General features: G+C 33.7%; 4 protein-coding genes and 1 pseudogene across 5 annotated transcripts; 2 read left to right on the top strand and 3 right to left on the bottom strand.

Annotated features, from left to right (window-relative positions):
- Positions 1–7,609: 7,609 nt before the first annotated feature.
- LOC124829258 (kiwellin-1 pseudogene) lies at positions 7,610–8,259 on the top strand (annotated as a pseudogene).
- A 4,367-nt stretch (positions 8,260–12,626) lies between these two features.
- Positions 12,627–17,999, bottom strand: LOC124829256 (multiple C2 domain and transmembrane region protein 5-like). Its single transcript, XM_047302730.2, has 2 exons — positions 17,686–17,999; positions 12,627–16,014 (listed from the first exon to the last, which is right to left on the bottom strand). Exon 2 carries the CDS (start codon positions 15,966–15,968, stop codon positions 12,942–12,944), a length of 3,027 nt encoding a protein of 1,008 aa, XP_047158686.2. The 5' UTR covers positions 15,969–16,014; positions 17,686–17,999; the 3' UTR covers positions 12,627–12,941.
- A 16,683-nt stretch (positions 18,000–34,682) lies between these two features.
- LOC124829262 (uncharacterized) lies at positions 34,683–40,997 on the bottom strand. 2 transcript variants are annotated; one of them, XM_047302735.2, is made up of 6 exons: positions 40,867–40,997; positions 37,115–37,653; positions 36,025–36,217; positions 35,869–35,933; positions 35,579–35,789; positions 34,683–35,165 (listed from the first exon to the last, which is right to left on the bottom strand). In XM_047302735.2, the coding sequence occupies exons 1-6, from the start codon at positions 40,987–40,989 to the stop codon at positions 34,818–34,820; spliced, it is 1,479 nt and encodes a 492-aa protein (XP_047158691.2). In that variant the 5' UTR covers positions 40,990–40,997; the 3' UTR covers positions 34,683–34,817. The 2 variants fall into 2 exon arrangements, with proteins under 2 accessions (XP_047158691.2, XP_047158690.1); XM_047302734.2 differs by lacking the exon at positions 40,867–40,997 and adding an exon at positions 38,227–38,371.
- Positions 40,998–43,627: 2,630 nt separating this feature from the next.
- On the bottom strand, positions 43,628–46,559 carry LOC124829259 (uncharacterized). The gene is made up of 6 exons (XM_047302732.2): positions 46,482–46,559; positions 45,618–46,153; positions 44,678–44,870; positions 44,519–44,583; positions 44,172–44,382; positions 43,628–43,972 (listed from the first exon to the last, which is right to left on the bottom strand). The coding sequence occupies exons 1-6, from the start codon at positions 46,557–46,559 to the stop codon at positions 43,628–43,630; spliced, it is 1,428 nt and encodes a 475-aa protein (XP_047158688.1).
- Positions 46,560–48,828: 2,269 nt separating this feature from the next.
- LOC124829257 (37S ribosomal protein S27) lies at positions 48,829–50,460 on the top strand. Its single transcript, XM_047302731.2, has 2 exons — positions 48,829–49,108; positions 50,143–50,460. The coding sequence occupies exons 1-2, from the start codon at positions 48,900–48,902 to the stop codon at positions 50,231–50,233; spliced, it is 300 nt and encodes a 99-aa protein (XP_047158687.1). The 5' UTR covers positions 48,829–48,899; the 3' UTR covers positions 50,234–50,460.
- Positions 50,461–72,089: the final 21,629 nt, after the last annotated feature.

Raw genomic sequence — 72,089 nt, 5'->3', positions numbered from 1 at the left:
ATGTTGCACAAGATTGTGAGCAATTGCTATAGCCGAAGTATTGTCAGTACAAACTCATAGCTTCATTTTGTTTAAAGCCTAAATCTGATAGCACATTTTTAATCCACAAAAGTTCACATACACCTAGTGCCATGCCTTTGAATTCTGCTTCAGCACTAGATCTTGCTACTACAGGTTGTTTTTTACTCCTTCAAGTTACAAGATTCCCTCCTACAAAAGTAAAGTATCCAGAGGTAGATCTTCTATCATCTTTTGAACCTGCCCAATCTGCATCAGTGTACCCTTCTACCTTTAAGTTTTCATGATTTGAGAATAAAATTCCTTTTACGGGAGCAGACTTCAAATATCTCAAAATCCTTTCAACAACATCCATATGAAGCTTCCGTGGGTCATGCATAAATTGACTAACAACATTCACTACATAGGTGATATTTGGACGTGTATGGCACAAATAAATTAATTTTCCTACCAGCCTTTGGTATCTTCCTCTGTCTATGCTTGCTGAATTTGAGCATTGAAAGCGTTTATGATTTTGTTCAATTGGTGCATCAGCTGGTTTACTCCCAAGCAGCCCAGTTTCTGATAGTAAATCAATAGTATATTTTCTTTGGCATAGAAAAATACCATGTTTTGATCTAGCTACTTCAATACCCAAAAAATATTTGAGGTTTATAAGTTGTTTCATCTCAAATTCAGATGTAAGGTATTGTTGTAAACTAGAAATCTCATCTTGGTCATTTCCTGTAACAATCATGTCATCTACATATATAATCAAAGCTATAATTTTTCCTTTTCCTCTCTTAAAAAATAAGGTGTGATCAGAGTTACTTGCTCTATAGCCAAAAGCCTTCGTAGACTTGGTAAACCTTCCTAACCATGCTCTTGGGGATTGTTTTAATCCATATAGAGCCTTCTTTAATTTGCAAACCTTCATTCCAATTGAATCAGTCATGCCTGGTGGAGAATCCATATAAATTTCTTCTGAAATTTCTCCGTGTAGGAAAACATTTTTCACATCAAATTGTAGAAGAGGCCAATCTTGGTTTGCAGTTAGCGACAAAAGTATTCTCGCAGTATTGAGCTTGGCTACCGGTGCGAACGTCTCTTGGTAATCTACACCATAAGACTGAGTGTAACCTTTAGCCACAAGTCGTGCTTTATACCTCTCAATAGTTCCATCAGTTTTATGCTTAATTGTAAAGACCCATTTGCAGCCCACAGTTTTCTTCCCTCTTGGTAAGGACACAGGATCCTAAGTGTTGTTTTTTTCTAAAGCTGTCATCTCCTCAACCATTGCTTCGGTCCATCTAGGATCTGCCAAAGCTTCTTATATATTACTAGAAATAGAAATTGAAGATAGTGGAGATACAAATGATGCATATGACTGAGATAACCTGTGAGATGACACATATTTACTAATGAGATATTTAACTTTGGCTTGGAAGTCTGGTTCATATTTAATTGGAGGTTGACCACGGTTAGAATGAGGTGGAAGAATATATTGAACAGTAGTAGACTCAGTGTTTGGTGTGCTGGTGGTCTCATGCAGACAAGAATCAATTCCATGATCAATTTCATCTAAATTAGTATTATCAGAGATAGGATCAGAAGGTACCTCTGAAGAGTCAAGCTGAACCTATGGAGAAGATTGAGCCAATTGGTTATGATCAGAAGACACTGTATTATCCAGAAAAGAAGGGTCCATATTTAGGATTGGCTCACTTCCTGCAGAATGATCCTCACACGATAATTTATCTTCACAATCAAACATACCAACATCATAATTATGCATTTCACTTTCATTGCCTCCCTGGTGTGGAGAATCAACATAAAAAAATTCATGCTCATTAAATGTCACATCCATAGAAATATAAAATTTCTTTGATGGTGGATGGTAAGCACAATAACCTTTTTGAGTTGATTCATACCCAACAAAAACACATTTGATCGCTCGTTCTTCAAGCTTTGTACGTTGATGTGGGTGTAAGTGAACATATATAGCACATCTAAAAATATGAGGTGGTAAATAAACTATGGGAGGAAGGATACAATGATCAGACAACACATCAAAAGGCCTTCGAAAGTTAAGCACACTAGAAGGGGTTCGATTAATTAAATAAATGGCAGAGCTTACAGCCTCACCCCATAAATGAGATGGGACATTACCATCTATCAAAAGTGATCTTGTCACCTCTAATATATGTATATTTTTCCTCTCAGCCACTCCATTTTGTTGTGGTGAATAAGGACATGTAGTTTGATGCAAGATGCCTTTAGAGTTCATGAACTCTATTAATTCAGTCTTAAAATATTCCCCTCCATTGTCTGATCGAATGACCTTAATAGATGTGTTAAATTGTGTAACAATCAGATGATAGAAGGAACGAACCACATCACACACATCACTTTTATGTTTAAGCAAATATACTCAGGTTACCTGAGTACAATCACCAACAAAATTGATAAACCATTTTTTTCAATTATGTGTAGATTGCAGGGCAAGGCCCCAAACATCTATGTGAATTAATGAAAAAGGAAAATCATTTTTGTTATTGCTTAAAGGAAACACAACACGATGATGCTTTTCCAAAACACAAGTTTCACAAAAAAATCATAAATATTGTATTTATGAAATAGTGATGAAAATATTTTTTTTTTAAATAACCAAAAGAGGGATGTCCCAACCGTCTATGCCACAACCAAATTTCTTTTTTGTTTTTATTTTGTATGTGATCGTTCGCAAGATAAGCCAACCCTCTTTTATGGTTTGATTGTGAGACATTTTCAAGATAATACAGTCCTTCACTCTCTCTACCACTAGCAATCTTCTCCTTGGAATGGATGTTTTGAAAAAGACAATGGGTTGGGTAAAATAAGGCAACACAAGAATGTGATTTGGTTAACTTGCTGACGGAGATAAGATTACAGTTTAATGTAGGAACAAATAAAACATGAGGAATCGATAAGGAGGGTGAGAGAGATATAGTACATATACCTTCAATAGGAGATGAGACTCCATTGGTATTAATAATAACAGTTTTAGAACAATTAGAGGAAAAATTAGTAAATATATGAGGATCACAAGTCATATGATAAGTAGCACCCAAATCAATTATAACTAACATAATATTTGATTGTCTAATATCCTTTAATAGAATATTTGACATATCTTAACAATGAGTGTTAAAGAAAATTCAGTGCTGAAAGGTAGATATGGTTCTAGTATCTAAGCAACACGGTTATTTTTCATTCTTTGCTTCAACATATTACTTCTGTAAGATCTTAAAATCTAATCAATGCCCTATTATATCCAGTTTCAGAAATCACGACACTTTGAACCATATCTATATACAGATTCACTAATTGCTTTATATGAAAAGCAGTTGCAGCACCCAAACGAGACCTGAAGAACACAAAGGCAGCTCGAACCTCCTTCAGTATTCAACAAGAACAGAGATTAGTGGATGTAGCATGCACTTTTATACAAGAAAAATGTAAACAGCTTGATTTAAAACATTAAGAGACTACTTTTAAATGAGTCCAAATTCTCTGCTCAGTTTTTACTGCTGACCCTCTACTAGCCTTTGAAATACACTAATGTTTCTTTTGGAAAAAGCTCAACAGATCCTTTTAAATTGTTTCCTTTGGAAAAAGATTGAAAAATTACCACATACTTTTCCTGCCAATGAAGCCTCTGATTGCGTTAAAGTTATCATCTAACACTATATTAGATGATTTGAAACCACGGTATATGATAGGTGTATCTTCACTGCTATGCAAATATTCAAGTCCTTTAGCTATTTTCATCCTGCTCTTCCAATCTAAAGGCTCCTTACCTTCACCTATGTCTGACATCAATAAAATCTAGTTAGAGTTGCATAATATACAATGTGTTTCTGTAAAGTTAAGTCCACACCAGACTTTTCTGTCATCATACCTAGAAGCTGATTTTCCAAACTCCCATTGGCCAGGAATTCATAAACCAAAATCCTATAATGGTCATCTGCACAATAGCCAATGAGCCTCACAAGGTTTGGGTGTTGAACCATACTTAACATCAAAATTTCTGCAAAAAATTCTCGTGTTCCTTGTGCTCCGTCCCTGTTCAGTACCTTCACAGCTACAGTTTGAACACAAAATACTTCACATTAGATTTTCACAACCTTGTGAAAAGCTCAAAGCATTATTAGAAAATGAATCCTATTCATTTTCTTCGACCTTTAATATATGGAGTTTGTTTTATTAAATTTTGGTTGTATGGCTAGAAGGCCAAACATCTGCAATTGAATTTAATAACACAGTATTATATCAAATAGAGAAAAAAAATCTTACCTTTGTATTCACAATTGTAATGCTATAATACTAATACAATATGGTTACAATTTTAAAGAGAATTAATGTATTAATCATTACGGTTTTATGAATAATTAATGTGATAGCCTTTTTTTATTTATTTTTTAGTACATCGGTTAATAATTTATTGTTTTTAACGGTGTTTCATAGTTAACAGTTAGTAAGACTTGGAGAAAAAAAATCAAATGTAAGTCTAATCCAAAAACAAAGTAAATCAGTTTATCACATAATAAAACTGTTGTCAATAACTCTAGCTATCATTTGATGCCGATGATACTTCATAGGTTTCTATGAAGTGTAAAAACAGAATTGATACATACTTTAAAATAAAAACAAAATACAATTTTAGGAAAATAATTTAAAAATGAACAACACACTTAGGCCAAATATGCCTTTATGCCATATTATATGGTTCAAAGACTATTGAATATTGTATCGTATGTATTCCGGTCGAACGGTAACAATCCAGGACCCTTCGGTCCAGACGCCACACCAACTAAGTTCAACTAAGTTCAACCAAGTTAAATGATATTGGGTGGTCATAATTGGATCAGTTATTATTGGGTCAAATGTCCAGCGGACGATAAAATAATCAAAAGTATCTGATTAAAGATATTGATAAGCTGTTTATGAGCAAATGACCAAATCTAAAGGTAAGTATGTTTTTATTTTATTGGATTTGTGCTAGATTAGATCCATGAAACGACTTATAAGTACAATGACAGGGCCAAAGGTCAGGTACGTTCTACTTATGTTCAACTCACACTCCACTACACTCTACTTACGTCCGATCAGGACTTAAATATTCATAAAATCGCTCCTAACTTGAGTGTCGGAGCACCTTTTCCAGGTACCCCCCTCCGGTCAAGAGTACAACCGATCGGAGCCGGTGACGACTGAGCAGAGAGGTTGGCAGGCGAGCGATCCAGAAGGCAACTAAGCGGTCCTGACTGAAGGCAAGCAAGCGGAGCACACGATTCTAGCGCTGGAAAGCAGCAGAGCCACGTTAGAAATGTTAGTCTCTCGGTCCTACAAAATCCCTACCGAAGCATTTTGGCATCCACCGTGGGGCCGAGAGCAAGCTAAAGAAACCCAATGGTGACCACGAGAAACATGGAGGAGCACGCAGAGGAGATTGCGGCGCTAAGGGCGGAACGAGTCCCTCCTGAGAGGTCCGCTTCAAACAGACAGAATTGCAATGAAGCAAGCCATAATCACACCAACCCGAACGGTCGAGATAGAAGGGAACATAACCCCTGCAAACCGTTCGACTTACCAACCAGACAGTTTCCATTGAATCACAAGTATTCGGCCATTCGACCATCAAGTATTCGGTCATTTGGCCTCACAGATATTCGGCCACTCGGCCTCGCAGTGCAGATGACAGGATCATATACACAAATCACTTGGCCAATCTAGAGCTTATCGGCTGAGCGACATCCCGCTGAAACTGCAAGGAACCAGACAAGGACGCAGTCTCAACATCATCATGACGACCAGGCCACTACATATTGATCCTGATTGAAGAAACTCTCACCATCAACATCAACAAGCTTCCACGACTTTACAGATAACTATTTTGATATAACAATCTTAAATTCATTTTATTATTTAATTTATATTATAGTAATATTTTTAAACCATTTGGAATATTTGTGTTACCATCTCAACATCACATGGTAAAAGACTCACCAAGAGCATCAAAACAACTTCAGAAGCTTTGTTCAAAGATACACGTACTTTGATAATTATTCTTCTTTGCTGAATGATTTATGTAGGGTACATGACATACACCGAACGATCTTCATGACTTAGACCGATTTAATTTAAATAACTTAATTTAATATTATAATATTTTCCAAGATTTATTTAGGGTCCAATGACGCCCACACCAGTTAGCCAAATTTGGCATCAAGTGTTCAACCATTCGACCATTCGGCCTCACAAGTGCTCGGTCATTCGACCTCAAAGGTGCTCGGCCATTCGTCCTCAAAGGTGCTCGGCCATTCGGCCTCACAGGTATTCCGCCATTCGGCCTCGAAGGCGCCCAGTCCATTCGGCTACTGGGAAGTTCTCCAGGAACAGTCACTCTCATCCAAGCATCTTCAACCGAACAGTCTTGCTTGCTTGGTTGCCCATCCTTATAAAATGTTCATTGATCAATATGGAAAGAAGTTCTAAAAAGAACTCCCATCATGATCCGCTCGGCTTAGTAAAAAGTTCAAAAGGGCATTCATAAAGTCCATTGTTCGGTCTGCGACGAGCAACGACTAAAAGCAACCTCCCTCAAACTCATATAAGTCCTATAGTTAATCATGGCTAAAGCCAAACGCTTAACTCAGACTTGGGGGTATATGTATCGTATGTAGTCAGGCCGAACGGTAACCATCCAGGATCGTTCGGTCCAGACGCCACACCAACTAAGTTCAACCAGGTTAAATGATGTTGGGCCATAGTTGGGCCAGTTATTATTAGGCCAAATGTCTAGCGGATGATAAAATAATCGAAGGTATCTGATTAAAGATATTGATAAGCTGTTTGTGAGCAACTAACCAAATCTAAAGGTAAGTCTGTTTTTATTTTATTGGATCTATGCTAGATTAGATCCATGAGACGACTTATAAGTATAATGACAAGGCCAAAGGCCAGGTACGTTCAACTCACACTCCACTATGCTCTACTTACATCCGATCAGGACTTAAATATTCAACTATGATAAACAATTCATAAAACCACTCCTAACTTGAGCGTCGTAGGACCTTTTACAGGTACCTCCCCCTCTGGTTAAGAGTGCAACTGATCGAAGCCGGTTACGACCGAGCAGAGACGTCAGCAGGCGAGCGATCCAGAAGGCAACCAGCGGTCCAGACTGAAGGCAAGCAAGTAGAGCAAACGATTCCAACATCGGAAAGCAGCAGAGTCATGTTAGAAATGTTAGTCTCTCGGTCCTACAAAATCCCTACCGAAACAAATATCAAGCAAAGTGACAAAAGAGAGCCTTTTAGCTACAAAATTCATGAGTCACAATTTAGCTTAATAATTTCCATCTCATTGCAGCATTCATCTCAAACTTTGACCAAATATATGGTTGCTATAAGCAAGGAAACTTTCTTTCCACGGCACGTACACTAAAAATTTTCTCACCACAGTTTAATATGAATGAAACCTTGCATTGGATTTTAGCACCATGGTGCTCCTTTTCTAGCAGAATCCAACCCTTACTATGAACATCTGTTTCTATAAATTACCATCTAAAGCCACCCATTTGGCCACCAAGCACCAAGCAAAACAACACAGTGAAAAAGAGAAGATATAGAAAATGAATGTTTGTATCTCAACGACATCCTTGGTTATGCTGCTGATTATGATTTCAGCAAACAACTTGTGTTGTGAAGCACAATAGTGTCGTCAAAGTGGGAGAATCATAGGGAAGAAACCACCAGCAGGAGAATGCAACCAAGAGAATGATTCATAGTGTTGTGTGGAAGGGAAGACGTACACAACATACAATGTTCTCCAACAGTGTCGAGCAACACCAAGGCAGAACTCATTCTCAATAGTTTTAAAAAGGTTGGAGATGGAGGAGGGCCTTCAGCATGTGACAACAAGTACCATTCTGATGATACACCTGTGGTTGCACTTTCCACTAGATGATTTAACAACATGAGTAGGTGCCTCCACAACGTTACCATCACTACAAATGGCAAAAGTGTTGTGGCCATGGTCGTGGACGAGTGTGACTCTACCATGGGATGTGATCAAGACCATGATTTTCAACCTCCTTGTCCTAACAACATTGTTGATGCCTCCATATATATAGTGTTATTTATGCATAATAAACCATGTATTTATAAAAGCAAATATGTCCAAAAGACAATGTCTAGAACACCAAACACACAAAAGTGACTAACTCCCATAAAAAAAATATTTCTCATGAGTAATATGTGCATGAATCACCTTAGGTGTAAGAGCCTTAGTAAGAGGATTTGCTATTATAAAGTTTGGCCCTAAGTGTTCTATGGAAATCTGACCACTATGTACCCTTTCTTTAACAACTAAGAATTTGATGCCAATGTGTTTTGACTTGCTTAAGCTCCTATTGTTGTTATAATACAATGCAACTGATTTCTTGTTACAGTATAACTTAAGTTGTCTTTCACATTCTTCCAAAACACGTAATTCTGTGAAAAAAAACTCAGTCATATTCCTTGATTTATGTCTCATAGCATGCTACAAATTCTACAACCATAGTGGATGAAGCCTAAAGGCTTGCTTGGTACTAGGCTAAGAAATTGCACCACCAGCTAGCATGAAAATGTAACCTGAAATGGATCTTAAATTATCTTGACATCCGGCAAAATTGAGTCATGATCTTTAATTGATATGACCTTTTATATGTGAGCTTATAAACTTTTGTTCTCTTGGAATACCTCATAACTCTTTTGGTTGTTTTCCAATGATCCATTCATGTACTGCTTAAATATCTACCTAATACCTTAACCATGTATACTATATCTAAATACACACATACTTGGGCATACATCAAACTCCCTACAATTGAAGCATATGAGATCTTTTGCATTTCTGGAGTTTTCTAATTTCCTTTTGGGCATTGATTGAGGCTAAATTTGTCTACCTTAGCAACTGGAGAATCTCCTGATTAACAATCCTTCATGTCGAATCCATTAAGTATATCATCAACACACAAGACCAGGAAAATATACTTGCTCCCACCGAATTTGTGATACACACAATCATCAATAACATTCATCTTGAAACCAAATTAAAGAATCACTTGATGAAATTTTTGGTACCATTGACGAGATGTATGTTTTAGCCTAAAATTGGATTTTATCAATTTGCAAACCATATTCTTTGGGTTTTCTAATACAAAATTTTTTGGTTACACCAAATAAATTGTTTTGTCAATGTTGTCATTAAGAAGTGTTATCTTTACATCCATTTGATGAAACTCTAAATCATAATGTGCAACAAAAGTCATGATTGTTCTAAAAGATTTTTTTCAATGAAACTAGAGAGAAGGTATCTTTAAAAACACAATCCCTTCCTTTTGAGTATAGTCTTTGTTACAAGACGAACCTTATACCTCTCCATATTGCCTTATAATCCTTATTGGTCTTCAATATTCACTTACTACCAATGGGTTTCACACCTTCTGGTAATGGGACAAGTTCTCAAACTTTATTATTTTGCACAAACTTATACTTCTCATGAAGCACAGGTTTCTGAGGATCTTTTGAGTTTTTTTCTTATAGAGTTTGTAAACTTGCTAGAGGTTCTGAACTTGCTTCACCATAAGTAATTGTATGAATCAAATATGGAATTTTCACTAATTCTTCCTCTAAGACCGTCTCTAACCTTATACTTCCCCCAAACTCGATATCCTCAAAGAATGTGGTTGTTCATGTCTCAAAAAAATATATCTTCAATTTAGGATCATAAAATTTATAGTCCTTGAACTTGATGTATAAGTATGTTTACTTTTAAAGCATTCAACACAAACAACAAGGTTTGTTAAATCAATTTTATGCTTAGTACCATACAATTCCGTATTTAAGGATTTAATATAAGAAGTCACTGTATCAAGCATATATATATTATCATTAGCTAAAAGTGAACTGGTTCCAACAACCTCTGAATTTAAAGACAATATGAATTCATTATTTCACAATGAACACAATTAACATAATTTTTCCAAACAAAAAAAAAAATCAAATCAAATCCTGCCTAAATTATAATACAACTAAAGTGTCTTTCAAATCTAAATAAAAAACTAGTATACAATAATAATCTAAAATATCTTACAACTTTAATCTTTATCAATTTTCCATCTCCAACATAGATCCATCTTTCAGAATCAATTGGCTTCCAATAGCTTAGGCAACCTTTTTTTTGCATACCAAGCATGATATTTTGAACAATCCTTTTTTATATGTCCAACTTTTTTACAAAAGAAACATTTATCAAACTCTTTTTTTTTTTGTGGTGAACCATTAGCAGTTTCATTCTTATGATTATCAGTTTCTTCCTTTTGCCTTGTTATTAGAGGTAGTAGTTAAGTGAGCACTTTCAACCTTTTCTTGCTTCAGTCTCTCCTCTTCTTGTACACAATATGAAATGAGTTTTTTAAGAGACTATTTCTCTTTCTCACAGTTATAAGAAACCTTAAATTGTCTAAATTGTAAAGGAAGAAAGATCAAAACTAAGTGTACAAGTAACTCTTCTGATAACTCAAGTTTCAACACCTTCAGTTTTTAAGCAATATGGTGTACTTTATGGAAATCAAACTCTAAAGAAGCATATTTATTTTCGCCTTATGGATTTTTGCAAAACGCTTTTTAGTAGGAAAATCTTTAGCACTTGTAATTTCTTTAGATATAGCACCTCTAAAGACCTCTGGAATGTCACACTTACTAATCATCAAACTCATGCGATTTGAGCAGTCTCACTTCTTATAATATCTCTTTTCATCAGTGGTACTTGAGTATGTAAGAGAATGTTTGTCAATCCTTAATGCGAGATCGAGATCCATGTAACCATGAACTATCTCTATGTTCTCTTTCCCGTCCTTAAAATTCATACCATTGAGGACCAGAACCGAATTTATGTTGACAAATATTGAAGCGATTGTAGTTGTATTTAGTATAAGAAAAACAAAGGAATTAAGCACACATCGTAGAATTAATAATTATAAATATATTCAAATAATGGTTTACCTCATCTCAAGACACCTAATACACCATCACTATCAAGTCTTTGGATAATAATATTAACTGCTAAGATATCTTGATGTAATGATTAAACATTGATAACAAAACATGTCCAACAACAAACTTATTTTTGGATTAATTTATCATTAATATGCAAAGTCTTATAATTATCACACGTTTATCATCACAAATGTGTATGCAATCCGACTAAATATTAATCTTAACTTAAGTGACCAATACTTTAGTGATTTCTTAATTCAAAAAACTCATTCAAAGTTGTAAACAATACCAAAAATTAAATATTTATTATCTATTCAAACTCAAATTAATTATTTATTTTATTTTATTTCAAAAATCAAATTATTTTATATTTATTTATCATGATTACACAACCTAGCGTCCTAACCTAAAATAACCTACCATAGTGTGACACGTAACACGAATACAACAAACGTAGTTGTCCCAACGACAACACTCCTAGCAGACCCAAAAAAACGTATATGCACAGGTTCATCCAGATTTGTCAACACTACCTTTTACATTTCACCAGACCCAAAACCATCACTGCGACACAGAACCAGAATCAACATTGCACCAGCTCGTAAGGTGACTATGCTAAATTATCTGTTTCAATCTCTCCAAAACACGAAAGAAAACCGTCATTGCACAAGCCACCACACAACGCACCAAAACTCATAAAATTAAAAATTATAAAACTATAAAACTAAAACTATAAAGTATAAAGTATAAAATTTTAAATAATAAAATAACATGTTGCGATCATTCAACATGAGCATGACAAATAAAAATAACGTCAACCACTTGCCACACGACCTAATAAACATAAAACTTTAACAAGAATTCAGTTGAAAATATAAATTTATTAAAAATTCAATTGACCAGAAAAAATTATTAAGAATTCAATTAAAATTAATTTGTTTTTAAATTTATTAGGAACTTAAACCTTTATTATTTTATATTTTCAACAGTTTCAACTATTTTTTTAATATAAAGTGCCTTTTTCAGTTTCTGCTAGATTTTGTCAAATGTAACTATTATTATTATAATAATAATAATAATAATAATAATAATAATAATAATAATAATAATAATAATAATAATAATTTAATGACAATTGATAGAAGAGATGATAAAGCATTAATGATTAATTAATTAAAATAATCATAGCAATGATATGACAGTGATTGATTAGAGATTTGGGCCACATGAAAATCACATAAAAATTAATTTATTTATTGTTATGAGTTTCATAGAAATAAACAAAATGAACTATATATATATATATTTATAAAAAAATACATAGAAACTTGTTATCTTAAAATTTTGGGGGAAAAATAATCTGTTTAATAATCTCCTGTTCCTTTAAATTGACCGGTAAAAAATATAGAAAGAAAGTTTCGTTTTGGAGTTAACTCACTTTCGTGTTCCTTTAGATTGACCGCCAAAAAAATATAGAAAGTTTCATTTGATTGCAATACTTACAAAATGTTGTACACTGATCTTTTAAGGTAAAACAAAATGAACCCAAAAATCATTTCCGTACTCTTAAAAGGACAATTTAGTTGCAGATATTTGACTTGACAGATTATTGAACAGAGACACAAGCCATTCAAGCATGCATAGAACAAAAGTTCAAAACGCCGATTAACGTGAAAACTACATTGGAGTTTACCACACACCAAGTATACATTTGCATGCACTGTGTGAACACTTGATGAACAAAACTAAGTGAGATCGCTCCAATGATTTTACAACCACTGCCAAAAATGAATGCCATATTGAAAACACTGACAGCAGCAGCAAATAAGTTCTGAAAGAACATACAAGACTGTCCATTTACAGCATGCTATCGGTGAGAGCCGGCAACCTGCGGAAGAAGTTAACTGGCGCCGGCGGCACCTTGCTCCGGAGCATGGGGTGCCTCATAAGGTAAAATCCGGTTAGAAGAATAGGCAGCTGGAAGGGTGTCACATACAACACAATGGCAGACACAAAGCAGAATACCATGAACATGGTAGTGGCACGAGGATCACGCCAGTTCACAAGAGCTTGGATCCTCTCACCTTGAGTAGCTAAATCTCCAACAACACTCTGAATCCTCCCAGCCACGCTTCTCAATCGATCATACCGCCACCGAATGACGTCGGCTCCCTTGGAGGAGGGAAAGGTGTCAAATTCCTCATCAAGCTCATCTGGGCTCACAGCTTCTGCATAAGAGAGTCTGGTGTTCATGTGAGGAGGGCACCTAGGACGGAACCTCCAATTCCACATGCCTATAACAAACATGTATAGAAACACTGTTGGCAGAAGAAGTTCAGGGAAACACACAAGCATCAGAAAAAGAACATGCACCAGCACTGTTGTTGTAGGATGCTTCCATGTGGAAACCTCCCCCAACCATCGCACAACCGAGAGAATTCCAGAAAACACTGTCATCAACCGGTAGAAGTTGGCCTTGCTGCGCCTCATACTCCAAAGATGAGAATCTGTATCAGACATGTATTCAACAACCTCCTTTCTAAGAGGTGGCTCTGCCCTACTCAGTCGTGCAGCAACAACATTGACTGCTTGGTGTCGCAGCTTTTCCTGTTCCATGATGTTAAGGGGCCTTTTGTAGTGCATTTTTGGCAAGTGAGGCTTGAAATATAGCTGCATCAAGTCAACCATTGAGAAACAGGAGAATCTAATGGCCAAGTGCAACTCACCCATCTTCTTGACACCTGAAGGATGTAGCACTAGTAACGGGTATACATTTGTGTATACACGGCCAGCTTCCAGGGTTGAGATCCGAATCCGAACTTTACCGACGATTAGATCTTTGTTACCATCTGGGTTACTGAGTTGTCCATTATCAAACACCCCCACAGTGAGAACTGTAGATGGATCATAAACCTCCCAAGTGTACTGCTCATTGTATTTAGGACTTAGACTGTCACTGATGGTTCTAGTACGAACCCATTTATGCCCATATTTTGCCACACAGTATGTATCTGTTGTTCCCCTTCCATCCCTGGTTTTCATTGGATGAAGTCCATGAACACTTAAAATGCCAATTTCTAATACACCAATTGGCTTCTTCCAGAGCTGCTTTGATGTGGCTCTGAGATCACTGCTATAATAAGTTGACCCATCAAAAACATGGTAACCACCATCAAGACAGACACTGAGGTGAATTCTACTAAAGAATTTATCTTTCTCCTTTTTCTCATGTTCCCCATCCATTGCAGATGACATTGATTCTTCAAGGTGATACCACCTGGAATGGATACCTCTATCATCAGCCCTCTTGTCAGCTTGGCTTAAAGGAATGGCAACAACTCCGATAGTCTCATCCTTGTCGGGACCAACCCGATTTTCAACTGATACAATCAGATGTTCATCAAAGGGTTCAGCAGCAACAAACATCAGCTCTTGATCCCAGCGTAGAGACATGCTCCTTGATTGAACTGGTTTTGTCCTCAAAATCTGGTTACCAATCTGGAGCTTAACATAGGCATCATGGATTTGGGAGTTCTCTGATGCATGTAAGTCCTGTGCCTCAATCACTTTAACCCGTAAATACCATAATCTCGGTGAATGGTAAACCTTTGATCGCATATGAGCATACGCAGACGAAGAGAGCTCAGCGGGAGTGAGAGCATCAGAATGCCAGGCATCAGGAAAAGCTTCATCAGCTTGTGTACCAAACCATACAGCTAGCATCAACTCCCCCTTCTTCTTGTCCTTACCCTTGTCAAGCCTATACCATTCAGGAGCCAATGGACTATTTGGTGGAACACGGGTAGGAACATCATGCAGATCAAACCTCACAGCGCCGACAACTCCATCTAGTAACATATTCTTGTCTTTGACTACAACTTCAAGCGAAGTTGACTGCTGATTCTCCCTAGCAAAGGCAAACACCTGATTCCATTCAGGATCTTGAGTTTTCTCATAGTGCTTCGTCACTCCTTTGAAATTCCCAACCTTTACCTCCACGTAAGGATCAAGGCCACCAGTCACACTTTTTGAAGGAAGGTCCCGAGCTTTTACAACTCGAACAAATAGGTATTGCATTGGCTCAACAAGGTCATAGGAGCTGGCTGGCCCATATCCTCGTTTAACTCGCCCACCAACTACTTGACCCCCTCCAAGATAAGGGCTTGTCTCTTTGAGTGCATAATCCATTGGAGAGGACAAACCTGGATATGCATGGAAAACTCTAGGAGGAGGTAGTGCAGATTTAATCTCATGCTTCCCATGGTCTACTACACCAGCCTTTGCAGATTCTGAAGAAGATTTATGCTGCTTTTCTTCATTTGAATTTGGAAGGTTGTGAAATGTGTGCCTTGTGTCATTCTTCTTACGTGAAAAAACATTCAGGATTGAATTTGTGAATGAGACTGGTGATTGATCTGGGGTTGAGCGTTGGACTGCGTCGGCAGAGGGTTCAACCTCATGAAGAGGGTGTGAGGATTTTACTGAGGGGTCATCAGTGACAAATACCTTCAAACCAAGCTCCCCTTTTATGCGGGAAAACACGTTTTTCCTTTCCAGAGGGTAGTGAAGAACAACAGCATCAGAATATGGGACAAATGAGGGTCCGGTGAGGTGGACCTTACCAAGGAAGACTTTGGAATTATTGCTCTTGCTATAGTGATACACACAGGCATCAAGAGTGAGAGTCTGCAATTTGTTAGGATCGGTAACATTGAAATAAAATTTCTCATTCCAAACAGGACTCAGATCTTTCTCTTTAGTCGAAGTCCGAAATTTCTGACCATCAAATTGAAGTTCGACATAAGTACTACATGATCCCTGCCCATCTTTGGGCATGAGGTCATGAGCACCCACAACTTCCACACCTAGCTTCAGATTGCTCATTGCCAATAACTAATTAGATTCCAGAAAAACTTGAGAGATGTTTCACCTGAAAAGAAAGGAAGAAACAAGGTTCGTGCTTATTACTGTATCAGATATAGATTTCAATATATCTAAGTAACTTGGTCATGTCATCTGTATTATCATTGTCAATAGTTAAAGAAATAGTAACATCATTGTTTTCGTAAGGATTTAAGATACATGGCACTATATGGTTTGCTTTTGATGTATAACTAGTTACCCTGACAGTGGATGAAAATCCAATGCTTAAATAATGAAAGTTTAGCTTCTAATTCATAGACAAAAGAGAAGCATATCTTTAATCCATCAATTTTTTCATATTCTTTATCAATGTTCAAAGATGCATTCTATCATACATCTAAGCTTCAAAATCATACTCTCTTGGCAGACAAATTCTCAGAAGTCCTAACAAAGAACGCAAGACAGCATCTGTAAAGTGAAGACCTAACTGGCTACAACATTACCATATTGGCCAAGCTCAACTTTATTTGAAAACCTTTGAGTTCATATCAAAATATTCAAAGTCAACAATGTGAAAATTCCCAAGAGATAAACATTACTTAAACAAAAACATTCTCTTTGACTGAATTATCAAAGAAAGGCAAGAAGCTTTATGTGGCATTTTATTTATTTGATAATAAAAATTGACCAAGGATGTCAAATATAAATGAAATACTGCTAAATAGATACACTTTTTGTGCGTGCGTATGTAAAGGAAAGCAACAGGATTTATTATTTTATTTTTATGCATGGGTTATAAATTATTACTCAGTTGGTTTCTGTCATAAATAAGACAAGGTATGACATGATTCACCCCGCTGATATGAAAAAAAAAATGGAAAATAAAAATAAAATAAAATCCTTCAGAAAAATGGAAAGAAATGTAAAAAAAGATGGATATCAAATCATTATCAAAAACAAGTTATTCTTAAAACTCAAGCAAGAAAAAGAAAAATTCTAAAAGTTTCAACTACCACGCCCACAATATCTTCTGCCACGTAAAGAAGCAAGACTAAAATCAAAACAAAGGTTAAATTATTTTCATTCCAACATAAAAATGTATTTCCAAGATTGCAAAAGAATAGAACACAGCAACATCATAGAACAGGGAAAAAGGTATGACTCCTTGTAACACGGTACATGAGATCGTGTGACAGGAACCTTCAGAAGAAAATGAAAAAGAAAAAAAAATCCATTGATCCGTGAATCATGAAACCGCGCGAGTGTTTATGTATACCCATTCAGGTTCTTATTATCAAAATTCAGGCTTTCAGCTGAAAAGCAACCATAAGACCTAATCATTTATCAAATATTTACAAAATTAAGAGCGAAAAAACAATTTTTTTGACAGAAGAAAAGCTGATCTTCTGAGGAACCTTACCCAAATTTCCAATTAAAATAAAAAAATTTCCCAGGTAAGAAAAAAAAGCACAAAAAGAGACCCGGATTTTCTGCTACAGGCTGGCCAAAATCCCAATACCAGAAGATTTCAACCAAAAAAAAACTTTTGAGGCCAAAGCAGTGAACTTAAAAAATAATAATAAAACCCCAAAAATCCTTTTAAAAATAAACCCCTTCCCTACAAAATCGAACAAAATAACATCAAAAACATTCCACAGATACTCAGAAAAACAAACACATAGAAATAAAACCAAAAGCAAAACAAACCCATGACAAAGAAGAAGAGGAATAAACACACCTGAAATTTCAAGTTTTGAGACTTCCCGGGAAGACCCAGAACAGAAAAAACTCAAAAAGAAGTGAGATTGAGGTGGCAACAGAGGAGTTAGAAGAGAAAGGGAGGGAAACTAGAAAGCAAAAGAAAATGGGGGTTTCTGAGAAGGTTAAGAGAGAGAAAATGGTCAAGTGCACACATAAATTGACGTTTTACAAGGTCGGTTTCGGATTGTTCAGTAGTTATAGGAGTGTTTTTGTTGTGAACTGTGCCGTGGGGTGTCTGTCCAAGAACTCAAAACACGGTTTTGATACCGTGCTGTTGGGTTGGGTGAGTTTAGCTTAGGCCCCACTTTCCACTCACATCACTCGTCAATGGCTGAAATTCCAAACACTCTCTTTCTCTCTCTTCATTTCTCTGTCAAAGTTTATGTGTTCATGCTTTAGTTGTTTAATCATTTTCTTCTTCAGACGTACTACCAAAAATTTTATTTAGTTTTGTTATATTTATAATTGTTTCGGTCGGGGGTTGAGTTCTCAGAGATTTTATGACGTTAAAGTCAATTTGAGAGCAATGACGTTTTCAATATATCAGTAATAATATTAGTGAATGTGTAATAAAAATGCAACCAACTTGGATCTATATTTATAGTTTTTGTTACGGGCTTGAAATTAGTGAAAAGTTAATCACAGTCTAAATTCAACCCAATAGCTTTTAGTGTTACTTACCTTAATCTTAACCCTAAATTGGTTAATTAACGATGTGGTCAGCCGGTCTCCTGAAATTTGGTCCTACGACCGACCGATCAATATGGACAATCTGATTAATTGACGATGTAGCCGGCCGGCTTCATATGCGGCGTTGTTCATCCCGATGACGAGCGGTCAAATCGCATAATTAGATCCTCACGAACATCCGATCTATAGCTGATAGCGTGATTAAACAATTATGCCGACGTCCGGTCCCTACTGATATAGTAATCTTTATCATTTTAAAAACTAATATGTTAATGTTTTCTGTAAGAATTGTCTGTGGTGTCTTCAAAACACTAAATAATTCTTTTCAAGGATGTAAACCAGTATAATATGCAATCATTTACTTGAGTAAAATTAATTGTTTTTTAATAAAATTGCAAATTTAACTTTTTAATTACAAATTTAATGGAAAAGAGAAAATATAAATATATAGATTTTTTAATAAAGATTAGGCACCAATAAAGTCTATTGATTGTTTACATCGAAAATTCAGTAAAAAGATACTGAATAGTCAATTAATAATCATATGTGATATGGATAGTGAATTAATTAATCATATCACTTTTACTAGATTATCCAATTATAATTAGCAAGGTTTTTCATCTCACTGGATATGAAAATTTAAATTTTCTAAGTAAATATGTTTCATCCTTCCTTGCATTTTGTATCGTGTTTCTCTCATTATTTAAGTTTATTCATTTTGTTGTAAGTTTAATAGTATAAATTATCTATGGATTTCTTTTAATAATTAATTTATATTAGAGAGTTGAATTTTAATTTAATTGTGCAAACTAAGTCAAATAATCATTATAATGTGGAAAAAAAATAGGGGTTACACCTTTTATGACTAATTTATTCTGAGACTCAAATGAAACCTAAAATTTGGTGTACATAATTTGGAGTCATGCCTTTATTTTGTATTTTATTTATCACATACTCATTAGGGAATAGGAACAAAACCAGTTTTAGTAAAACACTATGTATTATAATTTTTTATACCAAAAAGATTTATATATGATTTTTTTTATTTTATAGTTTTAGGATGCACGAATAAAAGAGAGAGAGAGAGAAATATATTGTGATTTTTTTTTTAATTCGTGCATCCTCTTTACATGCATTAACTTTGTTAAAACTTATCGTAAGGGACAAATGACAAATGTGTCTTTGAAAAATGATAAAAATATAATAATTACATGCTTTGAAAATATGTATCTTTAAATTTACATTTTTTTTTTCTGGATTACCATCATGTCATATGACACGAAACAATCTTATATGTCAATTCTCTTCCAACTAGTTTAAAAAATATGAAAAATAATGATATTTATAACAAAAAAAAAATAGTGGTGTATTTTCTATGTATTGTCATATGGAATAAATTAAAACTCTTGTATAAAATGAAATATAATTAATAAGTAATTATATACATATTAATGACTAATATTATAAGTAAGCTTCATTTAAGTCACTAGTATATTTTATGTATTTAATTAAAAATCGTGGAAGGTGAACAGATCAAATAAGTATAAAATAAATATAATATACCTCAAAATTATAAAAAAAATTCTTTAACATGTTTTTTCTTCAAACACCTAAATATTTTATCTCATCTTTTAATTTATTTTTGAACCATTTTGTAGCTATAATAGTATAGTTAATTATGAACTTGATGGACAATCTTACAACAGCAACCCAAAGGTCAAACAATTAGAAAACTATACTAGTAGTGCTCAAGGCAATTAACCTTATAACTAGTTAAATTAGAAGGAAAGTATAATTATGTAATTAGGTCATTTTCAATCAAAGTTTACTTCAAAATTTATAAATATAGATTTGAGGTAAGGAGACATGGGATATGTATTTACTGTATCGTTAATATTTAAATGGTCTACTTTGAATTAACTTTAGTATCAAAGTGTCTCGTGCATGTACCTTTTAAATAGTTTGAATGAACAACTAAAAAATGACTTGGAGTTAAAGATAATTTTTGAACTCTTGAAAGACTCACTTGACATTGGACCATTGACTTTGACCCTACTATGTTCTAATAAAATATCTAAATGAAAAAAGTATGAAGCAATTAATTTTGTTTTGTCTACTTAGACTCAGTAGATAGTTGTTGTTTTTATTGTTATTTTCTTATATTATCATTTCAAATTTTTCTTTCACTTGGAAAAACACACGCATCCCTCCTTGCTTATTTTCTTTTTCAAGATCAATACGGTGGTGTTATAATAAGGTTATGTTTTCACAATTATCTTTCAGGCCTTTTGTCAACCAAAAACTTCTTAATAAAATATAAAATTGGAATATTATACCTTTCTTCCTCTTATTTGGTTTGAAGTAGGATGGCAAAATAACCTGTGTTCGCAGGTATTTGCGAATATAATCCATTGTTGATAGATAGTACATATGAGTAATAGATACATGCGGATAGCAGGTAGTAGGTAATTTAATACTCGCTCATTAACGGGTCAGGTTCGGATATTGTACTACCCGTACCCGCGAGTATCATTACTCGTTTAAAAAATGAAATTGTACTTTTATCCCCATCAAGTTATCTTATTTACTGCGCACTTCTTTTTTTGGCTTCTATGTATCTCTTTGTCGTCAGGTTCTCTATAAAGATTCAATAGAAAACTCTAAGTGAGCCACCAACAGGTAAGCAATAAAGTGACGAACGACATTCAAATTCGTTCTAGGTTAGCTAAACTTTAATGAAGTGACGAACATTGCTTAGAAACTTTTTGTTTCTGATTTCAATTCGATGCAAGTGGAAGCTCGTTTGCAGAGCACCAAGAAGAGGATTAACGGACCCAAGTGTCCCATCACTAGCAAAAGATTCATGGGGTATGCTTTATGTTACCCTTTCAATTCCTTTTTGTATGATAATTTTAAGTGTTTTGTTATTGCAATGTGTTAGGTATTCAATGTTTGGCCACATGAGTATATGTTCTCTCTTGCTTTAAAATTTGTTTATATTATAATTTCATGTTTATTATGCTTTACCTTTCAAACCTATGGGTTATGAATGTTTTAAGGTGTTTAAACCACGATGAGTTTCTAACATTCAAAGATACGTGTTGTAATTGTTATTATTTAGTGTCTTAATCCTTTGTACCATGAAATAGATCTTTATTATAGTTTGAGATAAGTATTGCATGTTTGCATTGAGTTATATCAACTTTCAAGTCCAAACCTCTACAAAGGTACCATCATAGCCTTATGGTATATTATTATGTCAAAAATTTCTAGAGCTATCCAAAATTATAATCAAACAAGTTTAGATAGAAAAAACTTCAAGAGAACTAACATCTCTAGTTCTTCCCTCAAATAAAAAAAATTATAAAATGAATATATTTGACAGTTCAATTTCAATGTGTCCAAAAAAGAAAACATCGTTCTAATCTAAGTCCTTGTTAACTCCCATTTTTTGTGAGGATTGGGAAAACATCTTTAATCATATACTTAAAAGGAAAACATTGCATTAGTTTTGTTGTCGATATATATTATTATTTTCCTTTGTTGACAAAAAATATTATTTGGTGTTTTTTTGCAATTTATTTTGAATCTCATATAAAAAGTCATAAAATAATATTTTTTTTAAAATATTCGCGTGTAGAAAATGAGTATCTAACGGGGTACTTATGAATTGAAAAAAAAAATCCGTGTTTTTTTTATGAGGATATCTAACTAGTAATGGGGCGAGTAACTATACAATTTTTTTTTGCATGGCGAATATCGTACCGATCCAACCCATTATCATCCCTAATTTGAAGTCATAAGTAAGAGAAAAGAGGTATGTCATAGAAAGAAATTCATTTGAAAACATATTCGAAATAAAATTATATAAGAAAATTTGATTTTTCTAAGAAAAAATTAAATAAATTAAACCATAAATGTAGGTTTCAAAAAATTATTCTTTTTTAAAATAATTTCAATTTTATAGGTTTAATAGAAATATTATATATATATATATATATATACTTCAAATAATTAAATTATTTTTTAATATTATTACTCATTAATGTAATATCCAATATAAATTTTAGAGTTAAATATGTTTTTGTTCTTCAATTATAATACAAAATTGAAGTTGGTATGCATTTGAAATTTTGATTATATTTGATTTCCTAACTTTAAAATGATTGGTCCCAATTTTTTTTCAAGAACCTCTTTTATTTCAAACCCTAATTTCCCTTAATGATCTTCCTTTTGTCACCCAAATCTCTAACACATTCATACCCTCTTTTTTTATGATCCAACACCACATGAGTGATGTACGTGAAGAACACTATCAAAGTTCCTATTTGATCTCTCTTTTAAGTGAGTTCGAATTTATGTTTTTTCTCTCTCTATATAGAACAATTTGTTTTCTGTCACATGCAAGTTTCCTTTTGACTATATCTTGTCTCTCTTCGTTCTTGATGAAACTTCCTCTAATTGAGATCTTAATAAAATTGTATCCTAATTGTTGTTTAGACCTTCTGTTATGTAGATAAAGTGATTTTATAGGTGAAAGTCATTTAGGAAAAAAAAAACAATGCTAGAAAAACTCTACAAGGTAAGGGAAGCTAGTCATTTATAAATAAAATTGATGTTTTTGCATGCTTTTTTTTTTGAAAAAATAAATTTGTTAAGATGATTGAGAAAGAATGAGACCAATGACATGAAGATTTACTTTAAATCATTTTTCAACTTTATAATAAGGGTGATTTTCTTGAATGAGTTATGTGAAATTAATGATGAAATCTTATTGTTGAAATGTGATAGTGATGAGAATTTATATTGAATTTCAATGGTGTTGTGAAGTATGATAGAAAGGTATTAAGATGGTTGGTTATGTTGGGTTTACATATTATGTTATTTGAGTTATTGGTTTGATTGGTATAATTGAATTGGATTTGTGAATCATGAGAATGTGTTTTGAAGTGATAAGAAATTTTACCATGATTTGGATAACTTATAATAACAATATGAAAGATAATATTATTTTGAGATTGAATGAACGAGTGTAATTAAATTAAGATAAAATAAAGGTATTGGATTGATGCTTTGAGTTATGATTGATATTGATGTGGATTGATTATATGAGCTCTTGTAATCTAGAATTCATTTGGTTGATGTAGTCATGAATGAGACATAGTGTTTGTATAATAAAATGTGAATGCATTGCTAAAATGTTGTAATTTGTAAATGAGAATGAGAAATATATAAAGCTATGTGAAAACCTTTTAAATTGCATTAAATTGATATGTTTACTTTGAGCATCAAATAACCACTGTTAGGTGCCACTATGGAAATTGATAAAGAGGTGTTTATGACTTAAGTGTCGTCTAACGTGATGAGGCCCAGAACACCATATTTACCAATTTCTGTGATAACTTTTGATGATGATTATTCGACGTCCAATAGTAATATTGTAAATACTTCAGTTTAATGCAATTTAAGAAGTTTTCATGTAGCTTTAGAAGTTTTTCATTCTCACCTACATTTTACAATGTCATCAACATCACTTTTCTCCTTTGTTGTCAACGTAAGATGCCAAAATAGTGCCAACAACCACCATTTCCTTGTTTATGTGTGATGTCGTGATTTCATGGGTGAGGAAGACAAATGAAAATATGAGAATGGTGAAGAAGGAGAAAAGCGGAAGAGAGAAGGTGAATGGTAATGGAGATGATAATTTGAGAAGTGAAGGTGAATGATAATGAAGATAACATTGGATAAATGAAGGTGAATGGTGGTGGCTCTTGTTTCATTGGGTAAAAATAGTGAGGAGAAAGACCAAGGTTGTCATGTGTACAAAACATATAAAAAGTGCAATGTCACACATTTTGATACATATAAAAAATTTATCGTCATTCAAAAGAAATTATATTCAATAATTTCTAAAATAAAATTAAGAAACAAGAGTTCCAAATAGAAATCAATATGGCCATTCGAACAAAATTAAATTAACCCAAATCTAAATAAATTGATTTACATAAAAAAATTGAATTATTTTAAAAGGTACCAGAGTTAAATTATTGTTCTAATTTCGGTTTAGTAAAATGGAATTACTTGTTTGAATAAATTGATTAGCAAATAATTTAAACAATTTAGATAACTTAAACTGGTTCTTCATTAAAAGAAAAAGACAAACATTTCGTACTAGAGAATAATGCGAACACGACCAAACAAACAATATAGTTGTTTTATAAGGTCCATGTGTCCTTGTTGAATGCTATTTTATGTGAATAAAAAATTCAGCAAAGTTTTAAAACATGCTTATCTGCTAGACACGTACGTGCATGTGCCAAGAAGAGTTTTGCTTCTGTAACACGTTTAAGCGTATTTTGTATAATGTTGACATGTACAAACTAATTAGCATTACGCATCTTGACCACATCATTATTTTATGGTATGATTAATATAATGCTACCTGAAAGTAGTTTTATTAAATGCTACAATTAACAAGACCATTTTCGACATATCAAAATACTATAATTTTTTAACTTTCATCATTAGTATGGTTTTGTCACCACAAATACTTTTTGAACTTTCATAATTTTTCTCCTGCACTTTTATCAATACAAAAAGTTTTTTTCTATTTCTAGATTTTTGTAATATGAAAGTCATAAAATGAATTTTCAATTATGTTATCTGAAATTTATAAATTGCTTTTGGTTATTTAATTTAGAAATGAAAAATATTTTTGGATTACACAAATAATTTTTTTTAAAAGGGACTTCTGAATTGTTTAATAAAGTAAAATAGAATAAGATTACGCAGTCTATAAATTAATTACTATTTTGTAATTCAGAAGTCAAACATAACTTTCAAATTATACAATTTTTTTTTTAACTTTCTCTAACTTTTAAAAGTTATTTTTGATTTACAAATTGCATAATTAGAAGTTATATTTAAATTTTGAATTATATAATCTGAAAATTATTTTTATTTTTTGAATGTTAATGTTAAAAATGAATTTTAGATTGTATAATCTAAAAGTTTTTTTTTTCAAATTAATAATTTTAAAAAAATTATATATTCATGGAATAGAAAACGAATTTGGCTTTTTCACTATGATGGAATGAAAATTTGTTGGGCAAAGCTTTCTGCATACATCAAATTTCTCCTTCCACCTCATAAAAAACTTAGAGAAAATATTTTCCATAAAAGAAGGGATGATTGATTTTCGAAAAAAAAATCCGAAATTATTTATTATGTTCCGGAAAATAAATTCAGGAGGAAATAGGAAAACTGATAAGGTGTATGAAGAAAATGTTAGAATGCAGGAAGTTATTGCCTAATTTGTTTTGCACTGCGTAAAGAGTTTGAGCCCATTCATATATTGCATAGGACAGTTGCTTCCTCCACCATCGAATGCTCCCTACACCACCTTATACCAATTTTGCCTTTCTCTAAAATGAATGTCAACATCCGTTTCACCTTCAACGGATGTGGACATCCGTCCGTTTATATATTTTATATTTTAATTTATTTATTTTATTTAAAAAAAGAAAAAAAAATCTTCAACGGATGTGACGACATCCGGATTGTCACATCCGTTTTAATAAAATTTTCAAAACTTTTTTTATTATTATTTAAATAATAATATACAAAATAAATTAATAATAATTCTTTTATTAAATAAAATAAAATTAATTCATAAATAATTAAGTAATAATTTTAAATTAATTAAATAATATTTATATATTAATTTAAAATATAATAAATTAAAAACTAAAAATTTAAAAAAAAAACTTCATGAATGTTACCACATCCATTTTAATAAATTTTTAGAAACTATTTTATTATTTAAATAATAATACATAAATTAAATTAATAATAATTATTTTATTAAATAAAATAAAATTAATTTATAATTAATTAAATAATAATTTTAAAAAAATTAAATAATATTCATATATTAATTTAAAGTATAATAAAATAAAAACTAAAAATTTTGAAAAGAAAAAAATTTTACGGATCTTACCACATCCGTATCCATTTTAATAAATTTTTAAAAAGTATTTTAATTATTATTTAAAATAATAATATATAAATTAAATTAATAATAATTATTTTGTTAAATAAAATAAAATTAATTTATAAATAATTAAGTAATAATTTTTTAAAAAATGAAATAATATTTATATATTAATTTAAAAACTTAAAAAAACTAAAAACTTAAAAAAAAAAACTGAACGGATGTGGCACATCCGTTGAAGAATTTTTTCTTCAACGGATGTCGACATCCGTTCAAGAAAAAAGGAGGAGGTGTAGGATATTTTAAAATATAAAGGATAGTTTTGGAATTTAAAAAAAGTGTGGTGGTGTAGGGAACAATGTGTGGTGGTGTAGGGAGCATAACTCATTGCATAGTGATAGTGATCCTTTCTGGCCCAATTACATTTAGCTTTCGACCATGACTAGGTTATTTAATTTTTCAATTTATTAATTAATAATATTCTAAATGTTTAAACGCATATTACTTCCAAGATGTAATAACACCTACATTTGTACATAAATTACGTATTTTTATTCACAATTTCATCAATGGTGTCGGGACGGGTATCCTAGACGGTCGGTGAACATCGAGCATGGTCGGCCGGTCGTTGGCAGCAAGCAAAATTTTGTGTCATGATTAAGGTAAAACGTTGATTATGGGTGATTAGATTGTGATTGGCCTAGATTAAGATTTGTTGATTCAAAACCCATAACGAAAACTGTAAATACAGGTTAAAGGTAAGAGGTAGGTGATTCGCATTTACTGTGCATTTATTGTTGATTTAAACCTACCGAACGGACTATCTACTAACTTAAGCATCGGAGAACCTTTGGCAGGTGCACCTCCGAACGAAAGAGTGAAGAAGGAGATCCAGGAGCGAGACCGGACGGCACAAGAGAGCAAATTGTGAAGGTGTTAGAAGTGACTCAACCTCACAACCGAAACATTTTGGCGCCTACCGTGGGGCCGAGTGACTTGACAAACTCAATGGTGACCACGAGAAACATGAGAACAAAAGACTCAACGAAGATGATCAGGGTGTTGCAACAAAAGATGGAGGAGATGCAGCAACGTCATGAGGAGGAATTAGCGGTCGCCTGGACCAACTGCTCAGCTCGGATTGCCAAAGAAAAGAGCACAGAAGCGAGAGAGAAAGGCGAGGAAGAGAGCGACAAGACCGCGACAAGACCGCTCAGGGAGAAGGAACTTAACAGAGTCGTATGCTGGATGAGACGTGGAAGCCGACCTAGCCTAGAGACGGGGGGAATAAGGCAAAGTTCGCCCCCGCCGAAAGTGTCGCTCTGAGTAAACAATTGGTAGTAAAGGTCGAAAGTTCGTCCGTCCTACTACCTTTCATCCAAGCAATCATAAACGTTCACATATCCGAACAATTCATTCCGCCATAATTCAAAGTATATGACGGGACGACCGACCCGGAGGCCCACATCAAGACCTTCACCAACACGATGGCGTTCTGCACCGGCAGTGATGTTATATGGTGCCGAGCGTTCTCTTTATCGCTGGAGGGAAAGGCGTTAGAATGATTTAAATTCCTGCCCCCAATTCCATTGAGAACTTCAAGGGCTTACGGTGTATGTTTAATCGTCAATTTGCAAGCAGCAACACTCAGGACCTTACTATTTTTGAGTTGGTGAATCTCAAACAGGGAAAGGAGGAAACATTGAAGGTGTTTATGGACCGATATCAAAAGAATGTCAGGCGGGTAAAGGGTCTTAACTCTGAACTCGCCCTCTAGTACGTCCTACCGGCCCTCAAGTCAAGGCTCTTTAAGGACAGTTGCCGACGCATCCCTAAGACCATGGAAGAATTGCGTGAGAAGGCGACTGATGAAATACGAGTCAAAGAGATGAAGCAAAGTTATAAGAGGGAGATCAAGAAGCAAAGGGAGAAAAGTTCGATGGCAGGAAGCCTGATGGCCAATCAGGAAAAATTGGTGGGTTGAAATCAAAAGAACCGTCTAGAGGACCTCGTTTTCAACAATACACCCCATTGAACACCTCCCGGGCTAAGATACTTAAAGAAGCACTCAATGTCGAGATGATGCTGGAACCCAAGCGACGTCTGACACCACCAAGGACGGACGAAAATAAACATTGTCTATACCACAAGAACATGGGCCACACTACTGAGGAGTGTGTGACCAAAGGACAAAATTGAGGAGCTGATTTGGGCGGGTCAGCTCAAGAAGTACATAGAGGTAGATCGACTAACGGAACAATTGACCTGGCCCCTACGTAGTCCGCGCAGAAGAAGCTCATTCGGACATGAAGATAGACGCCCCAGGAATGAAAGGAATGACCGTCCCCAGTAGGAGCGACGTAGAAGTCGGAGCCGTAGGAGAAGCAATGACTGACCTCTACACAGGCACATCAATACGATTTCGGGCGGATTCGCCAGAGGGGGGTCTTCTGCCTCCGCCAACAAATGACACATTAGAGCCCTACGATTGGTTCACGTTGTCGACAAGCCGAGACGGACCATGCCTCCCATCACTTTCACCGACGAAGATTTCCACGCACTTGACCCGGACCAAGATGACCACATGGTTATCACCGCTGAGATAACGAGTTATAGTGTGAGCAAAGTGTTGGTTGACAAGGGCAGCTTAATAAACATCCTATATTAGAAGACGTTCCAAAAAATGGATATCTTAAAAGACTTAATTGTCCCGTACAATGAGAAAATAGTCGGATTCGTCGGGGAGAGGGTGGACACAAGAGATTATGTGGATCTGTATACACGACTCGGGGCTGGATGGGGAGGCAATGAGAAGAGGGTGCGCTTTTTACTATTCGAAGCGAACACCTCATACAACGTGTTGCTTGGCCGACCATGCCTCAATGCCTTTGGCGCCATCATGTCGACTCCACACCTTACCATGAAGTACCCGACGGATAAGGGAGATGTGTGCACCATTCGCGTAGACCAAAGGGCGGCGCGGGAATGTTATGTCACAGCGCTGAAATTGTACCCTCATTCAACCAGGAGGAAGACCTCTAGATTGGAGGTAGCCATGGCAGACTTAGACCCCTGAATGAATATCGACGATCGGGGTGGAGCCTCTAGTGGAACTACAGCTGATCAGGCTAGGAAAAGACGACTCTCAAGTCACCATGATGGCAAGGGCCTTGGACAGGGGTGCCAAGCGAGACCTACAAACGGTCCTATGGAACAACTGTGACCTCTTCGCGTGGACAACCGCCGATATGCTGGGAATTTATCCTTCCGTCATGTCTCATAAGTTATCACTATTTAAGAAGGCGCGACTGATCACCTAGAAGACGAGACGAAGAGGGAGCGAAAAGGGGAAGGTCGTTGAGGAGGAGATAGCTAAGCTAAAAGAAGCAGGTTTCATTAGTGAAGTGACATACACCACTTGGCTCGCCAACGTGGTCATGGTGAAAAAAGCCAACAGGAAGTGGCGCATGTGTACGGACTACATGGACTTGAATAAGGCCTGTCCTAAGGATGCTCACCCTCTGCCAAGCATTGACAACATGGTGGACGGGGCGTCCGACCATAAAATGCTGAGTTTTCTCGACGCCTATTCAGGCTATAATCAAATACCTATATATGCCCCAAACCTAGACGAGCATTGCCTTCATTACTGAGAAGGCCAACTACTGCTACGAGGTCATGCCTTTTGCCTCAAAAACGTCGGAACAACTTATCATAGACTGATGGACAAGATATTCGCATATCAGATCGGACGATGCATGGAGGTGTACGTCGATATTATGGTGGTACTGTCTAAATTTGAGACTCAACATGTGAAGGACCTTGAAGAAGTGGTCGGTCGCGTCCGGCGCTTCAGAATGAGGTTGGACCCAACAAAGTGCACCTTTGGCGTAGGCGTGGGAAAATTCTTAGGCTTCATGTTGACAGCCCGAGGGATCGAAGCCAACCCGGACAAATGTTCGACCATTCTAGAAATGAAGAGCCCTTCTACCTTGAAGGAAGTTCAACGATTAGTAGGCAAACTGACCACCCTTTCTCATTTTATACCCAAGCTGGTCGAACGCATCTGACCCGTCCTGAAGAAGATGAAGAAGGCTTCAGGAGATAAATGGGACCCAGAATGCGAAGAAGCATTGCAAGGGTGAAGGAAGTACTAACCAGCCCTCCAATCATGAATCGGCCGGTCGAGAAGGAAGATCTGTAGATTTACTTGGGAATATTCGAGGAAGTCGTTAGTGTTGTTCTCCTCCAAGAGAAACTCAAAGCAAAACTCGTCTATTTTGTAAGCCGAACCCTCCAAGACGCTGAGACTCGCTATGCTCAAGTAGAGAAGGTAGCGTTGGCGCTACTTCATGCGGCTAGGAGCCTATGGCCTTACTTCCAAGGCCATCGGGTTGTAGTCCGAAAAGATCATCCCATCTCGAAAAATTTGAGAAAACCTGACCTGGCTGGCCGTATAGTAGGTTGGGCGGTCGAATTGTCAGAATTTGGCCTTCGGTATGAGCCGAGGGGTTCGGTCAAAGGTCAACACTTTGTAGATTTCGCAATGGAGTTACATCCAACAACCTCCATTTTTGAGTGGGTGTTGTATGTCGACAGCGCATCCGGACGAACCCGTAGTAGGGCCGAAATAGTCTTGGAAGGACCGAACGAATTTCTACTGGAGCACTCCTCACTTTTCAATTCCAGGCATCTAACAACCAAGCGGAATACGAAGTTCTGGTGGCCGAACTCGAGTTAGCCACAGACATGGGGGCGCAAAGGCTAACCTGTCGAACGAATTCACAGTTGGTGGTAGGGCAGATGAATGATGAAGTTCAAGTGAAAGACGACCATCTGCTACGATATTTCCACAAAGCATCCTCTCTGGCCAAGTACTTTGAAAAGGTTTACATATTGCACATTACTCGAGGGGACAACGCCCCGACTGATAGACTGTCCAAACTGGCCAACGGAAAAGAAAAGGGACAACTAATGACAATCATTAGAAAAGTGTTATCATAGCCATCAGTGGAATGTCTGACAGCGGCCACAGTAGAGCCGGATTACTAGAGAACAGAGATTAGGTGGCTCATGGACCAACAAGATGCTGGTCAAATTGTCCGCTTGGCGGACGCCAGAAAAATTGCTTGTTATCTCGTCATTGGAAGAGATCTCTATAGTAGAGGATTCTCACCCCCCTTCTTAAGTGCCTTTTAGGACCCAAACCTCAATATGTGCTGGACGAGGTCCACAACGGAGTATGTGACTTCCATACCGAGTGGCGAACCTTGAAGGCACGGGCGGTCAGGGCAAGTTATTACTGGCCCACCATGGACGAAGACGCCAAGCGATTCGTGCAACGATGCCCAACATGCCAAGCGCATGCCAACGACACCCACGCTCCACCGACAGCCTTGCACACCATTGTTTCCCTTTGGTCATTCGCACAGTGAGGCATGGATATTGTCGGGCCATTTCCCCTAGACAGTCTTAGAAGAAGTTTCTCTTAATCACCATCGACTTTTTTACTAAGTGGGTAGAGGCGGAAACACTAGCATCGATAACCGCACACCAGGTGCAAAAATTCGTGTGGAAGTTAATCTGCTGGTTTGGACTTCCCAAAACGGTCGTTACTAACACTAGAAGACAATTCATTGATAAAAGACTAGGTGAGTTTTATCAAGGATTGAGAATAAAACATGTGACCAGCTCGGTCAAATACCCTCAACTAAACGGCCAGGTTGAGGCTATAAAATAAACGATCGTGACAGAGAAAAAGAGAGCTTGGGTTTACGAGCTCTGGAGGTCCTATGTGCATACAAATGCTACCAACACAGGACGACCGGAAAAATGTCCTTCAACCTAACGGACGACACTGACGCCATGTTACTAGTTGAGTTGGGAGAACCTTCTTTACAACGGCAACTAGAGGATATTCGCCTGAATGAGGAGGAACTAAGGGTAGAACTGGACACCTTGGACGAGTGAAGCGTGTAAGAGAATGGTGGAGAGACGGTATAATACCAAAGTGTGGCCCAGAAGCTTTTAGGAAGGAGACTTGGTTGGAGAAAAACAGGTGAAGCACGCCGGACGACAGCCCACAGAAAGTTGGTGGCGAAATGGGAAGGACCTTTTAAGGTCACCGAAGCCCTTGGGAATGGCGCTTACCGTCTCACCAATCCGGACGGACGACCAATCCCAAACACTTGGAATGCATCACATTTAAAATTTTACTTTAGTTAAATCTTTGTATTGTATTCCTCTTTTTAGTTAATATAGTATCCAGAATGCTCCAATTAGTACTTTCGCAACACTTTTAAACCAGACGACTAGCACACCAACAGCTAAAAAACCAAGTTGATGAACAGAGACTTCCCAATGGAACCACTGTCAACTTGCCTGGGCGGTGAACGACGAGTTCATCAAATGAATCACTGTCGCCCGGTCCAACTAAAAAAGCAAGTTGATGAACGGAGAGTTCCTAATGGAACCACTATCAATTTGGTCGGGCGGTGAACGGAGAGTTCATCAAATGAACCACTATCGCCCGATCCAGCTAAAAACCAAGTTGATGAACGGAGAGTTCCTAATGGAACCATTGCCAATTTGGTCGGACAGTGAACGACGAGTTCACCTAAAGGACCACTACCGCCCAGCTATTATGAGCAAATCAATTCTCCAAATGTCTATCGATTCATGATCATAATTCAAAGCCAAACGACGATTCTAAAATAACTTAAGATATACTATAGATGTCAGAGGCGAACGGTCAATGGCCGATCGAAATAACAAGAACTATATAAGTAAAGAGAAACAAACTTGTATTAAAATATTGATAGGAGGGGATGTGCACTTAACAGTATCAGCAGGCTGGCGAGACACACTAACAAAACCTAAGTGCCTGGCCCTCGACCACGCTTAACAAAAAGCAAAAATAAACCCTCCTTCCACTAAACTAAACTATTCATTTCCACCATCATTAGCCTGACGATCTTCAACGTTGGCCCACCCGTATCCCCTTATCGACGTCGACTCCCCCTTGAAGAAGGAAGACTGAGACTCCATTTATGACCCTCTCATCGCTATAAACACGGGAACCTGATTCCGATCCGCCTTCCCAGTTGGTCCTCTCAAGAAAGGATGACGACACAGAACTAGGGAAGGAAGACCCATCACCGTCGGACGAACCACCGTCGTCCCTGCCCGCTGACCCATCAGAAGAACTCAGACGAATAGTATCCATTTATTAATTACCTTTGAAAAAGAATATTGTACCGGACGATATACAAAGGAGTGAGTAGAGAAGTTTGAAAATGACGGCACCACACACCCCTATTCATAGTAAAATTTCAAGAAAACCACCACTGCATCGTAGCCGTTAAAACCGGCCACGATCAATGGTCCAGATTTAATGATGCTTCCACTACCCGAGGACGACAGCTTGCCCTAGAGCGACACGTGTGTTTCCCGCCAAAACATCTTTTAAACAGGTCGAACGAGATCTATTATCTTTTCAAACCCCAATGAATATTAATTGTCTAGGGCTTGGGGAGTCTAGAGTACTAGGGTGTCCGGACGGGTACCCTGGACGGTCGGTGAACATCGAGCATGGCCGGCCGGCCGCTGACAGCAAGCAAAACTTTGTGTCAAGATTAAGGTAAAACATTGATTATGGGTAATTGGGCTGTGATTGGGCCTAGATTAAGGTTCGTTAATCCAAAGCCCATAACGAAAACTATAAATACATGTCAAAGGTAAAAGGTAAGTGATTCACATTTACTGTGCATTTATTGTTGAATTAAACCTACCAAACGGACTATCTACTAACTTAAGCATCGGGAACCTTTGGCAAGAGCACCTCCAGACGAAAGAGTGAAGAAAGAGATCCAGGAGCGAAACCGGACGACACAGGAGAAAACATTTTGAAGGTGTTAGAAGTGATTCGACCTCACAACTGAAACCTTATGTATATTTATAAGATTTTATTTTATACTTACTTATAATAAATAATAAATCGTTAATTTTTTATACTAAATCTTATTTAAGATACTTAAAATTAAAAAATTCAAATTATAAAAAAAGTGTTCATGTGATATATCTTTTTAATATGGAATAGGTTCAACCACCTTAGCATATTTAATGTGTTAATATGGAAACTAAAATATCAATAAATTATATTTTCTCTCTCAATTTTTTCCTTTTATGTTAAAATGATATATCAATTGTTCATTAGTTTATAAACTTATAGAAAGAGAATGATATATTAATTCTTTAATCTTTTGGTATTAGCTAGACCAAACTTGGTAGTGTTGAGCTAAGGCATTGCACTTTATATTTATGTAATATTCTAAATTTACAAGATGAAACTAAAATTTTTGAACAAATTGACAAAAAAATGCTCCTTTAATCAAAATAATGAAACTCATTTTGAGATGTTGAATTTGTTACACTAACATGCTATTGACACCTTTTTTCTTCACTTGTTCGATTAGATTTTCCTTTTCTTGCAGAAACTGTTTGAGAGTTTGGGGTGTATGAGGAGAAGGCATTGCACATGGAGGTGTATCACTTGGTGAATTCACCATGGACTCTTCCATGAAACTTTTCTGTAAACCCATCACAGGACATGCCATACTTTCAGAACAAATCTCAGTAGCTCCTTCTGGTATGGTTGGCTTGAATTTCAAGAGCTTTGCATAATCATTTAACAAATGAAACATGTAATCATACACATACTTCATCTTTAAATTCTCTAATATGTAGTCAGTCCCTCCATTGCCAATCACCTGCGCCTGCAACATTTCAAATTCGAAACATCATTAGTATACAGAATATCAATGAGACAAAGGTAACGAGTTTATAGGTATTTGGTTATTACTTATTGTTAGGTTTATTAAGAAAAGGTTTATCAGAAATACACAATACCAATGAGTTCTAAACTCAATCACATAAGGGATTGATACTACTCTTTATCTAAAATCTTAAGGCAATGGGTTAATAGGTCTTTTACCATTATATAGTGCTTTACTTTCTCAATCCAATGTGAGACTTAAACTCATACTTATATTCTCAACTATGAGTTTTCTGAGAAGAATTAGTTGAAAGACAACTCTTATAAGATTGTAATCCAATTTACGTAAGAAATTGATATTATTTCTAACTTAAAACTTTAAAACAATGAATAATAGTGGAGGAAAGTGATTACATTTTGAAGGTGAGAATTCCCCCAATCCACAGCATATTTAATGTCTTCACACATGTTTCTGGGGCTGATGGGCCAATAGTGTTGTAAAGGTACCATATTTCTTGTAAAGAAGTCATAATACGTAGGCTCTACTAACAAGGTCATTGAGTCACACAATATTATGTACTTTTCACTCACAGACCATGCAGCTCCTTCTATATAGATCTTATATCTTTCATCACAAAAATTTCAAGAGTTATTAAGTAAGATATATGTAGCAATGGATTCAAAAGAAAGCACAAAATATTTACCTATGGGTACACTGATTTTCTAGTTTTGCATTTGCATAATTACTTGCTTTCTCCCTGTTCCATTGCTGAAAAGGGAAAGAAAAATGTTAATTTGAATTTGACATCACTAGTGAAGTATATGAACCTAAATAAAGAATCATAAAGTTATATATTTACTATGCTTTCTATTCTTGCATTCCAATCCTGTTGTTTTGTAGGGTTGCACTTCATGAGTTCTCTCCTAATATTAGCCACTGCTGGGTTTCCCTTCCAAAAAGCATAGGGTACCCTATCTATCCATTTGGTCTTCTTGTTGCCTTCTAGTATACTATGTAATGTTCTTTCCCATGGTCCTATGTTGATCTCAGGCCTAGTAACAAAAACCATAATATATGAAATCATGTTATATCTTCAAAACTGGAATTAAAAAACATGTAATTGATCGAGAGACTAACACTAATAAAACAAGAGTCCATCCATATAAATAATTAACATCACCTTTGAAGTAATATAATAAAGGTTTAATTGCTTCCTTTGTCCCCAGTTTGGTTGAATTGTGTCAAATTCATCCTCATTTTTAAAAAAGTTTCATTGTCATCCTCACGTGGTGTAAAAGTTTCATTGTCGTCCTCACGTGGTGTAAAAGTGTCAATTGAATCCAAACATAGAAAAAATTTGTGTCAAAGTAGTCATTTTTCCTATATATCTGTGTCTTCCTTTCATACAATCAAGTACAGATATTCATTTTACCTTATCCAATTTAAGGCTTTTCATAGCTCCAGAGAAGTGACATATGAAAGGAAGACACAGAGATATAGGAAAAATGACTACTTTGACACAAATTTTTTCTATGTTTGGATTCAATTGACACTTTTATACCACGTGAGGACGACAATGAAACTTTTTTAAAAATGAGGATGAATTTGACACAATTCAACCAAACTGGGGACAAAGGAAGCAATTAAACCTATAATAAACTTATAGGTAGTTTTTTCATAAAGTATTTATCTTTTGTTAGAAATTTAAATATGAATCTAAATCTTATATTGAGTATAAAGATAAAGTTGAATACCATATAAAGAAAAACACTAATAAAGTCATTATCTTAAGATTTTAAGTTAAAAATGATGTCAATCGTGTGAATTAGACTCATATTTTAATGGTATTACATCTTCTCATTTTTATGGAACTTAAACTCATTAATAATCTAAGAGAATTAGAAGAGATAAAACGAATAAAGTATGACTAAAGGGAATAGAAATTTTACCAACCCCAGAAGGACCAATCAGGGAAGACAATGTCATGTGAAATTTCATCTCCACAGTAATGGAAGACAGGAGGGGGTGACAAGGCTTGTGGTCCTTGGAAATTTTTTTTCAGTATAACAGTCTTGTCTCCACACTGAAACATTAGATCCAAATCTGGTATCTTTCCAGGGTACAACCTCAGAAGTTGTAAAACTCCCCATATTGTGAACACATCCCTTGTCTGATACACTCTGCCAAGTTTTTGTACATAAACTTTTCCATTTACAATTACAAGCCTAAAATGTGAAACATTTCTGCCTCTTTCAACCATGTCCCTTGTGATTCCTGTGCTCTTCCAAGGTTTCAGATCTTCATGTATCCATCTAAAGTAATCTGGACATGATGTAGTTGAATCACCATCAAACTCCAATGTTGTTGGGTAGTACGATGAACATGTTGCTGTTGAATTTTTATCAGTGCAGTTAAGTGGAAATTGGAGTTGTGGCTTATTATTGAATATTATAATTGTCTTCAGAAGAGTAGTGCTTGTTATTCTTGACTGCAAAAACACAAGAGATATGCATCTACATCAATAAAGAGAATGCTTCCAAGAAAAATTCATATCACAAACTAATTATATAAAAATTCATATAATTTCTTTGAATTTTTATTTTTAAAATTTTACATAAACTAACTTTAATTTATGCAAAAATTTATTTCTTTTTTCTTAGAATGTCCTATGAAGTGTGCCCATATGTATAATCAAAGAAAAAACAAAACAAAAAAATAATTGAAAACTTACTCTTTTTTATCAATAAAATAAAAAATCAATAAATTAATAAGTATCAGTTGGTACTCCAATCTTTTACATTCATACGAGAGTATATCTTAAGTTTATAAAACATATAGTGTATAATTTCTATGTAAAATATTTCAATCAATAACATATAATTCGAGTATCTATAATTAAAATCTATATGTCATGAAAAATCATTCTATTTGGGGGGTAAGAAGACAAACCAATCGATTAAAAGAAATGAATATGAAGGAGAGACAAATTTTAAAAACACATAGAAAATTTGTTTTGATCAAGACATAGATCAAAGTATAAAGGATAACAAAAGCTACTTACAAAATCAGCTTCCAAGAAGAAAGAGCTTGCAACAAAAACGATCAAGATGATGATGGAGAAGAAAATCCATTTGATCATCTTGCTAAATCAAATGGGAGGAGTTAGCCTTAGAATTTTATAAGATGTTGTTGCTGACTATTAATACTAAAACTCAGTGCACCTTCTTAAGAATACTTGGTTAATTAAAGTCATTGATTCATAATTAATTATATTAACCACTCAAGACTTTTTTTAATTGCTTTCTCAACATTAAGTATATATCTATCTTTTTATTATGAAGTATAATGTTCTTAATGAAGAATTTAATGCTTTTAGGTAAAAATCGTGTAGCATACCGTATATATAAGGGTAATGCCTTAAGCATCTAGCAAAGTTACAGTTAAAAGTTTGGTCAAAATGAATTTGGATGCCATTTTTTTTTGGTATCCTTATTTATTTTTACAATATTTTAGTCTTTTGATTTAAAAAAAAAACATTTTTTTATCAAATTCTCAATTTTTACACATGGTTTATTTATTTTTCACTTTTATTCAAAGTAAATCTAAACCTAATATATTCATTTAAGTTATTCAAGAAATAATTTAACTAATTAAAATGTAAAAAAAGAATTAAATATATTAGACTGAAATTATGGATATTTGAAAATATAGTGACTAAATTAAATAAAATCCAAAATTAGGGGACCAAATACAACTTGGGGTTAAAGTTTTTAGGGAACGTAATTTGAAAAATAAATGTTCTGTTTAACAAAGTGCTTTAAGGGAATAACCGTGTAATCAACAGTAAATACACTTTATTGAAAGTCTTGAATTATTTTGAAAAACTATTCGTTAAATTAAGTAGTTTAGGTTTTTTAATATAATAAAAATGTTAATTTTCCTTGTAAGTGTCATAAAACACTATTTAGCATTTCTCTTTGAAAAATAACATAAATAAATATTTACATTAATAGGTTACAAATTTAACAATTCATATGTAGTAAGATTTTATTTTTTTTGGCGATGATGTCAGTTAAGAAAAATTAAAAGTATAGACTTAATAAAATACACATCCTTTTAATTAATAATTTAACAACTTTAAGAAAATAAATTCTTGAAAAAATATTAGCAAATTTGATTAATTAATTGAGCTGATGTCGAAATTCCAGACCAAAAACTGTGTTTGGTTTTAAAAGAAAATAAATCATTTTTATAATTATGTGAAAGAATTTAAATTAATAAATTGTCATGTTTTCAAAATTAATCTTAGAGTTCGTTAGGAGAGAAATATAAAAATAATTTGTTTACATTTTCCTAAAAGAAAATTAGTATATGCAATAGTTAAAAATACTAAAGAAAATATATGAAAAAATATTTATATATTAGCTCATTAAATAAGTTATTTTATTTTTTCTCTTCAGAAAAAAAATATAGAGAGAAGTTCATCTAAAGACGTTTTTGATGTATTTAAACAAATCTCTTCAAAAACTTCTAAAAGAGAAAAGTAAAAATTCTTTTTAATTTTGGTATAAATATAAATGTTGATTTTGACAAACCTAATAAAAAATTATTTTTATAAACTAGTTTACGTATAAATTAACATTAAATTAAAAATTACATCTGTATAAAAGAAATTAATGCCAATAGGTCTCAATTTCTTTGAAACAGGTAATTAGTGCGTAACTTTGAAATATATATTAATTCGTGCTTTAACGTTTGGCTGCCTATAATCGTATACCTAGGTTAGGTTGGTTTGCTAGAAAAGAAAGAAACAATTATGATGGGATAAAAGGGAATGAAATTAAAAAATAAAATTGTAGAACATAAATAAAACAATAATGAGAGGAAGAGAAAATTAGATAAAAGAAATGAGAAATAAAATAGAAAAGTATGTAATAATAAACCATATATATCCTCCCTGTACTTAACTAAACAGTATTATTTTCACTAATATTTACTTGAAAGTCAACATGAAAAGCTATTTTTTTTTTTAGATTCTGAGAGACAGAATTTGGCTCAAAGATATTGAATTTTATTACATATAGTTGAAAAATATAATTATTTAGGCTCTATTTTTTTTTTCTCTCTTTCGCATCTTCATTAATTATAGTCATAGTTGTTTCATGAATTTAAACATGCACTCAAATTCATGGATTCATAATTACACACCAACCAAGTCAAATTTCAATATTATTTTAATACAAAATTTCAAGTGACTTTAATCTCATTTTTACGTGATCCATTTTAATTATCTCCCCCTAAACCTACTCTAACCCTACCTTTTCATTCATCTTTTTCTCTCAATTAAAAAAAAAGTTATAAAAGAAATATTCACCCTTTTAGGAATTTATATATTTTCATTTTTCAAAATTAATATATATGATATACTTACATGATATGAAGTAAAAAAGTAAAAATGTAATTTCAAGACCACTAAAAATAATAATAATAATAATAACAATTCAAATTGAAGTCAAATTCAGTTTATAAATCATCAATAACACAACAGCCTTTAGCTTGATGCAAAGGGATATTGAATCATTCATGAAGAACATAGGGAGAGTGAGAAAGAAGGAAAAGCTAAAAGAAGTGATTATATAGTTAATCAGAAACAATTAACACTAATTAAGAAGATGAATATTGATTAAGAGAGATTACGTACAAGATCAACCCAGTTGACAAAGAAATTGGTTGTAGCAAAGAAGAAGAGGAAGGAGAGGGAGAAGAAGCCATAGGTTGAAACCCACTTTCTCTCTTTGCTCAATGATTGATTCTTAGCCATCATCAATGGAGTTCTTCAACTCCTGCAAATTTTGTCATGGTGTATCACTACATATATGCACCAACTACCTCAAATATTGGATCTTAATAATATTTTTATATTCAAGGTTCAAACCTTGCTTAACAATGGAATATACAACATATTTTTACATAGTCAAGGTTCAACCATGTATAAACAATCGTATCTATAGCTTTTAACAAATCATAAGGACCATATAATATAACTTTAATAAATTACTAGTTGTGTGTGCTTTAAACATAAGTTGTTGCAGTCTAACATAAGTGGTTCTTAACTTTAGCTTCTGAAAAAAATAAACTTAATTAAATTAATCTTATCATGAATGTTTGGCTTATGAAAATAAGGTGTTATTTTGTTGGGAAAATCTTATGTTGTAAAAGAATAGTGCAGCCGTCCGTATGTTAAATTAAGTAAATAAATGTTCGTGTTGTTATTATTTTGAAATATTATAAGCAAGTTTTTTTTTTCTTTTAAAAAATTATGTAAACTATATGTATATATAATTTCTCTTGTTACATTTTGTTTTTCAATTTTATTCTTTAAGTAAAAAAGTTTTAAATTAAAATAATTGTTATCGTTTCTTTAAATTTTAATCTTCTATAACGTCTTTTTAAATTTAACTATATTTAACTAAATAAAAAATGTTTATAAAATTTATTTACAAGTGGTATTATATAATTTTGTCTATTTACAAGTGGTATTAAATTTAACTATATTTAACTAAATAAATTAAGAATGAAAGTTGTATCTACAGAATAATTTTATCTAATTGAACAAAATTATTTTCAGTAAAAAATATTTTTAGTCCCAAAAAATGTGGAGTAATATTTTTTTTATGTAATTGAATGCTATTATCTATTTTACATAATTTATTGTATAAAGATAATGATGAAGTCAACATTACTCGAATTATAGGATATATGAAAACTACTGACACTTTTTTGGGCTACAAGACTTCATTGCTTAAAACCCAATCTACTCATCTATAAAATCATGTTTGTCAAAACATCAAAAATTTGTTTTTTTAATTTTTTTAATTTATATTTATTAAATTAATAATATTTACAAAAATTAAAATAGCATGATTAAATATTAAAATTTTATATTTTTAACTTTGTCATTGCTTGCATTTTAATTTTCATTGTCTCCTTTATATTATCATTAAAGTTATTTGGTTGGTGATAAAATATATAAATGCTTATTTTGAAGGTGAATGCATTTTTACGTATCATTTTTTTCTATTTTATATGTGTGGTATTAATGTAATTTATTTTCTTATAACTGAAGAAACTGTGTGTGAGATCCGTCTTAGTGCAATGAAACTGGGGTTTCATTGAAGACATTTTTCTTATTTTATTTTTATCAATATTATTTTTACACCAAACAAGTCCTAAGAAATGGAAAGCCTAATCATGGTTTGACTAATCACATCTTAATTTCGTCATAAACGAAATATATTATTAATTTCGTTACTTAAAAGAGAAACAATTAACTCTCTTGGCACATGGCATGAAACAATTATTATTAAACCTTTATAAACGAAATTCATCTTGTTCTAGTCGTTAACAATGTCACTTTTTCACGGAAACATTTTTTTATACGAAAAAAATCACCAATTTTATTGTATCGTTCTTTTTATGTGTTTTTCAAAATAATGAAATCCGATAAGATATGTTTAATTCCTTTGAGAAAACTTGAGCGGTTCTAGATATAAAAAATTTAGTTAAATGTTTAAATAAAACACACACAATTTAATATTCATTTTATTGTTCAATTAAAAAAATAAAATAAATAAGTCTCTTTTAAACATCTTAAGAAAAAAAATGCAAGAACACCATTTATGAACCCAGCCACATATCAATTTTTTTTTCTCAAAGGAAGTTGATGGATTTTTTTTTTTTAAAGTATAACATGTTTAAACCAACCATGCAATGGATATCAATTTCATAAAATTTATCAAGTAGAACAAATTTTAATCGTATTCTTATTAATAATAACTTATCTTGATATGGGCAAGTTACAACTATGTCAATCGAACACTATTATTGTTTTTAATGAGTAATAAAAAAAAGAATCACTTTTTTAAAATATATGATTTTTTGAAATATATATATACCAAATCATATGATTTTTTACCAATCCTCTAATTGGGTTAAAACAAACAATATCAAGATATTTTCCTTTACTTTATTTATCTCTCTTAAACATTACAAAATATGTCATACCTAAGTTTTATTCAATTTTAATTATAACAATACACAACTATACCTAATCTTTATTAATTTCCCTTAAGGTTAAATGGTTGATCCTAACACTTTTTAAAAATTATAAATTTTCTTACACTAATCAAGAATTAAAACATAATGGCAAAATGAAGAGTATGATAGAATGATATGATTAAATAGAAGAAGCTATATTCAATATGATTAAAATGAATTTTTGTTTTCCTAATATAAAATTACAAAAAAAATGTTCTTTTAAAGAATATTCAATCAACTTTTGATAGGTTGAATTTACACTACAACTATCTGATAATGTGACATGCATTAAGAATGTTGCATTCGTGCAACAACTACATCTACATATACATATATAGAGTACAACACGATCAAGTGACCTTCCTTTATTCATTTATATCTATCGTCCTTGTCTTCACTTGATTCAACAGATTTTGCTTCTTTTGCAGAAAGTCTTTCAAAGTTTGTGGTGTATAAGGAGGAGGTATTGTACATGGAGGTGTCTCACTTGGTGAAGTCACAATGGACTCAACAAAAAGACGTTTCTTTAAACCACGCACAGAACAAACCATACTTTCAGCGCAAGTTTCAACAGCTTCTGTAGGTATAATTGGTTTGAATTTCATGAGCTTTGCATACTCATTCAACAGATGAAACATGTAATCATACACAAATTTCATCTTTAAATTCTCTACAACGTAGTTTGTTCCTCTCTGGCCAATCGCCTCTGCCTGCAATTAATCAAAATTGACAGTTTTTTGAAACATAATCAGACAAAAACTTTAAGTGTTAATGTTTAAAATGATGTCATATGTATAGCTAGAAATTAAGTGCATGTTTCATAATGAAATTAGCATACTTTCAACTTAAGAGTGATTTGTTTAAAGCATAGAAATGATTAAAAAACAAATTAAGGAAGAGAGTGATTACAATGTGAAGGTGAGAATTTCCCCAATCCACTGCATACTTAATCTCTTCACACATGTTTCTGATGCTGATAGGCCAATAGTGTTGTAAAGGTAACATGTTTCTTGTAAAAAAGTCATAATACTTAGGCTCTATGAACATGGTCATTGAGTCACATGCTATTATGTACTTTTCACTCACTGACCATGTAGCCCCTTCTGTGTAGATCTTGTATCTAAACAGTAAAAAACCCAACATGAACAAAGTTTAAAATTTAGAAACGAAAAACTCGAGAAGATTACGTGCAACAGATTCAAAAGGCAAACTAAACCTGACTATAATAATTATATAGTGTTTGAAAACATTAGTACCTAAAGGTACATTGATTTTCTAGTTTTGCGTTCTCGAAATGGCTTGCTTTCTCGTTTTGCCATTGCTGAAAAGAAGAGAAAAAGGTTAATTTCGTCTTGAAGAAATCACCGCATTAGTTTACCTAATTGACACAAAAAGTTAGGGTTTAAATTATTTACTATGCCATATATTCTTGCATTCCAATCATGGTTTTCTGTGGCATTGCACTTGCCTAGTTCTCCCCTGACATAGGACACTTTGGGGTTGCCTTTCCAAAAAGCATAGGGTATCCTATCCTTCCATTTCACTATTTTGTTGCCTTCTTGTATATTATGTAATGTTGTTTCCCATGGTCTTATGTTAAGCTCAGCCCTAGTAAGAAAAAGAAGAAGAAGATAAAATTATGACATTTTTTCCCTTTTTCTTTCATTTTCTTTAAAAAAAAGAGTAATCAAGTCATGCCTTCAAACATGATATTCATGATAAAAGTTTATAGAGGAAAGAAATTTATTCATGAAAAGTTGGAATGAAAAAGGTTCCCACCCATATTTAGGTTAAACAAAATTAATGAATATATAAAATTGATGAATTTTTCAAGAAAAATTTATAGAGAAGACACTACAATAATAAAATCACAGTCCGACACATAAAACATTAACACAATTTTCAATCAAAAACTTTAAAATAATAAATTTTAGAAAAAAAAATATAAAACTATGATATGTTTTCCTTGGCTTTTATTTTCTTTAAAGAAAAAGTTTATAGAAGAAACAAATTTATGAAAAGTTGGGATGAAAAAGGATTCCACCTACATTTAGACCTTTCTAGACTAAATTAATGGCTGCATAAAATTGTTAGGTTTCACAAGAGAGATTTATAAAAGAAACACAATGTAACTGAATTCAATACATAGAATAAATCAAGACAACCTCCAACTCAAAATCTTAAATAATATGTTTATAAGTTTTTTACTTTATAAAATATTCAACTTTTTTATTTTTATCTAATATAAAATTTAGACTTATAGTTAGATTTTTAATCATCTTTCCTTATCGATAATCCTGTAAAAATAAATATATTTGTAAGTGTATTACTATAAAGACAATATATAAACTTTACCAGCCCCAGAAGGTCCAATCGGGGAAGACAATATCATATGACTGTTCATTTCCACAGTAATGGAAAACGGGTGGTGGTGAAATTTGTGGTTCTTGGAAATCTTTTTTGTTGACCACAGTTTTGTCTCCACATTGAAACATTAACTCCAAATCTGGTATTTTTCCTGGATACAACCTCAGGAGCTGCAAAATTCCCCATATTGTGAACATATCTCTTGTTTGAAACACTTTGCCATGCTTTTCTATGTAAGCTTTTCCATTTACAATTACAAGCCTAATATGTGAAATGTTTTTCCCTCTTTCAACCATTTCCCTTGTGATTCCTGTATTCTTCCATGGTTTTAGATCTTCGTGAATCCATCTAAAGTATTCTGGACATGATGTTGTTGGTGAATCATCATCTTCAAACTCAATGTTTGTTGGATAGTACGATGAACATGTTTCTGTTGAGTTCCCATCAGAGCAACTAATTGAGAATTGATTTGGTTGGTTATTGAATATAATAATTCTCCTAAGAGTACTGCCTCCTATTCTGGACTGAAAAACAAAAGGTAAAACGATTATTATTTATATATATAGAAGTTTCAATATTTATATTAAGTGCTATATAAATATATCTTTGAGACACCAATAATAAATGAGTACTGCCTCCTGTAGAAGTTTCTCCTTCTGGTTTAAACACGATTCAAAGAAGGGTTAATAATAAATTGACATTTGAAGAGGGTGGCAAATTGATTAATTTAAGGATGAAAATTACACGAATTCTTAAAAAATGAAAATGATTTTTGTATAAAGGTCATGGAGAAAAAGAAAGAAATAGATAAGATAAGAAAAATAGATTGAAAAAGAAGAAATTAGCACTTACAAGATCGATTTCGAGGATAAAAGAGCTTGCAACAAAAAGAACCAAGACGATGATGGAGACGAAAATCCATTTGATCATTGTGGTAAACAACTCATAGCCAGCGTGAATGAAATGAGAGATATTAGCCCTAGAATTCTACACGAGCTGTTGTTGTTTACTATTAGCAATAACTAACTGCACCTTATTCAAGGAATGCTGTGCCAATTGCATGACGCAACTATACTTTGCTCATTGCCTTTCGGATGGAAGACTAGTTTTAAGGGGTATACACTATACATAGTATATTTGGTTATCTTAAAGCAGATTAATTAAGACACTGAAATTATGTTAATTAACTTTTATTTTTTTATTTCTAATAAATATTTATTAGAAATGGGACGTTTCAGCCTGCTCAAGCCTCCAACTTATTCAAGCTTGCATGGGAAGATTTTCTGCAACTCACGTTCAGGTCATCCAAAAACTTCAACTTCCACATAACTCCAAAAACTACATTATTATTATACCCAATTTAAATATAATTAAATCAAGAATACAATGCAAAAAGAATCAACTCAATTAGATAACTATGAAAAAATTTATTGATTAAACAAGTAACAAAGGTCAATCCTGTCATAATTTACTTTTACTAAAAATTTATCTAAAAATTACAAATTAACATGTTTTTTGAACTTTTACAATTTGAATTTATGATCACCAAATGTTTTTTGAATTCATGATATCTTTTTGTGTGTGAAAATATATGAATCCTTTAAGCATATTGGTGTATAACTTATGGAATAAAATGTAAAACAAAATATGTTGCTACTGAAAATTAAACATTTTTGCATCAACAAAAATTTTGAGTTGAAATCAACATGATATATAGAGTTTATAGTTTTATTTGTAGATTGTCTTATGTGACACGTACTTATGTCTATATAAAGTATTTATATTTGGTTCACCAAAACTTATGGATTACATTCAATTCTTTTGGACACATATCTTAAGAGGTTTTACTAATTAAATAAAATTTGATTATAAACAAGCACATAAACCTTTCTAGGTTTTGAGTATCAATCTCTTTAGATACTTTCTTAATTTTTTTCCTTAAATTAAAAACTCTCAATAAAATAAAGAGACAAATTCTAAAAGCAAGAGAGTGTAGTTTAAGCTCGTAATCTTTTCATTTGGTATTTTCAAAGGAAATTTCTAATGTATACTTCAAGATAGTCTTTAATTTTTCTTCCGTGAAATACGTTAAAATTTATTCTTTCGATTTCTCTCAATAACTTCCATATTTGTATTTCTTCATTTGAAGTCTTCAAATCATATGATCGTTGAAACCCTCGAAACAAATAAACTTTTGATTTAATCTTCAAATCTTTATCCTTTGAATGGTAATGTTATAATTAAGTCTTCAACGCAATTTTCAAATAATTCTTTAGTTTTTTATTTTTATATTCGATTTTTAGATCATAGATTGCTTGATATAAAATCGTTTGATGTTGTTCTCTCAATATTCACAACGTTTTTCCGTGAATAGAAACTTTTCAAGTTATTAATTCTAAATATAATGCTAATAGTATTCACAACATAATAAGATATAACTAAATCAAAACAAATCATAGTGTTAAAATCATTTTAGGGCAAATAGAATACTTTTAGATTGAGAGATAAAGTTATCGTTGATAACCTTTCTCAATTCAAGATATAAAATTTGTTCATAATTTTTTTTTGTTTATATTTAATCATCTAGAAATATTTAGTTAAGTTTGGAATTTTGATGATACATTTTAAAATAAGTTTCTTAATTTTTATATTCACATATTTCGAAATATTGTCAATCCTATTAATTAATAAATATGTTATTTTTGAAATAGTTGATCTTTAGATTTGGGTTGATTTTTTGATAATTTTTTTAGTTTTTTATTTTCATTTCCCTTTTACCACATAAATAACTAATACATTAATATATATATATATATATATATATATATATATATATATATATTAAAAGCATGTTATTTTTTACTATTTTTTCAAGTTTTTTTTATTATATTTTATAGGTTGAGTTATTAATTTTTTTTACAATAATAGGATGATACACCTACATTTATTTACCCTGACTTTTATAATAGAAAAGTGAGAAATAATGTGTGAAATGTAAAAGTGTGAAAAATATATTTTTTAATTTTTTTTACTTTGAAATATGTAATAAAAATATTTCTCATATATAAACACAGTATTTTATTTTTTGGTAAGAGTCTGGGTAGCATAATACATGAATTTCATAATTTAAAAAAACAGGGACATTATTGGAAATACAAATTTTTGAGGGGTTAAAATGTGATTACAACAAAATGATCTCACTAAACCGGTTGGCCTCCATCTCATTCCTTCTCAGTTCTGAGTGGCAGAGCGACTCAGAAAACAACGAAGATGGCTTTGAAGAAGATGTTGGCTGCAGCGATCAATCAAGGAGTGCCGGAAGCACGAGCAAGGATCTTCGGCCACCAATTGAATCCCTCTGGCAAGAAATCTCCACACAAGATTCTCCGCATGAAGCTCTTCGGTGAAAAAGTCGCTCAGTGGTACCCTCACGACATCAATAAAGACGACCCTCTTGTCATGGCTCGTCAAGAACAAGAGTATTCTCTCTCACAACTCTGTCTCACTTTGTTGTCCATCGTAATTTGGTTGCACACGCCCGCACGGGAATGCTCACCATCTGTTTGTGTTTATGCCTCTCTGATGGTGTTTTTTGTTCTGGTTTCTTCTTGAGTTTCCTGTGGTTTTGTAGCCTGTGAGAGTTTATGTGGTTTTCTTATCTTGATTAATGAATGAAATGTTATTATCAAGTTTTTCTTTTCGGTGGAGGGGTTTGGTTTGCAGTTTTTGTCGTTCTGTGTTTCCTTTAATCGAGAAGATGTTAAAATGTCTGTTGGCCAAAATCCCGTTGGCACGATTGGTGTGTGTGGACGGCATTATGTTGTTCTGCATTTGGTATGAATTTCATAATTTGTTGACACATGAGAAATGCTTGTAATACTTCTATTATTAGCTGAAATTGATTAAGTATAAAGTTATGTAGGTTCCGCACTTTAGTTAATGACTTCACTTGTGATTTGTAACATTTTTATTAACAGTGAAATGTCTGTTAGAAGGATGATTTATGGAGTGTCTTGTTAGCATCCCTCTTCCCTGAATACGTGGATATTAGTAGTCTACTGTTTTGTTGGTGGGATTGTTTCCACACTGAAGGGTAAATTCTACCCTTTAAAATTTTGTCCATTTTGTGTATATGTTTGTCATCCCTGTCTATTGTATGCCTTTGAACTTGGTTTACAGCTTTTCAAAATAGAAATGTAGAAAGTGCAGGTCTGATATGCAAACTATATTCTGTTTAAGCAACCTTAGAATAAACTTTATATTGAAGATGGTGGCTGATGACTATGTCTGTTAAGTTTGAGTGAGAGTTAGTAGAATATGACTATGTTTAAAATCAGGTGATGTTTGTTTTTATTTTCGCTGTGAATATGCTTATGTTGTCTTGCATCAAGTGGTACATTAAGTCATTAGAGGGATGTCTTTTATGTTCCAGTCAGAATCTCTGGTAACTTCACAAGTTATCTTACATGGACTTACAGGATTCAACATCATTTGTTATCTTGTTTTTTTCTAGACGTCTATCCAAGCTTGAAATGTTGAAGCGGCGAGGGAAAGGACCACCAAAGAAGGGCCAAGGAAGGCGTGCTGCCAAACGCAACAAATAAATGAAACTTTCACCAGTCACTGGAATCTTGTTGTGGACACTCTTTTGAGTTAAAGACAACTAGTAGTTCATGTGATAACAACATGAATTTAACTTTTTTTTATCAGATTGTAAACCCAAGCATTTGAGAATTGAAACCTAATTTGGTTGAAGTTTGTGTCCTCTATTTGCAATTAGTTTTTCCGGAATTGCTTGCAAGCTGGAATGCAACCATAAGATTACAAAGTAGCCAGTTTCTTATTGACTTTGATATTATATCCTATCTCATCTTTATCGCATTTTATGGGTTGTGAGAAATTCATTATTAACATCTTCTTCCAGTTTTTAAAACTTAATCTACTAATACATTTATAAGTAATTTATAAATTCAATTAACAAGTATAATTTAATTAAATAACATGAGATTAAATATGTTTTTAAGTTCGTAAACTTGAATATGAATTTATAATGTTTCTGTTCCAAACTTTGATACATTTATTTTTAAACTTTAAAAATAAATAAAAATAATCATTTCAATTCAAGGTTATTAAACTTGTCGACATCAGAAAAACAATATTGTTGTTGATATACAATGATTATATTTATTTATTTTTAAAAAATTTAAAAATAAAATTGTATTAAAATTTTGAATGATTATATTTATATATTTTTAAAGTTTAAAAATAAAATTGTATTAAAATTTTGAATAAAAACAAATTTTAGTTCTATATTAAAGTTTAAAGACTAAAAATATATTTGACTTAATAATGCATAAAATTTAAAAATTATCAAAAATATATAAAATAAAAAATGTTGTATTATAGATTTATTTATAATTTGAAAATTGTTGTTTTATTATTATTATTATTTAAATTAGTTAACTATTAAACTTAATTATATACTTAAATTACTTAATCTAAAAAGTTATTAAAATATATTAGAATTTATATATGTATTACTTAATCTAAAAAGTAAAATTGCTTATATTGATGTTACATAAATTTAAAATATATATTTACTTTTTTATTTTATTTAACCTCTTATTTAATAATATGAATTATTAAATAAAACATCATAATTATGATATTTCACAATATATAGATAATTAGCATACACATTATCAATACAATTATGTGGTGTAAATAATCATATTAACATAGAATAAGTTCTAAGACTCAAAAATATTACACAAGTTCTATAAAAGAGAAATAGCAACAATTGAAACATTTAACTAAAAGTCTCAAGAGATCACTTAGCAGCAACAGCGCCTCTGCTAAAGACATGACATCGCCTACTTTATCCGCTACTCACACCAAAATGTGATTATTACAAAAGAGAAACAACACATACATATAAAGAAGAAGATTAGGTAAACTAGTATTCAAAAGGAATTTCATAAAACAGTTTAACATATGACATTATTTCAACATTTATAACATTTTATAAATCACATAACATATAAGCAGTTGACTCTAAACTCAATTATTTGAATACATATTTTGTTATAGAACTTCACTATAGATATGCATCCAAAGTAGTATTTCTACATAGTTATAAATATAGGAGTTATCACCTTACTACTTACGAGGTTAATTTTAAGTCTAGGGTAAAGACTTCATATCATTTTTTCTCTCACCATCATTAAACTCTATTTGAGTTCAATGGTTGTTAGTATATCAAGATATCTACTTTCTGAACTTTCTTATGATAAAGCATACACTAACCATTCACCCAGTCATAGAATTTATCCTTGCAATTCTTTTCACATCACATACCATTCATAATCATAGTCATGTTTACAATTCATAAAGCATTAACAATTCCAAATAAGCATGCATTGAATCTATATAAACCACTTTAAAACAGTAAGAATTAAAAAAATCACAAAAAAATGCATTGGCTTCACAATAGAGAAATCTCGACGCAAGGTGGCGCTCAGCACCAAAACTCTCGTATTTTCTCTCGCTCAGCGCAAGAAACCTCATGCTCAGCAAAATTATTATGAATTAAGTTCCATGTCTGCAGAGGTAATTGACGTTCAATGGTGCTCTGCCACCGTTCAACGCCGGACCATTCACAAAATGGTCGCTCAATGCCATACAGTGCACTCAATGCCACATCAAGAACTAATACACTCCATTCTATGATTTTGGAGAAACAAGGACCTCTTCAGATGACCAAATTGTTATTCCTGACTTAGAGTTTGGTTCAAAAATATATTTCAATGTCAGATTTGCATACCAATTTACTTGAATGGCCAGATTCTCCTTTCTTCAATTCAACATCAATTTCAACAATTAGAATTCAAATACAATCAATTCAATCAACAGAAATTCAACAAGTTTAACCACCAATATCAGAATTTCAACCAATCTTAGACAAATTAAATATGCAGTTCAAACTTTCAAAAAGCATCAGAACCAACCCGTTTTATTTAGATTTGAATTAAAAAAATTTATATATATATTTTTTTATTTTTAAAAGAACTTATAATCAAGTGAGTTAGTGAACCAACCCGTTTAATCCACCAACCCGTGGTGGGTCGGGCCAGGTTTAAATTTTTTCAGCTCACTAATAAGTTAGCTGGGTTGGGTTTGCTCATTAAGTGACCAACCCATGATAGGTCGAGCCGAATTACCCATTTTAACAACTCTACTTCCACGTCTATCTATTTTCAATCAGCAGTATTTGTAAATTTTTACTTCCAGGTCATCCATTTATCACAATCTTATTATTGTAATCACAGTTTTCAATCAGCAATATTTGTAAATTTTTACTAACTTTCTTTACCTGAGAATAACTTATTTTAGAATTCTTAGAGATCAAGATTCAATGTTGTCTAATTAGACCAAAGTATCCAAACATGATAAAGATTCATGATAAAACAAGTTGAGATAATCACTTCTCTCAACTAACCGTAATAAGATTGGTGAGCTTAACTTTACTAAACTAAGAAAAGAAGGAAATTAAAGAGCAAATAACAACTTACTATGCTTAGAATTTTGATCGGATCAAGATGCAATTAGATTTTGAGAAAGATGAGGTATAGAAAGAGAAGTTAAAGAGAAGGGAGATGAAGATTTTTAAAGGAAGCATAACGTGTGTGTACATGATGAAGATGTTAAAAATTTAAAAACCAGTCACATGTCTAAGTACTAACAAAGGGATTGATTTTATTTTAATAATTTATATTATTTTCATTGTTCATTGTAGAAAGAAAATCTATAATTCGTGATACAATTCAACGATTTATAATTTTATAAATTCTTCACAATTTTAACTATAATTTTGATTTAACTACCTCAAATACAAAAATATAGGAAAAACATTAGAATGAAATTAGATTTTTAATTTTATTTTAAGTATGTTTATATATATATATATACTTTTATTTATGTATATTTTGTGTAACATCTCAATTTCTAGGATTCACCTTACTAATTTAAAGCATTACATAGTTGATAAAAAAAGTGTAAACCAACATATAAGTATATAAAATGTATTTAGAAATTCTCAGTGAGAAAAACAAAACTAAACCTTTGAAAGATAAATAATACTTTATAAACTAGAAGGATTTATAATTTATAAATTCTTCACGATACTACATAATTGTACATCAATCATACATATTAGTACAAAAATCGCATACAACGTCGAATATTTTGGGCTTTTAATAGTGGATTCGCGAACACTGTCATATCAGAAGATGTTAAATTTAGGTCGAATTTAAAAAATTCGACATTAAATTAACGTCGAATTTTATCAATATACGACGTTAACTTAGCATTGAATTTTGTCAATATACGACGTTAATCAATTTTTCTTTTGTTTTTTTAATTAATTTTTATCCTTTTTACAACTCTACGAGACTTGAAAAGCAGAAAAACAACAAATTTTAGTTTTTAGTTTTTGGTATTTTATAAAGCAAGAACTATGAACGTGTAGTGTAGTATCACCAACAATAACCAACAACAAACAAGTTCAATCAAACAACAACAACAACAAACAAGTTCAACTAAACAACAACAACAAACAAGTTCAACTAAACAACAACAACAAACAAGTTCAAAAAAAAAAATAACAAACAAGTTCAAAAAATAAGTTCTTTAAAAAAAAAATGAAAACTAACCTTCAAAAGGTGGGTCGTCGGAATAAAGTGTCGTTACTAGTGAGAGAGAAAACAGAATGCACCTATGAAGGACAAGAGTACGAAAATAATCAGTCAAAACAAACGAAAATCATACAGAAAGTAGTTAATTAACATGCATTTGTATCAAAGAAAGATTACATGTGATGATCATCAAATTTCGTTCGAGAAAAGTTTGTGAAGCAAAAAGCGTCCCGCGCGCTAAGATAAAGTGAATGAATTTTCAATCTTCCGCTCAAATTTTTATTGAATTCACTAACCTTTTGACGTCAAACGTTGTGGCATTCGACATTTTATATCCTTTTACGTCGAATTACAATTCTAAATGACATTTAATAATTGCATTTATTTACAAAACTGTCACCGGTCATTTTTAACGTTGGTTATTTAGTGGTTGGACGTTGAACTCGTGATGTTATATGCTGTTTTTGTACTAGTGACACTCTACATTCAAACACAAAGGTTCTCATAGCACATTCACATATTGAGAACCATAGACACAATCTCAAGATGATTGATGTATTCATTATCACCCTTAGACCCTACCATTGCTCAACTACTTCGGCTTCTTAGGAGCTATAACTACAACATGTATGGGTCACTCCCCGATTCATAGAGCATGACATGGTAAATTCTATATCTCACGAGTTTGGCCATTGTTGACAATTCAGATATGAACCCTCTCAACTCTCACAACTAATTATTTTCATCTATATGAATCCAATTACTAATAAAGCGAGAGTGATCTCTTTCCAGTCCTTGTCGTCAACATACCCCAAACAAAACCACAACTCATTGTACTATTCTCACCTAAGGAATAACTACATCAACATATATACAACATTCACACATAGTTCATACATCTCATTCTCATATAATCTTAAATCATCATATTATGTCACACATGTGTATTTTACCTCAATCCAAATTCATCATATAACATTAATCACCTATTATTTATTTCAATTTAAAAAAATGTTAATTCATCGTGTATTTTCTATTACATTAGTATAATATTCCTTTTCAATAGTTCCATTAAGTACATCAATACCACGAAAAACATTTCTCTAATGATAAACTTCTAATTGACAATCCCAAAACAATCAAAGCGAAGAATCATATTTTAAAATGTCAACTTAATCCAATGGTTAACGAATTAGAAATCAAAATTTTACTGAGACAGTTTAGAACCCAAAATAGTGTGGTGCCTAGCACCCTACACTTGGCACCCAACCCCAAATCCCTTGGTGCTCACTACCAAGTGAGTGTCCAATGTGACCAAGGGATCGTCCAATGCCCTAAGGATCCCAGTGCCCTAGACCTTTGGAGTTCATTGTCAAGCGAGATCCTAGTTGTTTCATAATTGCGTTTTTTGCTCTAAACCAATGAAGCTCACTAACTTAAGTCTTGCGAGTGGTGCCCAACGATTCTATGATACCGTTTGACGTTGTATTAGAGTTTTAACTCCCAAATTGACTTGAATAGGCTACTCAACTTGACTATCTATGTAACTTAGTTCCTTCTCATTTTAAAATATTATTTTAGTTCAAAATAACCATAAAATAAACCAAATTCCACAATCCTAGCCAAATCAAATCAGTTCCACATACAATAATACTAAAACAACCCAAAAATAATATCCCAAGCAATCAAATCACAATTCAATTCCATCTTTATACTTAAACAATTTACCAATACAACTCAACATTGTAACGCCTACAAAATTTAGAGTGTCACAAGTGGTTACAAAAATCAATAAATTTTAAACTTTTATTATAGAGCGAAAACATATTTTTCAAAAACCTCAATAATTAAACATGCATACTCATTTTAAAATATAATAGCTCCAAAATCTTTATCCAATTACATTAATGAAAATAATGAAGGAAATATAGAACTCCAATTCCATTGTCCCAAAGTTCAAACACAATCCCAAGTTTGTCCTCCGTCATCTCTCGAATCTATCATGTCTCAGTAACATCTGTAACATCATCTGCTCACGTATAACACATTATACAATCATTGTCGATAACATCATTCACAACACACAAACATAAACACGTATGGGGTAAGCTGCCATTGAAACAATCATAATTACAAGATATAAACACACTTATTATATCAACCATAAACAACCACCTCATACATAGTAATACAAACAATAGAATTCTTAATTCGCTAACATAAACAATTCAATCATAATGAATTACTCGATCTTCGCTTCCAGATCCTCGATCCTCAATCCTTGATCATCATCCCTTGATGTCATCATTAACATCTCACACACAGACCCTTGATCATAACTTCTTACTATAACCATTATTGTAATGCTTCTATCAACATAACATATAACGTGGAGCATCTTCAATACCATGATCATTATCATAGATACACCTATAAAACCCAGATAAAATAAAAATAACTTTTATTTTTATTTTAATGCATTCTTAAAATAAATATTTATTTATGGTGTATTATTGGGTCATAAAATTATTTAGGAGTTGTATAAGAATTAATTAATAATTGTTTTTATTATAAATTTTGAAAGTAAGGTTCATATATGTTATTATTTGTGTTATTATTTCAACAATTTAAAATGGTTCTGATGGTGAATGCGGTAGTGCTGATAGTAGTCTTGTGGGGCCAGCGTCTGGTGTAACCAATAAGAGAAAAAAAAGTAGATTTTGTTTCTTTTATTTTTGCATGCCACAATGTTGGGTTGGGATATATTCATTTACCTTTTGCATGACGTTATTATATTTTTTTTTTATGAGGAGAATTTTGCTTCGTGGAAGATTTGTAGGGCATTATAATTTCAGTTGGTTTCCTTAATTTTAGGAAAATATTTTTGGTAAGATTTGGGAGTAGTAGGAGAGGATATTAAAACTATATTAGGTCAAGCCCAATAGGGATACATTTAGAAGTCGAGAGAATAAACCCTAGCGGAATCCTTTCACCTCCAAAGAGAGAGTGCTTGAGAGAGAGATTTTATCCCTTACACCACCATGCGAGTGAGGGGGAAGTAGAAGACCTTGAAGATCAAGGTGGTGGAGGCTGGGTCAAGGAAGCGAAGGCTTCTCGGGCAGGTTTAGGACATCACAGAATGCTAGGAATTTTCCACTGGAACCCATGTAAGGGAGTGATCATATTAATTTCGTGTGAGTGTGTTTGATGATGAACGCCTCTACCTTTATAATGTTTTGTTTTCGGCTCTATTTTAATACTTCATGCATATGGTGATGTTGTTATATGTTATACCATGTTCTTTTGTTTTCTCCTGGCCTTATTCCTTTTCACCTAGGGTTGATGATCAATTGCATGCATTTTTAGCGTTGTCAGATGCTTCCTTTGAGAGGAGAAACCAAACTCTTTGTATATAGTGGATTCTAGGTATTGTTATGCATAGGAGTGACTGTTATGAGGTTATGTGAGTCTCTGTTGTGGTGTATGATTGGGTGGAAAAGGGGATAATCTTGGTTGAATATTAGTGGCTAGGACTGCGTGCTTGTGTTCCATGGGTCTTTTCCCTGAAGGTAGTTAGTTGAAGGAGAGAAGAGAAGAATAATCGGCGTGATGCATGGGTGGTCTCGGGTTTAGATGTGCGTGATATGAGTGAGATGAATGGAATGTGAGTATGTAAAGTGATGTGGAAGTGAAGAGGGTGGTTGTTCTTGCATGGGACGTTTGATTATGACACTGTTTTGGTTTCTTTCAAATGAGTGTAGGGTTAGTCAATGGTAGCAGTGAAAGGTTGAGGTTTAATGGTTTAAATAAAAAAAAGGGAAGGGAAATTGGTGGAGTTAAATGGTGGAGTGAGGAGTTGAATAGAGAAAAAAGGGTAGTACGAGTTAGTATTGTGAGTTGAAGGAGAATGAGATATTGTGAGTTGGTGGTTGGCTTTGTGAAAGGAGAAGAGGGAGAGGATAGAAGTGTTTAAAGTGGTCAGTTGCAGGGAGTTAAGTGAGGGTGGATTCAATAATATAAGAAGAAAGGGAGGGAAGGTTAAAGTTTTAAACGGAAGTGTGGGGTGTCTTAGTCTGACAGTAATCCGAAGATAGAAGTGGTGTTGGTGAAACTTTGCTTGAAGGAAGAAGGTATATATTAATCAATAGGTGAGTGAGTGTAGGAGTCGGAAGTGAAGAAGGAAGAATAGAAGGGGTTTTTGATTTCTACGTAGCTTTGTATTGGTGTGCGCGAAATAGGAGAAAGAAGAAGAAGCAAAAGATTATGAGAGTTGGATTTCTATAAATGATGAGGGTGGTCTGTGAAGAAAGTGAGAGGTTATTAATATAACTGAAGCATCATGGGGAGTAATTGTAGTAATGTGATAGTTTTGTGGTGGGTCCCGCGAGTTTTTGGGGGGAAAGAGAAAATATAATATTAAAAGGTAGAAAATGTAGTAATGTGATAGTTTTGTGGTTAAGAGAATGTCCAGGAAAATAAGAGTAGAAAGAGGAGGAAGAAGATGGTGTGCTATGAATTACTGGGAAAAGGAAGAAAGAAAAATGATTTAACTATTATATGGATGCTTGTAGTTGCTTATAGAAATCCAATGCAGAGGATGAAATTAGCTTCTCAGGAATTTGGTGAATGATGGGTTAGTACTATGTGAAACCCGTGGTTTAGGAAAAGTGAAAGGGAATCTAATACAAGTGTGCAGAGTTCTTTGTTTCCTTTTATTTTCTTGGGTACTTTAGTTGTTCCATGGCCACTTGGTTGGAATTTATCATACTAAATGGTATTAAAAATTAAAAGGGGCGTGATTGTAGCAAGTTAATAAATTTCTTACAATTGTGTAAGTATTACGTAAATTGTTTTTACGTTAATTTGTTTTGGGTGAGTGATGGACCTTGCGGTGTCCATTTGAAGTTAGTGGTAAATAATTCTAGTTTTCTGTTTTAATGTAAATATTGAGAAGTATTAGAAATAATGTTTGGAGGCTAGACGAAAAGTAAGAAGATTTGTATTATAAGTCTTGTGCTTGGTTGAAAGATGTATATTATTGAAATTAAATATGGAGTGTATTCAGACTCTGATATAGCCTTCTGATTAGTGAGTAATGCATGTTATGTTGGAAAAGTTAACAAAATAATATTTCCTGAGGCGTGTAGAGTCACTGTCCTTAAGGACTTATCCGCGGTATATTCCGTAAGTCCCCCAGGATACAACAGGAACTTCTCAGAATGTCTGAGGATCTCAGAACTAGCAAGGAACTCTAAACAGAGTATAAGAATAACCCATATTTTTAGAAGAGAGAAAGAGCTAAAGAATGAAATTCAAAAAAGAGAAGAATGACAAAGACTGAATTTTGTGTGTCTTGGAATGGAGGAGGAGCTCCCTATTTATAGAGCAGCTAGAAAGAATCAAAAAAATAAAAGAAATTAAAAAAACCATAAATGATTTAATTAAAACAAATTTGCACGTTGAAAGAAAATGAACGTTGCCACTCAACGTTCCAAACATTAAAGCTCACCATTTAATGTTTTAAAACCACACATTAACTTTTGCAATAATATAATATTAATATATTATAACAATCCCCCACATATTGCAAAAGAAGTTGAAAGAAAATAGTCTTTGACTCAAATAATTCAAACACTAAAAGAAAAATAAGAAACTTTTATTCTGGGTATCATAGGATGTAATGCATCCTGGTATAGCAAGCTATATGAACCAGTCTTAGATTTAGAAACTTAACACACAATGTAGTTGGTATAGCAAGCTATATGAACCAAAGACATTTGACGTGTGTTAGAGGTTTATCAATCACAATACACCCCCACAATCCTTGTTATTATCGCTGTGTTGCGCTTACTAGGCCATGCGCGTGCCCGGTATTCATGAGTGCTCTAGAGATCATGCCAAAATCTCATGCAAGCGGCCCCACTTGACACTCATATAGGTGATTTCATCAAGTGTATGCTGCAAATCATACACCACCCATAAGGGATATGAAAATCATTAAAACTTTGTTTAAGACAAAATTCTATCACCGTATAGAATTTTAATGACAAAGTTTAACCTCTCAATAATGCAGTCTCAAGCACTTTCACACACCATAGGAATGGACATAATTGATTAAAATCAATTTAGTGCTATCAGAACTAACAAGTGACTTGTTTTTACCCATATAAACCTTATTCATGGGATCTCCAATCACAAAGGTTGGGTTACCATCACTTGTTTGTTTGCAAGCGGCTTAAGTCTCATTCCCCTCGATGTTTCTAATATCATTTGTCTTCCCATGGGTTTTGTCAGAGGATCTACTAGATTTCGTTCTGACTTCACATAATCAATGGAAATAGTTCCACTCTTTAGCAGCTGCTTCACCAAATTGTGTCTCAATTGAATATGTCTATTTTTTCCATTGTAATTTTTGTTTTTAGCTATAGTTATTGCCGATTGGCAATCACAGTGTATTGACACAGATGGGGTTGGTTTCATTCCTAGTGGAATGTTTGCTAAGAAGTTTTTCAACCACTCAGCCTCACTATCAGCCATCTCAAGAGCGACAAACTCAGATTCCATTGTTGATCTTGCAATAATTGTTTGTCTGGCTGTTCTCCATGTAATCGTACCACCCCCAAGTGTGAATACATAACCACTAGTGGATTTTGTCTCATCTGAATCAGAGATCCAGTTAGCATCAGTGTACCCTTCTAGTACAGCGGGAAATCCACTATATTCAGTGTACCCTTAAGTATCTCATAAGCCTAGCAAGTGCATCCCAATGTTCTTGATTTTGACATTGAGTGTACCTACTTAGTCTACCTACTGCATAAGCAATATCAGGTCTAGAAAAGCTCATCAAGTGTAGTAAGCTCCCAATTATCTGGGCATACTGAGGCTGAGATAATGATTCTCCTCTATTTTTCATTAATTTAGAGTTAGCATTATAAGGGGTACTCACTGGTTTTAAGTCACAAAATCCAAACTTCTTAAGAAGTTTCTCAATGTATTGTTCTTGAGATAGTAATATACTATCTCCCTTCCTTATGATTCTAATACCTAAAATCACATTGGCTTCACCCATGTCTTTCATTTCAAATTTTGATCCTAGAAATAATTTAGTTCTAGCGACAATCTCATTGCATGTACCAAAGATTAACATGTTATCCACATACAAGCATATAATGACACAATCACCATTTTTGAACTTAGACTACACACATTTATCAGCACCATTAGGTGAAAACCCATCAAAAAGCAACACATTATCAAGTTTTTCATGTCAGTGTTTTGGTGCTTGTTTCAACCCATATAAGGATTTTAAGAGTTTGCATACTTTATCCTCTTGACCAGGTACAACACACCCTTCAGGTTGAGTCATATAAATTTCCTCCTCTAAATCACCATTCAAAAAGGCTGTTTTAACATCCATCTGATGTATTACTAGTTTATGGATAGCTACTAGGGCTAACAACACTCGAATAGAGGAAATCCTAGTCACTGGAGCAAAAGTATCAAAGTAATCTATGTTGGGTTTTTGAGTAAAACCTTTTGCTACTAATCTTGCCTTATATTTCTCTATGGATCCATCAGGGTGATACTTTTTCTTAAAGATCCACTTACAACCAATGGGTTTTTCTCCTTTAGGCAAATCTACTAAAGTCCAAGTATTGTTTTTCTGAATTGATTCAATTTCAGTTCTAGTGGCCTTATCCCACTGTTTTGCATCAGGAGCACTAGTAGCTTCTATAAAGCTTATTGGATCATTATCAACAAGATAAGTATAAAAGTCATCTCCAAAGGAAGTTTCCTTTCTCTGCCTTTTGCTTCTTCTCAAATCCTCATTTATGGTTTTACTATTATCATTATCATTAACAGGTTGAGACATCTCACTAACCTTTAAGGGAAACATGTGTTCAAAAAATTCAGCATTTTTCGTCTCCATTATAGAATTTCTCTCAAGTATGTTACTTTTAACAACTAGAAACCTATAGGCAGCACTATGTTCAGCATAACCTAAGAACATACAATCAGAGGTTTTAGATTCTATTTTCCTTTTCTTAGGATCAGGTAACATCACCTTAGCTAAGCACCCCCATACCCTTAAATATTTAAGGTTAGGTTGGTAACCTTTCCACAACTCATAAGGAGTTTTACCGGTTTTCTTATGGGGTATTCTATTTTGTAAAAAACATGCAGTAAGCAAGGCTTCTCCCCAAAGGTTATCAGGTGCACCAGAACTAATAAGCATGACATTCATCATTTCCTTAAGGGTTCTATTTTTCCTCTCAACTACTCCATTAGACTCAGGTGAATATGGTGGGGTCACTTCATGGATAATTCCTTCTTTAACACAATAGTAATTGAAAAGCACATAGTCACCACCTCTATCTGATCTAATCCTTTTAATTTTCTTATTCAACTGATTTTCTACTTCTGCCTTATAGGTTAAAAATACATTAAAGGCTTCATCTTTATGTTTGATTAAGTAAACTTTGGTATATCTAGAATAATAATCTATAAAGGCCACAAAATAATTTTTACCTCCTCTAGACATGGTTTGTTTCATATCAGCTAGATCAGTATGAATTAACCCTAATAGCTCAGTTTGGCGTTCTACAGAAAAACATGTTTTCTTTGTTAATTTAGATTCTACACATATATCACATTTTCTACTCTGTTTATCATGCATATTAATCAATCCTAGTCGTTGTAATTTCAAAACATACGGGAATTCACATGTCCTAATCTAGCATGCCATATATCATACGAGTCAACAATATAAGCAGAAGAACTTGATTCATTAATATTTTCATAAACATTTAGAATGAAGAGTCCTTCATCACAATATCCCTTCTCCACGAACACATTATTTTTTGTCATGATGATCTTGTCAGACTCAAATGACACTTTAACCCCCACCTTTCCCAATAGTGCTACAGAGATTAAATTAACTCTGATTAATGGCACATGTAGCACATCACTCAAGGCCAGAGTCTTTCCAGATGTGAGTTTGAGAAGAACTTTTCCTTTTCCCAGAACAGGAGTGGTCCTGGAATCACTAAGGTAGACGTGTTCTTCTCCATCCCCTACACTAGTGTAAGAGGTAAAAGCACTTATATTCGCACATATATGCCTAGTAGCACCAGAGTCTACTACCCACTTGCTTACATTGGTCATCAGATTCACTTGAGAAACGACCACAACAATAATGTCATCTCCTTCGGCTATATTGGCCCTAGGAGGATTATCATTTCTCGCTCTACGCCTGCACTGTGGTGCATGATGGCCTGGCTTCCCACATATGAAGCAATTTCCTTTCTTTTTAAAGGTGGGTTTAGATTCATGGGGACGAGATTTAAGAAAATTATTTTTCTTTTTGTGACCAAGTTTGTATTCGTACCTTTTTGGAGCAGGTTTTACTTCTACCATATTTGCTTTCGCAGATAAAGCTTTGGCCCTTGTAGTAGCAGACTCCTTCCTGTTGGTATCTTCAATTATTATGTGTGTAATGAGTTCTGGTAGAGACATTTGCTTGTGCCTGTGCTTCAACTGTTGTTTGTAATCTGTCCAAGATGGCGACAATTTCTCGATCAGAAGTTCTGAAACAAATTCATCAGGTAGTAGAATGTTTTCTGCTTTGATGTCTTCGAGCAACTTGTGGTATTCATTGATTTGAGTTTTTATGTCCTTGTCTTCAATCATTTCCCAACGGTAGTAATTTCCTATGACGAATCTTTGTCTGACGACATCTTCGACAGTGTATTTGAGAATCAACGAGTCCCAAATGTCCTTTGCTTCCTTGTAGGAATAGTACACATCGAACAAATCATTAGAAAGTGCACTAAGCAGAGTGTGTCGGCATACCTTATTCGCGTAAGTCCACTCTTCAACTAGTTTTGAATTTGAAGGAATAGTGGAGTCGGGCTTCGGAGATGAAAGAGCAATAACAACTCCATACATGTCTAAAAGGGTGGAAACGCGTTCTTGCCAGCGTCGGAAGTTCTGTCCAGAGAAGATCTTGATTTTTGACACGTCCGGAAGAGATTTTGCGAAGATCGTCTGGGTTCCGGAAGCAATGGTTTGGCTCTCTGAAGGCATGTTGTTGATGTCAGCCATAAGTTCTTAAGATTGTTGGAAAAGCTGACAAAATAGTATTTCCTGAGGCATGTAGAGTCACTGTCCTTAAGGACTTATCCGCGGTGTGTTGCGCAACTAGGGATGGCAACGGGTCGGGTCGGGCACGGATAGTGCCTACCCACAACCCGACCCGACAAAAAAAAATCCACCCGCTACCCGCACGGATACTCGCTTAAAAAATATCCGCATGTATTTTAAAACCCGTCGATACCCGCAAATATTAAAAAAATATATTTTAATAAATTATTAAAATCAAATTTAAATAGAATTGCAAAAAATATATAAAATATAATATAAATTAAATTCAATTTAAATTTAAATTCAATTTTAATTAAATTTAATCTTGTAAAATATAAATTAATGTTAATTTTAATTAAATTTAACTTAATAAAATATAATTTTTTTTTATTTTTTGCGGGTAGCGGGTATCCGCGGGTACGGATAGTATAATACCCGCACCCGACCCGTTTGTAAGCGGGTATTAAAATATCCGCTACCCGCGGGTTGCGGGTAGTAAATATCCGCGGGTATCAACTATCCGTCGCAGATTTTATCCGCGGATATCCGCGGGTGCAGATTTTTTTGCCATCCCTATGTGCAAGTCTCCCAGGATACAACAGGAACTTCTAAGAATGTCTAAGGATCTCAGAACTAGCAAGAAACTCTAAACAGAGTATAAGAATAACCCAGAACATTTTTAGAAGAGAGAAAGAGCTAAAGAATGAAATTCAGAAAAGAGAAGAATGACAAAGACTGAATTTTGTGTGTCTTGAAATGGAGGAGGAGCTCCCTATTTATAGAGCTAGAAAGAATCAAGAAAATAAAAGAAATTAAAAAACCATAAATAATTTAATTAAAACAAATTTGCACGTTGAAAGAAAATGAACGTTGCCACCCAACGTTCCAAACATTAAAGCTCACCATTTAATGTTTTAAAACCACACATTAAATTTTGCAATAATATAATATTAATATATTATAACATGTTATTGATGAATTAACATCTATTACTGAGTTTAAAGATGAAATGTAATGAGAATTGTATTTAAATTTTGTGATTAGTTGTATAATACATGTTGTTAAGAATGTGTATTGATATGCAACATGGACATGAGACTTGGTTATCGTCTTGTATTGTTATCGGTCATGTGTGAGCTTTTCGTATTGTGCTATGTTAAGTGTGTGTGTTGGAGTCTCATGTAGAGACAGAGATTCGGGTGTCGCTTCCTTTTGCGCAAGGAGGTGAATGTCTCGCCCAAAAGGCATCGGCTCGTCCCGAGTATAGTGCTAGCCCTTGAAAAGTCGGGGAGATAGGTCGAAAGTTGCGATGGAGACAACTCAAATCGCTCTGTTTTGTGAAACATGTTATGATGATACAGTAGAAGGAAACGACATTGGGTCATGAATGGTGTGGCTGTGATGAAATATGTTTATGTAGAGTTGTCAAAATGGGTCACAACCCGCGGGCCAACCCGGCCCACCATGGGTTTGAGCCGAGTTGGGTTTGAAAAAATTGTATTCTTTTTATGCGGGTCATATTTCAACCCGGCTCATGCGGGTTGAACCCGTGGTGGGCCGGGTTGGCCCACCAATCCACCTACCTAATTTTATTTTATTAAAATTTAATTTTAATTTTATAAAAATATTTATTATTTTGTTTTAACTTGAAAATTTTATTTAAGTTCCTTATTTTCATAATTAATTAAACATCCATATTGGGAATGAAATTTCGGAGTGAAATTTGTTTAGATTTGAATTATAGAAAGTTTGTAATTTTTTTTATTTAAAAAAAATGTAATTAAGTGAGCTAGTGAGCCAACCCGTTTACCCACCAACCCGTGGTGGGTCGGGCTGGGTTCTAATTTTTCTAGCTCGCTAATAAATGAGCCAGGTTGAGTTGGCTCACTAAGTGACCAACCCGTGATGGGCCGGACCGGGTCGGGCCGAGTGGCCCTTTTTGACAGCTCTATGTTTATGAATATATTATTATGTGCTTAAATAATCATTGAATATTGTATCACTAATGCAGTAAGAGGAAATAGCACCGGTTATTATTGGTTATAGGCACCGGTTTTGCAACCGAGGCATAATCAGACAAGGTAAAAAAGGTAGGTTTTATGCCTCGGTTATGAACTAAGACAAAAGTGGTAAGATTATGCCTCGGATTTTAGGTAACCGAGGCCGTAACACTCTTTTTTTAATTTTTTTTTTAATTTTAGGTAACACAATTCAAGCAATTAGAGGAGGATCTGAGAGGAAGATCTGTGACCGAGAGTGACAAAAATGCAACTGCAAGAAGCAAAATCAGAGCAACAGAAACATGGTTTTGGCATTTCTTTTGCTTCACCAAATATTTCTGGCATGAGAGTCTCCTTAACAGCAACCCAGAACTTAGAACAGCAACCCAGAACAACAACCCAGAACCACCATATCAGCAATCCAGAACAGCAACCCAGAACCAATTTGATTTCTATGCGAGTTCGCCCTCCTCAATAGACGCAACCAAAAAGCAAATCGTGCCTCCATGATTCAATCTTCTCCACCCCCAACCTGTACACAGAATCCAGAAACTCAAAAATTGTAGAAACCAAACTCAAATCGCAGAAACCAAACTCAAAAATCCTTTTAATGGTGCCTACCTCCATTGACGCGGACGAGTTCTTTCCTTCCTGGCAAGACGCAGACTGGTTTTCCCCTTTCTCCCCTCTGAAGAACCCTCATATGGACGCTAGACGCGGGCTGGAGACACAACTCGAGAGGACGGTAGGAGAGAAAGCGGAGATGGTGAGGGAGATCGAGGAATTCTCGCGGCCGCCGCGTCCTCGTTGTCGTCGCATCCTCGCCGTAGTGTCCTCGCTGTCGCCGCGTTCACCATCGTTTCTCTCTCGCCGCACAGGAGAAGAGGAAAGGTGCTAGGTTTTTGGGGAAAAGCTTTGGAAGAGGAGAGGCGCTACCCAGAGGCTAGGTTTATCTGGATTTAAGTTCCCACAGCCCAAGCCCAATATGCCTCGGGTCCATCTGCCAACCGAGGCAGTATCTTTACTACATGAGGTTTATGCCTCAGTTCACCTTGAAAACCGAGTCAATATTTTCTTTAGACACTGATTGCTTAACAACCGAGGCATATAGTATTTTTAAAATTACGAGATTGCCATCGCGTTTTGATATGCTTCGGTTCAATAAAAACCGAGACATAATCTACGAGTTAAAAATGCCTTTTTTTTACCAGTGTATGTTATGATATTTATGGTTGTTCACCCTTGCATGTTGTGATTGTAGTTTCTACCTACGATGATCGTATTTGTACGGGAGTAGATGACGTTGCAAATACGACCTGATCAAAGTAGCTTACAAGAGTTGGGATCCTTTTATTTCGGGATGATTATTTATACTATTATAAAAGTTTTCAGCCTTGGTATTTTTATGTAAAAGTGATATTCTAAAGATTTCAGACGATGTTTATAATTATGTTTAGTTTCCGCATTTTAATCGAATAAAGCTTGATCATCTTTAATGAATATTTTATGGAGATGTTATGTTTAAAAAAAATTACATCGTGACATCTCGAAAATCGGGGTGTTAAATCATGATTATCCCAATCATGAATAACACCACAAGCACCACCAAACCATGAACTCCATCATGACTAAACCTACTCACACTCTTGTACCCTACCTCACCCTCCCCTATAGTCTGTGTTATAAACTCTATCTTTTTTGTCAACAAGGGTGATTGCAGCTTGATGTTAGAAAGAAGATTTCTCTAAAGAAGGACCGAAGGGACGATATTGAAATGAAATGCTTGCCCTAGATTATGACTATCTCTTATTATGTGATCTTGTCTTTCCTGCTGCTGATGTGCGAAGGTCTTGCTCGAGTCTTCCTCTATAGGCATACTTGAGTCATCCCTCTTCTGGCTTTGGACCTGTTCCCCTATCACACAAGGTGGAACATACCAAAGAAGATTCAGCACTCGAATACCATTCTCTTTTCTATAACTATTTTTCAAAAAGAACATCACTCCTTTTTCAACAACTAATACCAAAGAGAGTCACCCATTTTCAACAACCAATGTCAAAGGGAACACCCTTCCTTTTTAACAACCAATGCCAAAGGGAGCACCTATCCGCAGATAGTCTCAAGATTTACTTGGTACAACAAGTAGACTAATCCTCCATGTCTCATGCTCATAAACCACACATTCAGGTACATCCCCAACACTTACCTATGCTTCAGTCTTAATCACAAGTCAAACCTAATCCTAATCATAACCACTAATCTCATTCTCTGATTATCACCACGTTCTACAACTCCTTAAGCTTGGTCCACATTCTTACTTCATTAAATTCACCATTTTTAACAAAAATGCACTAGGATAATCAATTATTCCGGCGAAGTTCACCTTTACACAAATTGGACTGTGATAATCGATTACACTTAAGATAATCGATTATCTCAGTGGCCTTGGCACACAAAACTTCCAGAATCGTCATACATGAAGGGATAATCGATTATCATCCCAGATAATCGATTATGCCCGAACAAAAACTCAAAACCAATGTGCAAATAATTGATGATAATTAGTGATAATCGATTATTAACGATTCAAAACTCATCCTAGACAAAATTCAAGTATTCAAAACACACATGCGTCAACCCTGAATCACGAGGAAACATACCCAATGCATCATGCATGCATTCAAGCCTCACATACCCTTATGAACAGACCTTAATACATATATTACATCACTTGAATAATCCAAAACTTATCATTATGCAAATTATAATTCAAACAAACCCAAAATTCTACATATGATTATCATACCAACTTTATAACATATATTTGCATGGTAAAACCCCCAAGCATCATAGCGTTGTTCTCCTTTAGCATCACAACCTTTTATCATGGGATAACCCAAAGCATACATACTTCCATAGGAAAATCCTAACACAACATGGTATACCTCTATCACCATGTGGAACATATTCTCATACATACTGCATCAAAACAACATTACATTTCAAGATAAACAAGAGTGAACCCTATTCATCATACAAACAATTAAGAAAACAAATAATTAAGAAAACAAAAATAAGGTAAGCTTCCTCATTACCCTCAAGAAAATCAAGAATATACCCACACTCACCATACAATAAAATAAAGGTAAGTTTCCTCCTATCTTGGCTAATACTAGGGCTTTATCTATACTCCAAAAGCATCACAAATCTCCCCTTGCACTAAGGTTTGTTGCAAATTTTTCTCTTCTCTCCCAAAAATGTCCCTCTCCTATCTTTCTCTATGTTTCTCTCTTTGATGTAGGGTTTCTATCAACAAGCCGACCCATCACATTTGGTGTTATTAAACACACACATCATCAAATCAACAACATATCAATCATGTGTTGTACTTAAATAAAATAACATTTAACATAATTATGTTTTAACAAAGATATTCACACACAACACCTTATTAGACATATCAACTTTCCCCAGGTCCTACAAACATAAAAAAAACCCTAAATTTCACAATCATAGTTCACACATCAACATGATTAAATCAATACAAACACTATCATTTTAGTTTTACTATACTAGTCACAATTTCACAATCAGTTCATGAGATTAAACTGTAATTTTATAGAACTATTTAAACTTAGTCTAGCTTCCCTTACCTGGATAGGCACTTTTAGACTCTCAAAAGGTACTCTACATAGACTTAAATCTCACAAGCTCTATAGACTTTTTACCTCACACAAGTTGATCAACATGCACATTGAGAACTCTAATTGTTGGTATCGGAGGGGGTATTTTTCGAAGAGTATAGCGCAGCGGAATTAAAACTCAGAGAGCGGAAAACGTGTTCGATCACAATTAAAATTAATTTGGTCCTTTTAGTAAAAATAATTTTCTTTCAGAAAATTAATCAAACAGTTGATATACGTAAAATAATATGAGTGTAGGGAATAGAAAAATCACACAGATATTTTTATACTAGTTCGATTCAACAGAATCTACGTCCAGTCGTTAATCACTATAAATAGTGATTAACAGTTCCACTAAAAATGGTTTAACATATTACAATCAAATGAACAGGAATAAAACGAAAAGAACCACTCTACCAACTTGAAGAGAACCGCTCCGGCAATCGACCAACGATTCGCAAGCTTCTCCTTTCACAAGACCAGGCAGAGTACCTTGCTAACTTGAAGAGAGTCTGCTCCGACTATCGACACACGATACGCGAGGCTCTCCTTTCACAAGACCAAGCAAGGGAACAATGAACAAAAAGCTCTCTAAGAACGTTCCTCTGACACACAGTGTTCTAAGCTTTCTTAGTTCAAAAAAAACGTTACCTTCTGATTTCTCCAAATCAAATTATATAGCCAAGTACACTGAATGCCAAAGGTCAGCTCCCAACTGCCATGAATAATCGATTATTGTAAGTGATAATCGATTATTCAAGTCCATTACAGAGTTTTCAAAAAAGTGATAATCGATTATATGAAGTGATAATCGATTATTCAAGTATGACTTGTGATAATCGATTATTGCTTAACCATAATCGATTATACTAGTAAAAATTACAATGTTTAACATTTTCCTACTACATTCAAAATCTACAAGTTGCTTTTTTTAAATATTTTCCTACTACATCCAAAATCTATAAGTTGCAGCATCATCAAAACACATCTTCAGGTTTTACCAATACTCCTTATTGGTAACAATCTCCCCTTTTTGATGATGATCAAAAACTCTCTTTTTTAAAAGCAACTCAGGTTTACCTGCAACATATATAAACTAATGGACAACCATAGAGTTAGTAGTACTTGTACAATTAAAAACTATTTTTTTCTTTAATCCTCCCCTTATATTTCTTCTCCCCCTTTTTGATCATAAGCAAAAAGAATAATGTAATAACCTCCCCCTTAATATGAGCTCCCCCTCAAAAATGGAATATATGCACAAAATAAAAGCTCATTATATTAAGAACAGAAAGGAATTACATGAAATTCATAAAGATTAAGAAACTAAATACCATAAAGAAAATAACATAACAATCAAACTTAGAGGCCTAAAACCTAGAATTCAGGACTAGGAGAACGTTCAGGAGGTGAGATATTAAGATGACCCTCGATGTTAGATAGGCGAACATCAAGATCAAGAAATTGACCAACCATGCACTCATCAACAGATCGCTGCCACTCATAAATCTCCTCAATGTGAGTCTTTTGTACAAGACTCATATCCTCCAACTGTTTAGATAACCTTGCAAAATGTTCTTCCATAGAAATTGAGGAAGAGGAGGGTATGTTGGATGGTCCAGCATCAGACGGAGCAGCAGCACTTACTGGGTCAGCCATATGAGTGTCCATGTCATCATCTTCATCTACATCAGGATGGTCATCATCTTTATGAATAAGGACTCTGCCTCTAGTAATGAATCCCATTTGACGAAAGGTAGTATCTCCAATTTCTGATCCCACAGCTTCAATAGTTTGAACGAGTTCTCCTTCAACAGGTACACCTTTGAATTCTGAAATCCTAGAAATAAGAAGAGCATAGGGAAATTGATATGAATGTGATTTCTTGGCTTTTACCATTGTGTCAGCAATGAGAGCAGGCCAGTCGATGTGTATGTGATT

This window comes from Vigna umbellata, chromosome 11, assembly GCF_029865625.1.
Source record: "Vigna umbellata cultivar VRB3 chromosome 11, Vumbellata_1.0, whole genome shotgun sequence".
NCBI lineage: Eukaryota > Viridiplantae > Streptophyta > Magnoliopsida > Fabales > Fabaceae > Vigna > Vigna umbellata.
Note: the sequence above shows the minus strand (reverse complement) of the source record. Positions and strands in the feature narration are given on the sequence as shown.

Excerpts from the sequence above, each read along its gene's own strand:
- LOC124829256 (XM_047302730.2), bottom strand. The coding sequence starts at position 15,968 with ATGAGCAATCTGAAGCTAGGTGTGGAAGTTGTGGGTGCTCATGACCTC.
- LOC124829262 (XM_047302735.2), bottom strand. The coding sequence starts at position 40,989 with ATGATGGCTAAGAATCAATCATTGAGCAAAGAGAGAAAGTGGGTTTCA. Across the intron at positions 35,934-36,024 it reads ATGCAAGAATAGAAAGCATA|CAATGGAACAGGGAGAAAGC; the intron begins GTAAATATATAA and ends TTCCCTTTTCAG. Across the intron at positions 35,790-35,868 it reads GAAAATCAGTGTACCCATAG|ATATAAGATCTATATAGAAG; the intron begins GTAAATATTTTG and ends TTGTGATGAAAG.
- LOC124829259 (XM_047302732.2), bottom strand. The coding sequence starts at position 46,559 with ATGATCAAATGGATTTTCGTCTCCATCATCGTCTTGGTTCTTTTTGTT. Across the intron at positions 44,383-44,518 it reads GAAAATCAATGTACCTTTAG|ATACAAGATCTACACAGAAG; the intron begins GTACTAATGTTT and ends TTTACTGTTTAG. Across the intron at positions 43,973-44,171 it reads GAAATTCTCACCTTCACATT|GCAGAGGCGATTGGCCAGAG; the intron begins GTAATCACTCTC and ends GATTAATTGCAG.
- LOC124829257 (XM_047302731.2), top strand. The coding sequence starts at position 48,900 with ATGGCTTTGAAGAAGATGTTGGCTGCAGCGATCAATCAAGGAGTGCCG. Across the intron at positions 49,109-50,142 it reads ATGGCTCGTCAAGAACAAGA|ACGTCTATCCAAGCTTGAAA; the intron begins GTATTCTCTCTC and ends GTTTTTTTCTAG.